This window comes from Panicum virgatum, chromosome 9N, assembly GCF_016808335.1.
Source record: "Panicum virgatum strain AP13 chromosome 9N, P.virgatum_v5, whole genome shotgun sequence".
Classification (NCBI taxonomy): domain Eukaryota; kingdom Viridiplantae; phylum Streptophyta; class Magnoliopsida; order Poales; family Poaceae; genus Panicum; species Panicum virgatum.
The window spans coordinates 5780874-5849515 of NC_053153.1; the positions used below are offsets into that span (position 1 = coordinate 5780874).

The 68642-nt window shown below is 47.7% G+C and overlaps 6 protein-coding genes and 2 pseudogenes across 16 annotated transcripts in view; 3 read left to right on the forward strand and 5 right to left on the reverse strand.

Annotated features, from left to right (window-relative positions):
- Window positions 1-2412: 2412 nt before the first annotated feature.
- LOC120689912 lies at window positions 2413-13219 on the reverse strand (annotated as a pseudogene).
- A 2466-nt stretch (window positions 13220-15685) lies between these two features.
- Window positions 15686-18133, reverse strand: LOC120689911 (annotated as a pseudogene).
- An 8633-nt stretch (window positions 18134-26766) lies between these two features.
- LOC120689913 lies at window positions 26767-35282 on the reverse strand. 7 transcript variants are annotated; one of them, XR_005681503.1, is made up of 5 exons: window positions 34425-35282; window positions 34266-34344; window positions 33497-33544; window positions 27159-27228; window positions 26767-27071 (listed from the first exon to the last, which is right to left on the reverse strand). XR_005681503.1 is itself a non-coding variant. In XM_039972361.1 (3 exons), the coding sequence occupies exons 1-3, from the start codon at window positions 34670-34672 to the stop codon at window positions 27068-27070; spliced, it is 336 nt and encodes a 111-aa protein (XP_039828295.1). In that variant the 5' UTR covers window positions 34673-35282; the 3' UTR covers window positions 26767-27067. The 7 variants fall into 7 exon arrangements, 2 of the variants coding, with proteins under 2 accessions (XP_039828295.1, XP_039828294.1); XR_005681502.1 differs by having other exon boundaries at window positions 34420-35282; XR_005681504.1 differs by lacking the exon at window positions 33497-33544 and having other exon boundaries at window positions 34420-35282.
- A 412-nt stretch (window positions 35283-35694) lies between these two features.
- Window positions 35695-38657, forward strand: LOC120689916 (proline-rich receptor-like protein kinase PERK4). 2 transcript variants are annotated; one of them, XM_039972363.1, is made up of 8 exons: window positions 35695-36287; window positions 36416-36916; window positions 37020-37106; window positions 37217-37287; window positions 37388-37621; window positions 37734-37895; window positions 37970-38110; window positions 38252-38657. In XM_039972363.1, exons 1-8 carry the CDS (start codon window positions 35831-35833, stop codon window positions 38375-38377), a joined length of 1779 nt encoding a protein of 592 aa, XP_039828297.1. In that variant the 5' UTR covers window positions 35695-35830; the 3' UTR covers window positions 38378-38657. The 2 variants fall into 2 exon arrangements, with proteins under 2 accessions (XP_039828297.1, XP_039828298.1); XM_039972364.1 differs by having other exon boundaries at window positions 36146-36287; window positions 36402-36916.
- A 62-nt stretch (window positions 38658-38719) lies between these two features.
- Window positions 38720-46368, reverse strand: LOC120689917 (glucose-6-phosphate isomerase, cytosolic). Of its 2 annotated transcripts, none has more exons than XM_039972366.1 (24): window positions 46120-46368; window positions 45834-45900; window positions 45651-45727; window positions 45473-45554; window positions 45333-45380; window positions 44929-45084; window positions 44754-44850; window positions 44622-44664; window positions 43019-43086; window positions 42843-42927; window positions 42713-42761; window positions 42457-42529; window positions 42321-42381; window positions 41274-41340; window positions 41137-41193; window positions 40984-41037; window positions 40762-40890; window positions 40179-40242; window positions 40013-40086; window positions 39881-39934; window positions 39697-39765; window positions 39502-39591; window positions 39216-39323; window positions 38720-39110 (listed from the first exon to the last, which is right to left on the reverse strand). In XM_039972366.1, exons 2-24 carry the CDS (start codon window positions 45882-45884, stop codon window positions 39063-39065), a joined length of 1704 nt encoding a protein of 567 aa, XP_039828300.1. In that variant the 5' UTR covers window positions 45885-45900; window positions 46120-46368; the 3' UTR covers window positions 38720-39062. The 2 variants fall into 2 exon arrangements, with proteins under 2 accessions (XP_039828300.1, XP_039828301.1); XM_039972367.1 differs by having other exon boundaries at window positions 38720-39104; window positions 46120-46364.
- Window positions 46369-47123: 755 nt separating this feature from the next.
- LOC120689915 (succinate dehydrogenase [ubiquinone] flavoprotein subunit, mitochondrial-like) lies at window positions 47124-53240 on the forward strand. Its single transcript, XM_039972362.1, has 16 exons — window positions 47124-47332; window positions 47731-47883; window positions 49203-49290; window positions 49533-49679; window positions 49781-49921; window positions 50497-50582; window positions 50666-50758; window positions 50847-50910; window positions 51041-51184; window positions 51274-51461; window positions 51561-51735; window positions 51824-51994; window positions 52112-52181; window positions 52264-52384; window positions 52471-52508; window positions 52615-53240. Exons 1-16 carry the CDS (start codon window positions 47252-47254, stop codon window positions 52715-52717), a joined length of 1863 nt encoding a protein of 620 aa, XP_039828296.1. The 5' UTR covers window positions 47124-47251; the 3' UTR covers window positions 52718-53240.
- A 5982-nt stretch (window positions 53241-59222) lies between these two features.
- On the forward strand, window positions 59223-62982 carry LOC120689918 (mediator of RNA polymerase II transcription subunit 9-like). 2 transcript variants are annotated; one of them, XM_039972368.1, is made up of 5 exons: window positions 59224-59643; window positions 60489-60551; window positions 61103-61183; window positions 62217-62275; window positions 62674-62982. In XM_039972368.1, exons 1-5 carry the CDS (start codon window positions 59362-59364, stop codon window positions 62732-62734), a joined length of 546 nt encoding a protein of 181 aa, XP_039828302.1. In that variant the 5' UTR covers window positions 59224-59361; the 3' UTR covers window positions 62735-62982. The 2 variants fall into 2 exon arrangements, with proteins under 2 accessions (XP_039828303.1, XP_039828302.1); XM_039972369.1 differs by lacking the exon at window positions 62217-62275 and having other exon boundaries at window positions 59223-59643.
- Window positions 62983-64166: 1184 nt separating this feature from the next.
- The window catches only part of LOC120689919 (protein DETOXIFICATION 12-like), a 7060-nt gene continuing 2584 nt past the window's right edge, over window positions 64167-68642 (reverse strand). Inside the window, exons 1-7 of one of the 2 annotated variants that reach the window (XM_039972371.1) lie at window positions 67566-67959; window positions 66254-66798; window positions 65935-66021; window positions 65802-65858; window positions 65470-65708; window positions 65166-65371; window positions 64167-64399 (exon numbers count right to left, since the gene is read on the reverse strand). In XM_039972371.1, the coding sequence (XP_039828305.1) occupies window positions 64343-64399; window positions 65166-65371; window positions 65470-65708; window positions 65802-65858; window positions 65935-66021; window positions 66254-66798; window positions 67566-67847 (1473 nt within the window). In that variant the 5' untranslated portion in view covers window positions 67848-67959 and the 3' untranslated portion in view covers window positions 64167-64342. Of the gene's footprint in view, window positions 64400-65165; window positions 65372-65469; window positions 65709-65801; window positions 65859-65934; window positions 66022-66253; window positions 66799-67565; window positions 67960-68642 lie in introns of those variants that run through there. The other variant, XM_039972370.1, reaches the window with a different exon arrangement.

Genomic DNA, 68642 nt, shown 5'->3' on the forward strand with positions numbered 1-68642 from the left:
GCAGAACTGTTCTGGTGAACTCGGTGTTGGATAGCCTGCTGGTCTACTTCATGATCTCTTTGCAGTTGCCTCCTTCAGTCACAGAGACACAGAGCAGATGGATAAAAGGCGCCGGGCCTTCTCTGGTCTGGTGATCAAAATGGCAAATCTTAGCCAGCAAGTTGTCTAATCGCCTGGGTAAAAGTGTGTACGCCTAAGGAGTTAGGTGGCTTGGGGATCAAGGACATTGGGACTCAGAACATTTGTCTTCTCCTCAAGCTCATTCATAAACTACACTGCCCTCAATCATCGGCCTGGGCGCAGTGGGTAAAAGCCAGCTGCACAAATAAAGAAGCTTCAGTTCGGGAAATGCTGCAGTCCAGCATACAACAAAGTTTTGTACCAAGGCTATCTCCAAGCGCGATGCAGCAGCTGGTAGCTTTGGAGGAGATCACTGCAGGAGTTCAGCTGTCAGACGAACCAGACAGAAGAACTTCGGCCTTCATCCAAAGGGAATCAGGTTTGGACAGTGGAGCAATCTACAAGTTGCTCAAGGCTCGCGGACAACCAAACGATGAAAGATCAAGCTTCATTTGGCACAACTCAGCACCCCCACGAGTAAAGCTATTCATGTGGTTACTGGAGCACCAACGTATCCAATGCCACACTGTGCTGCAGAGGAAGCATGTTCTACTGGATAACATCTGTGAAGTCTGCAATCTCGAAGAAGAAACACTGGAGCACATCGTCAGCGGTTGTGCCAGAAAGCTTTTCTGGGAAAAGATGAACATGACCCTATGTTGGTAACCAGAACATCAGACCTACATTCAGTCAGCCCACCGGCAGGGCTTCCAAGAGAGGAATTTGCAGCCTTCATTGCACTCTCATGCTGGCAGCTCTGGAAGGCAAGAAACGCAAAGGTGTTCAGGAATGTGACCCAGAACATAAGGCAAGTCCTCGGTGCTTGCAAAGCGGCAGCTGATCAATGGCGTTACAGATTTTTCAAGAAAAAAGAAGCACATTGTCAATGGTGTCATTTTCTAGAAATGGCTAGACAATCATAGCTTAGCGGTGCTGCCTTCTCCTTTTCTTCTTTATAGCTTCTATCTCAAACATCACTATGCTAGTGATGATGTAATTTCTAATATCAAAGGGGCCGTTTTGGGGCCAAATATAATATAATCAGGTGGGGATCGCCTCACCCCATTGACCTTCAAAAAAACAGAGGGACTACTGTACAAAGTAAAAACAATATTTTTGCATAATAAGGTGAATCAATTCAGTTATATACAACATTGGTGACTAAAAATATAAATGCAGTATAGGCAATAATAAATCTTAAGAATATAGAAAGTCGTTGGGAGCAAATAGGAGCATAGACATACCAGGGGGAAACTGCTTCTTTCGCCACTGTAATTCCTCTTTGACCCGTTGACGCCGCTGCAGTTTTTCATGGAGTAGTTGTTTCTCCTCCCTGCTTAGCCGTGCCTTCTCTTCCTTTGCCTTTTCCTCTAGTACTGGCTCGGGAAATCTCCATTTACCTGTAGGCAAGGGTGCTGGCTCTGTAAACCACAGCTGTGTGCACTGGTGTCATAGACTTTGTTCTCCTCCTTCTCCATGATGGCTTGGTGCTCCAAGAAGAACTTACTTTTTCCCTGACATTCAGTTGTCTTGAGAGTACTGAGTTTGCCACGGTGGTTCCTGGCAGCCACAAGCTGGTTAGTGCCAAAGTAACACCTCTAGTTTATCATTACCAGTAATGCACGACTAGACATACATCAAAGTTGTGAGATTTTGAATTCAAAAAAAAAGTTGTGAGATTTCACTTTCTCTTGTAAATTTCTAAGCTGAAATTATCTAGTGAAATCTGACTTCAGAAAACCAGTGAAGCCGTAAAGTGCCCTAAAATACCTTCCAAAAAAACTGCCCTAAAATTACTCAGTGAAATCGCACTACACACAGCCACTCTTATCTGCTGGATAAGCATCTGAATCCTTGGTGGGAGGGGGGAAGGGGGGCTTACTGCGATTTTCTCGCCACCGTCGCCGTGGTGGCGGCCATCGCAACCCAGCACCGTTAAGTGATGTTGGTGCGCGGATTCGTAAAACCTGCAAGCCTTAATCACCCTCATATCTTATCCAAGACGTGCTAAGAAATTCCATCCCAATATGACAAATGGCCCGATCGAAAACTCATGCAGACACCCCCCGGATGTTCGTAGGCAGCGCTCCAAGGGGCCAAAATCTTCATTGCTATATGCTGGAAGCAAGGAAGTGCAGATATTCAGAAGAATAAGAACCATCATTCAGTTCAGACATCACACTGGCCGAGTCTATGGTCGGTTCAAACTACAGAACATGTCAGTAGACAGCAACATCTTACACAGTTACTCTGCCAATCGTCCAAATGAGCATGTACCACTCAAAGGCCAAATCAACCAAGAAACATTGTACCGCGAACTTAGAAACATCAAATATTTGGACCAAAAACAAGTGCGATCCATTGTTGCCGAGTTCAGTGGGAAAAATGGCCCAGAAAGAAAAATTCAGTGCAGCCCATATGGTTCAAAATTCAGTGCAGTGAATTGCAAGGCAAAGCCCGAGAACCGACGATGACGATGGACAGGAGCTAGTTGATCAGACACGGTGATCGAAGCTAAACTCCTTGTGGATGCCGCACTTGCAGGTCACGCGCAGCACCAGCTCGGCACCGGAGCAGACCGCACTGGAAACTTCCACCTCTTGCTCCTGTACAGAACCAGGTTTCATTAAGCAAGTGCTGACAGAATACCAAAATGCATGCAGTCTAAAGAAGCTAAGCAACCCATTCAATTCGATCCCTGGATGTGCAGAAGATTTTAAATTGGAAATTCGTTTCAAGAATCGTGCCATTGGAATTTCATGGAAGATATTTGGCACAGGAATGCTATTAGCACTGAATTCACATAATAAAGGAGACCATATTCAGATAATTTGGTACAGGATTATTAGCACTGAATTCACATAAAGAAGACCATAAGATTCAGATAATTTGGCACAGGATTATTAGCACTGAAATTCACATAAAGGCTTCACCAGATAATTAGGCACAGGATAATTATCACTGGATTCACATATAAAGGTGTTTCAGATAATTTGGCAATCAGCACTTAATTCACACAAAGCAGATCAGCTTCACAGAGCATATATCCACTCAACCAATGCGTAAGCAGGAAACTGTCATTTTTAAGTGTGTAGACATTATTGCACAAGCAAAGCCAATCCAAATTATGTTATATCCTTGAATCCAAACAATGCAAGTAAAATGATGGAACCACCACACAGTACGGAATACTGTACCGGCTTTCTCGGCTTTTCTGGCGTGGAAGTCCTCTCCTCTGGCCACGGGCCACGGCGACGTGCAGCGTGACCTGGCTGGAGAGCGGGATGCCTCGCTGGAGGCTTTCTTTGCTTCCTGCAGCGAACAAATCAACGCATTAGAGGTGAGCACAAGAAAGCAACAGCAGCAAAATCAACGCATTATAGACACTAAAAACATGAACAAATGCCTGTTAATGAAATGGATTTGGAAGATTCATCAAAATCCAGATGCTTTGTGGTTTAGGATCCTTAAAGCTAAATATATGAATGAGAAAGGATTCTTTGCCTCTAAGGAGTCGGGGGGAGGGGGGGGGGGGGGTGTTCTCAGTTTTGGAAAAGGTCTGCACAAAGTCAAACACCTTTTTAAATGGGGAACTGTTTTTGAAGTTGGTGATGGGCAGCTTTGTAGATTTTGGGAAGATTGTTGGGCACTGGGGGTGCCTTTGAGAATTGCCTATGAGCATCCGACGCAAGCGTCCTCTGCTTCGGCCAAGACCCAAATAACTTGGAGCCCCTGAGGATGCTGTTCAAGGAGGAGCAGGCGGTCGGGCCGCGAAAGCGCCGCCGTCACCGCCAAGCTTCGGGGGCTTGATCTCCCGCTAGTCCGGTTGGCAGTCCGGTTGTCTTCTTCAGCGAGTAGTAGGATAAGCATTGTGTTTGGGTTGGGGATTCCCTGAACTTCTTCAGAATCTATTGTCATCCCCGTTGTATTGAAACTTTTTCTCTCTTAATGAAAATACGCGCAAAGCTTTTGCGTGATTGAGAAAAAAAGAATTGCCTATGAGGATATCTTCAAGTTAGTCAGGAATCCCTCTTGCACTGTTACTGATTGCTGGAAAGATGGCTCCTGGGGTATGGATTTTAAAAGGAGTCTTTCTATACAGGAATATAATAGGTGGTTGGGGCTGCTGGAGACCATTCATGATAAAAACTTGACTGATAACAAAGCTGTCTTACGCCGTGTTTGGTTCTTTCCCTGAGAATTTTCTCACAAAAAGACGAATACATACATGAAGTACTAAACGAAGTTTATTTGTGAAACTTTTTCACGGATGGGTGTAACTTTTCGAGACGAATCTAATGAGACAAGTTTAACCATGATTAGCTACAGTGATACTACAGTAACCACGCCTAATCATCTCCAAACCATGCGGTCAAAGGTCTCATTAGCTGCAGTACTGCTACAGTGCCATAGTTGTGGAGGTTGTTTTGTAATTAGACTTCATTTAATACTTCTAATTAATGGTCAAAGTGACGAAAAGTTTTTATGAAATTTTTCTCAGGGACAACCAAACACGGCCTTAGTATTTTGGGCCTTAGACAAGATGAAACAGTTTACTACCACCAAATCCTTGTACAGATTTCGGACTGACAGTGGGGCTGTCAGTAGAGTGGCGAGGCATGTATGGAAGAGTAAAAATCCCTCTTAAGATCATTTTTTTCTTGTGGCAGGTGTTTAATAACAAACTTCAAGTTGCTCAAAACCTAGTTAAAAAAAATGGAAAGGGGATGTTAACTGCTTTCTTTGTGGGGAGGTGGAATCTGTTGATCATGTGTTTTTTACTTGTCATCTAGCCACCCTGATATGGAGCATGATCAGAGAGGTGTTTAACCTGGAGAGATACCCGAATTCACTGTGTGATTTCAGCAGCATGTGGATTCTAGGCAAGGGGCATTTACCATCCAGGTTGATCATATTTGTTTTTGCAGGTTTGGCTTGGGCTCTGTGGACAACACGAAACAAGATGGCAATTGAAAAGATAATTCCCAAGTCACCAACTGATGTGATGTATGTTGCATTATCTTTGCTGCAGAAGTGGAGCGTCAGGCTTAAGGACGAAGATCAGGATCGCATCTCCCAGTTCAAGGACATGATTCTGTGCTGGATTAGGAGCTTCAAGCCCAATCCTACTCTACTGTCGGATGTAGTTGAGATGTAGGGTGTTTCTGCTTCTATGGAGTCTGTTTTGTTTCGGATGTTAAACTGGTAACCCCAGTATGTATCGAACTCATTTGCCAAGAAGAGAAATCAAGAAGCGGAGGCACGGCCTACCTGCTTGGCCGCCTTTCCCGGCGATACGTAGAACGCACAGCACGGCTCCAACGTGATAGACGAGCTGGACGCCCCGCGGTTGGCGGTGGAGTTCGTCTTGGCGAGCTTCTGCGGCAACGGGGTTGTTAGAACTTACCGATCGTCTAGGCATAGATCAGTGGGTGCTACTCTATTAACAGAAGCTTCGGCGTTGTTGGCCATCGGGATGCTGTGGTCGGCGTCGAAGAGCTCGGTATAGTGGTGGTTGACGGCGCAGGGACGACGACGTCGCAGCACAGGGACGGCGTCGAGGTGGTCGGCCGGAGTCGTGGACGAGGGACGCCAGGGAGGTGATGCAGAGGCGGCGGGACGGCGAGGTTGACGGCGCTTCCCGTCGCTTCAGCGCCCTCGCAGATCGGACACGGCGAACCTTTGCATGCGTGCCTCCAGCCTTCACCATTGCTTTTATTTGGCGCTGCGCGACGGGGCCCGTCAATCACGAGTTGATTGCGCGCCCCGATCAGGGCGCGAGATTTGGGGTTGACCCAACCGTTGGGTGGGTCTGAGATCAAACTAACATTCCCCCCTGATCTCAACTTACATTCTTACTACTCATATTCCATCCCATCATAGATAAATGCATAGAGCATGCCTCGTCACAATGGTTAATACCATCGGATTAACAGCCACAACGCACCTTTCTACTTGGAACAGAAACTTAACTTTTGGGCCCTTATTGTCCAGAAATCATAGGCCTTCCCTTAAACCCATGCCGGCTAAGTGTTCTCTGAACACATTGGGTGGGAGGCCTTTTGTGAGCGGATCCGCTAACATCCTCCTTGTGCTTATATACTCAAGACTAATGGTATGATCCTGGATTTGCTCTTTAACAACATAAAATTTAATGTCAATGTGTTTGGCAGCACCACTTGACTTGTTGTTATGAGCATAAAATATTGCGGGCTCATTGTCGCAGTACATCTTAATTTAATTGGTCTCTCTATACTGTCGACCACTTTCAAACTGGGTATGAATTTCTTTAGCCATTTAACCTGCCTCGAGGCCTCATAACATGCTACAAACTCGGCATACATCGTAGATGATGCAGTAACTGACTGTTTGGAGCTTTTCCACGATATAGCTCCACCTGCGAGAGTAAATACATAACCTGACGTGGATTTTCTATCATCTATATCTCCCGCAAAGTCTGAGTCTGAATAACCTTCTACTTGCAGGGAATCAGATCTATATGTCAACATGAGGCCTTTTGTGCTTTGCAAATACCGCAAAACTTTCTTAACCATTTTCCAGTGCTCTATCCCTGGATTACTTTGAAATCTGCCAAGTACCCCGGTAACAAAAGCTAAGTCAGGGCGAGTACATACTTGAGCATATTGTAGGCTTCCTACAGCAGAAGCATATGGTACCGCTTTCTTCTGATCTATCTCATACTGATTTTTGGGACACTGAAATTTCCCAAAACTATCGTCCTTGACTATAGGAGCAGGTGTTGGCTTACTCGCATGCATACCATATTTCTTTAGTATTTTTTCTAGGTATGCACTCTGCGATAATCCTAAAACCCCCATTCTTCTATCTCGATGAATCTCAATTCCTAGAACAAATGATGCTTCACCGAGATCCTTCATATCGAGCTTGGAGGACAAAAATTTCTTTGTCTCTTGAAGTAGATTAATATCACTGCTGGCAAGCAGGATATCGTCCACATACAGAATAAGAAAAATATATTTTCTGTTCTTAAACTTTGCATAGATGCAATTGTCCTCCTCATTTTCTTTGAACCCAAACTTTTTTATAGTTTCATCAAATTTTAAATACCACTGTCTGGAGGCTTGCTTTAATCCATAAATGGATTTCTTTAGGCGGCATCCCATCCTTTCTTTTCCGTCCACGACAAAACCTTTGGGTTGTGCCATGCAAACATTCTCATAAAAATCCCCGTTTAGGAACACCGTTTTCACATCCATTTGATGCAACTCTAAGTCATAGTGTGCCACTAGCGCCATTATGATTCTGAAGGAATCCTTGCATGAGACAGGAGAAAATGTCTCATTGTAATCTATTTCTTCTCTCTGTGTGAAGCCTTTTGCCACAAGTCGCGCTTTATATCTTTCTACATTCCCTTTGGAGTCACATTTCATCTTGTAGACCCACTTGCAGCCTACTGTTTTGGCTCCTTTAAGAATTTCTTCTAAATCCCAAACACCGTTGGTGTTCATAGACCTCATCTCATCTTTCTTAGCCTCTAGCCATTCAGATGAGTGAGTGCTCCTCATGGCTTCTTCAAATGAAGCGGGATCACCCTCCATTTGAATTTCCTCGCTATTATAGATTACATAATCATCTGAAATAGCATGCTTTCTTACTCGTTGAGACCTTCTAGGGGCCTCGACTACTGGCACTTCCTCTACTTGCACTTGGGGCTGCTGTTCCTCCCCCTCATTTGCGGCAACTGGTTCTAACGGATCCTGAAGGACAGGTTCCTCATTCTCATTTATTGCCACAACTGGAGAACTAACAACAGGTGCCGGCACTACAGTATCATGTACTGCTGGTGCAGCAACAACAGGTACAGAGAAAAATGGTTCTTGAATAATTGGAGTGGGCGCATAGACCCTCTTCTCCTCAAGATTAATTTCTCGTGGTACCATGCTCCCCCTGACCATCTGTTCCTCCAAAAAGACAGCATGTCTCGTTTCCACAAACTTTGTGTGTCTATCTGGACAGTAGAAACGATAACCTTTTGATTTTTCTGGATAGCCAATGAAATGGCAACTAACTGTCTTAGGATCTAGCTTCCCAATATTTGGGTTAAATACTTTCGCTTCTGCTGGACAACCCCACACATGTAAATAACTTAATGCGGGTCTTCTCCATGTCCATAACTCATACGGCGTTTTAGACACCGACTTGCTCGGTACACGATTAAAGATATGGATGGCGGTTTTTAACGCCTCCATCCACAAATTAATCGGTAACGTGGAGTAACTCATCATGCTTCTCACCATATCCATTAAGGTATGGTTACGTCTTTCAGCTACTCCATTTTGCTGAGGTTCGCCCGGTGTAGAATACTGGGCTACCATTCCATTTTCCTGTAGAAACCTCGCAAAAGATCCAGAATCTTGGCCATATGGGGTATGTCGACCGTAGTACTCACCTCCACGGTCGGATCTTACTATCTTTATCTTTAAGCTGTGCTGATTTTCTACTTCAGCCTTGAATATTTTGAATTTATCCAATGCCTCTGATCTTTCTTTGATTGGATAAATGTAGCCATAACGTGAATAATCATCTGTAAACGTTATGAATGAATCATAACCGTCCACAGACTTTATGGGAAATGGACCACATATGTCTGTGTGTACTATCTCCAAAACCCCTGCACTACATTTGGCTCCTTTCTTTATTTGCTTAACATATTTTCCCTTAATGCAATTGATGCAATACTCTACATCTGAAAAATCTAATGGATGGAGGATATTTTTTTAATCAAACGCTCAATTCTTCTCCTCGAAATATGGCCTAAACGACAGTGCCATAATTTCGCTGACGTCTTGCTATCGCATTGTTTGCGCTTATTCTTTCCATTCATAGACGAGGAAGGCTCACTATTGCATACAATATTACTATCACTGCATACAACATTCACATTCTCATGCATGGACAACATATAAAGTTTGTCTCGTCGGAAGGCGAGACCAACACACTTATTATTAAACTGAATCTCACATAATTTTTTGCTAAAATGGCAATCATAACCATCATCCGCCAAACATGAGACTGAAATTAAGTTTCTAGACAAAGAGGGTACATAAAGAACATTATTCAAAATGAGTTTAGAGCCATTTCTTAAATCTAATGTGAGAACTCCAATTGCTTCAGCATCGACTCTAACTCCATTGGCCACCTTAAGCCATCTTTCTCCTCTTTGTAGGGTCCTCCTCGTACTTATACCCTATAAAGAATTGGCAACATGAACAGTTGCACCTGAGTCAATCCACCAAGTAGATTTTTCATAACTAAAATACAGAGTTTCATCTATGAATGTAACTAAATCTTCCTCACCTTTCTTGATGCAATGTTTCAGGAATGCTGGGCAGTCTTTCTTCCAATGTTCCTTTGAGCAGCACCAGTAGCACTCATCCTTTTCTGCTAGTGGCTGATCTTTCTTTGGAGCCTTGCTGGGTGCATGAGAAGAAGAGCCTTTCTCCCACCGAGGTTTCCCCTGTGGTTTAGCGACCTTATCTTGAAAGTCATTTCTCTTGTTATTGTGCTTCACAAAACTGAGAGAGTCACCATGTGAAGCCTTAAGCCTTTCCTCTTCCTGCACACACATAGCAATGAGCTTCTCCAAGTCCCACTGCTCTGGACTGATGTTGTAGTTAACAACAAAAATCTCAAACTCTCTTGGCAAGGAAACTAGAACCAAGTGGACAATGAAAGGAGCTGGAAGCTTCATTTCCACAGGAAGCTTAGATGCCATGTTGCTCATCTTCAGAATATGTTCTCTTATGCCCCCACTAATGTACTTGCTAACAACCAACCTCTGAATCAGAGTCTGAGCATAAGCTTTTGAAGAGCCAACAAATTGACTCTCCACTTTCTTCAAATACTCAACTGCAGTGGGAGCATCTGGGATTGCTCCCCTTATGGTGTCCACTATGGAACTCTTGATTACCATCAAGCACTTGCGGTTGGATGAGGTCCACTTAGCTTTCTCTAGATCATACTTCATTTGCACAACAGCATGTGCCCTTTCTCTTTCCTGCCAATCACCAGCAGTCTCACTATCACCCCTCACCGGTGCCACAGAAGCTGTGGGACACTGTGTGGTAACAGCTAAGTCAATGTCTGCCAGTGCAAGCGCCATCTCAACTTGCCCTGCCCACTTGTTGTAGTTTCCTCCATTGAGAGGCTCAATGTTTGAGATGAGGTTCATGGGGTTGGAGCCTGAAACACAATCAGAAAAGTGAGAACTTCAATATAATAATAATAATAATTGCATATCTTAATTTAATGTTGGTCAAAATTAAGACATACAATTAACTTGTTACATTAATTCTAAGTTACCGTTGGGCAGAAATAGAATAAATGCTTGAAAACTCAACTGAATAACATTACAATATTGCTATAATCAACTTTGGTCAGAAAATAACAATATCATAATTTAACTTAATCATGGAAAAAACACTTACTCCTCTAATTAAAATGTCCCGTTGGTTCTAAATTAATTAGAGGATAAACTTAAACATAGCAGCGGAAACATAAAAAATAATACTTGAATTTTCAGAAGCATCTTACTGATCTCATCTACTCTCTAAAAAATTAATCACTTTCATGCAGAATTAATTAGAGAGTAAAAACTAGACTTGAAATAACAAAAATTCGCTTCTGAAAATAAATAACTTGCTACTGTTCTTTCACGGGCCAAAACAGATCAACTCGGCCCGCTCACTGGGCACTTCCCGTGCCTGGGCCTGGGGCCCGATAGCAGACGGCCGGGCCGCCAATTCGGCCCGACGCGACGCGCCCCCAGCGCCCTCTTGGGCTCATTTCAGCCCGGCCGACCGCGACCGTCGGATTGCATCCAACGGTGGCGCGTCGATCCCGGCGGATCAAAACCACCTGCCGGCTGGCGCCCCGAAACCCTAACGTCTCATTCTTCTCCCCCTTCCCGTCTTTCTCGGCGTGAAGAGCGGCGGCGGCCGCAGGTGGCGGCCGTGGCGGAGGTGGTGGCGGCGCCGCCGCGGGCCCCCTCGTCGGCGAGCGCGTCCAACGAAGGGTGAGCGCGCCGCCGTCGAGTGGCTCCGTGTCGGTGCCCTAGCCCCGAGCGCATGCGTGTAGAGAATGGCCGGCGGCTCGGACTGACCCACACAAGGCGGTGGTGCACCGGCGAGCCGGCGCCTTGAGGTGGCTTGCCCGCACGGCGGCGGTCTTGGCGCGCCGGAGATCCGACGGCTATGGGTGCTTGACCCGCGCGGCGACGACCGGTGGTGGTGGTAGCAGGTAAGTCCTGCCGCCCTTGCTTCGCTAGGGTTAGGATTTCTTGCATTTCTTGCTTCGATTTGAAACGAAAACATTCTATCTCCTTCTCTGATTTTAACCCCAAAACTAGATCTACGCACTAGATCTAGGCGACTGATACCAATGTTAGAACTTACGGATCGTCTAGGCATAGATCAGTGGGTGCTACTCTATTAACAGAAGCTTCGGCATTGTTGGCCATTGGGATGCTGTGGTCGGCGTCGAAGAGCTCGGTGTAGTGGTAGTTGACGGCGCAGGGATGACGACGTCGCAACGCAGGGACGGTGTCGAGGTGGTCGGCCGAAGTCGTGGACGAGGGACGCCGGGGAGGTGATGCAGAGGCGGCGGGACGGCGAGGTTGACGGTGCTTCCCGTCGCTTCAGCGCCCTCGCAGATCGGATCGCGAAATGTTGGTGGGTTTAGAGGACACGGCGAACCTTGGCGTGCGTGCCTCCAGCCCCCACCCTTGCTTTTATTTGGCGCTGCGCGACGGGGGCCCGTCAATCACGAGTTGATTGCGCGCCCCCGATCAGGGCGTGTGATTTGAGGTTGACCCAACCGTTGGGTGGGTCCGAGATCAAACTAACAGGGGTGAGCTGCTGCTGCGGCGGCATATCATCCTCCCAGTGCCGCGGACTCATGCGACGAGGGGTCGTCTCGATGTGGAGGTTGGGCCGCGGCCACTTCCTGCTCCCGCCCCGCGGCGGAGGCAGCGACCGCGACGCCGAGAAAACGAACGACGGCGTTCCGACGCCCACGGGGGGGTGCGTCGTCTCTTTGTCCGCAGCGGAAGATAGAGAGCCTAGTTTCGCGCACGCCGGCCCCGGCGAAGGGAAGAATTCGAACCCGACGCTTCCGGTGGCTCCCGTGCGCGTCGTCTTCGCGAAGTCAAGGGACGTGGCTGCGCCGCTGCCTGTGGGCATCAAGGACGCCTCGCAACCGCTGGCAGTGGAACCCATGGGCGTCAACGGCTGCTTCGGCGAAGCCAAGAACGTGAGGCCGCTGGTGTTGGAGCCCCTGGAGGTGGGCGTCAGCGGCCCCTCCGGCGAAGCCGCGAACACGAAGCCGCCCCTGGAGGTGGGACCCGTGGGCGTGTCGGGCCGTTCCGGCGCAGCCAAGAACGCGAACATGTTCCCCGCACTGCTGGCCGAGGATCCCCCCGGCGTCCCCGTCGCGTTCTCGGCGAACATATTCCCCGCGGAGGTCGGGTGGCGTATTGGGAGGGAGATCTTGCTTTGAGGACCTGATCCCGGCCATGTCGCGCCTACCTATTCCCTAGCCATGGCTTTATGTACTCTGCTATGACAGTGTAGAAGCACTACTGGAACAGAGACAAACATTTGTAAGAACAAGTATTATGGTGCCACATAGGCGGGCGGTATACGAGTACACATCAAAAAAGTCCTCGCTGGCAGAAAGAGAAAAGAAGGAAGCGAACGGAGCGGGCGCTCTACTACTCGCCCGGCTGAATCGTCGCTCCCGAGGACAAAACGCCCGCTCCCAGCCCGACGCAGGCATAGGAACCGCCGCCTCCGATCCCATGAGCCTCCCCGCGTTCCTGCTCTCTCCCGCGCCAAATCAACCCTTCCCTCCCGCCAAATCGTTCCTCCTGCACCTGAAATCGATCTCTCCCGCGCCAAATCACATAGTAATCCCCCCAAAATCAACCCAGGCACCACCAAATCGCCACAAATTTCCAATCCCCAAACCCTAGACTCCATCCCCAACCTGCGCGATGAGCGGCCTGTCCAAGAGGACGCGTGCGCCGCCGCCTTCGGAGGTTCCATCACCAGCGACTCCCCTCATCATGCCGCCAGGGACACCAGGAACACCGCAATCCATGGCACCCGCAGCGGCAACAAGTTGGCTCGCTGGTGTACAGCAACCAGGCATGGCGGGTCAAGTTCCATGGTGGGCACCAACGAGCCTTGGTGCACCTGCAGGTTCTACCCTAACTACTGAGAATGCTCAGGAACTCGATCTGCAAGCATGGTACATCCATCCCGCACCTCTATTTGGTTGGTTGGTTAATCGTATTGCAGAGATGATTTGTCTGCATAATCGATTGATATGTCATATTGATTTGCTTGGGTTCAAAGAATAGCTCCCAAAGTGCATACATATCAGTTTATTTTTTTTAGTCTACTGTGTGATTGTCTTGTAAAAAGATGTTCTGTGTAGGTGTAGGTTAGATATATATGATTCTGATTATTCATGTTAATTATTCTTGGCAGAAATTCTAATATTGTGTGTGCATGTGTATGGCTTGAGCAGGGGATCAGATTCTCCTCCCCCAGTCATGTCTCTTGTTTGGACTCCCGATTCTACCCTTGCAGTTAGAGCAGAGTGTCCTAGATTCTTTTGCTAGGAGGCTCGCAACGAAATCAAAGCTACCTTCACATCACAGCCAACTCAGCGACAGTTTGGTCCAAGGAAGAGCATCCGAAGGGACCATGGAGGTGCTCATCAGCGACTTGTGGAGGACTACTTTGCTGAAGAACCACTATACCCCAACAGTATGTTTCGTACTCGATTCCGTATGAACAAATGCCTCTTCCTGCGCATTGTGAACTCCCTTGGTCAGTGGTCTCCTTACTTCACTTATAGGGTAGATTGTGCTAGTCGAATAGGACTGTCACCACTGCAGAAGTGTACAGCAGCCATGCGCATGCTAGCATATGGCACTCCTGCAGATGCCCTTGATGAGTACTTGAAGATTGGGAAGTCCACTGCATTAGTGTGCTTGGACAAGTTTGCACAGGGAGTGATTGATGTGTTCGGTGGGGAGTACTTGCGATGCCCCACACGTGAGGATGTTGAGAGTATCCTTCAAGTAAATGAGTCTCGTGGTTTTCCCGGCATGCTTGGAAGCATAGATTGCATGCATTGGCGCCGGGAAAAGTGTCCTTTAGCATGGAGGGGGCAATTCACCCGTGGTGATTATGGAGTACCAACAATGATCCTAGAAGCTGTTGCTTCCCAAGACCTTCATATTTGGCATGCTTTTTTTGGAATTGCTGGGTCAAACAATGACCTTAATGTGCTCAACAACTCTCCACTGTTTTTTGATGCATTGAAAGGAGAAGCCCCTCAAGTTCAGTTTTCAGTCAATGGAAATGAATATAGTACAGGTTACTACCTTGCTGATGGCATATACCCAGAGTGGGCAGCCTTCATGAAGACAATACCTCTTCCCCAAACAGAGAAGCATAAGCTATTTGCCAAGTATCAAGAAGGAGCTAGGAAAGATGTAGAGCGTGCTTTTGGGGTGTTGCAGTCCCGGTTTACCATTGTTCGCCAGCCTGCACGACTATGGAAGCGCAAGAGTGTTGGGAGGATCATGCTAGCTTGTGTGATTCTCCATAATATGATAGTAGAGGATGAGAAAGAGGAGGCTAAAATTCACATTGACTTGAATGAGCAACCAGGGGCATCATTTGCCCTACCTCCTGAAGTGAACGTTGGTGGTAATTTATGTTTTGCTGATGTGATGCGTAGAAAAGCTACTATTCGTGCTTGGCCACAGCATACCCAACTTAAAAATGATATGATTGAGCACATTTGGCATAAGTTTGGAAATAGGAATCAAAATTAATCATTGGTAAGATACTTGTATATGCATATGCTTGAATTCATTTTCCCTTTAACTTTAATCATCAACATGATATCTTATAGAGACTTCATTTCAGGACACCTTGCTATATGGTGATTGCTGTGGGTGCTGCTATAGGTAAGCATCAGATTTTTGTTATTTACTTTAGTTGAACCTTAGTTTACTAAATCTATATATATATATATATATATATATAACAATAACACAATTATTTATCACTGTCCTCGTTTTTCTTATTTATACAGTGACTTCAAGTTTGCTGATGCAAATGGGAATGGGTTGGCTGCTCTTTTGTAACGAAGATGCAACTATGGTGCTGTCTTTATCGTCTATTAGATAAATAATTAACGATTTTCATGCCAGAAATACTTTGTGTTAATGTCGTTTTAGTAAGATTTATGTAATGGCTGTCATGTTATTATGTGTCGGTGTGTGGTGATATGTGCTAGAATGGTTTCATATTGTGTTGTTTGGGACACAGAGATATAAGCCACATCTGATGATGTATGCATGCAAGCATTGAATACTTGCATATTTAATGCAGCTTTTCTTTTAGCTAGCCTAACAGCCAAATCATAATATGAGCTGGCTGAATTGCAGGTGTTGTATGACATGGCAGAGGCTCCCAGCCGGCAGCCGGCTGGGTTATAATCCTTGCTCTAATGACTAGACAAATTCAAATTCAGTACTAGCCAACGGTAGTTACATGATGATAGGACTCCATTACACACACCCTCAACTGGCCCTGCCGGAAGAGAAAAAAACAACCGGCGAACCAGGAGACACTAAGTACACGACGCTAATGAATATAATCTTAATACAACAATAACACTACTCCATGGTTGATGACTAAATGGAAAAAGCTTGAGCTTAAACCCTCCTTAATGTCCTCTACGTACGTACGTCCGACGAACTCCTTAAGCCCTACTAGCAGTCGCTATGGCCGATGTCTAATATTCCATCGGATCCGAAGCGGCTGCGGCTAATTAATGAAAATCCATTGACAAAAATTACAGCGCGTGATTGTGCTTGTGCTTGTTGTTGGGGTTTATCACGAGAGGATGGAGTCCCAGTCGATCTCCCAGGACGGGTACTTGTTGAGGTGCAGGGCGGCGGCGGCGGACTCGTCCACGGCGCCTCCGTGAAGTCTAGGCTCGCCATCTCGGGATGGTTCTGCTGCTGCTGTTGCTGCTGCGGGAACAACGCCGGGAGGGAGGAAGGAGGCGAGCTGGCGGAGTGTACCGACTCGTCGCCCTCCGTCGTGGTCGTGGACGCCGAGGCCTTGGGCGAGTCCGGGGTTGCGGTGGTGGTGGCGGCGGCCTTGGAGGACTCGGCGGTGAGGCCCTGGTAGATGGCGGTGAGCTTGGCGTCGACGGAGGCGTCGAGCCGGCCCGCGAGGTGCGCACCGCCGCGGCGGAGGGACGGGAAGTTGAGGCGCGCCGCGTCGCCGCGGAGGCGGAAGGCCGCCTTGTCGTAGGCGAGCGCCGCGTCCTCGGCGGAGTCGAAGGTGCCGAGCCACAGCCGCGTCCGATTCCTGGGCAGCCGGATCTCCGCCACCCACTTGCCCCAGTGCCGCTGCCGAACGCCGCGGTACAGCTTCGCCAACGGCGGCGGCGCCCCGGCGTGCTTCATGGGCTGCACCCGCGGGCCGAGGAACGCCGCCGCTGCCAGCAGGCCGCCCCTCTGCTGCTGCTGATGCTGCGCCAAGAGCTGCGCCTGGATCTCGTGGATTTGCACCGGGCCCAGGTGGTTCAGCGCTGCCAGCCCCGACGCGGCGTCCACCGACGACGTCGGGTACGACGCCGCCAGAGAAACGTTCGACGAGGAGGATTGCGGCAGAGGCGGGAGCTGCGAGAAGGAGGTGGTGGCGGTGGGAGCAGGAGGTGGTGGTGGGAGCGCGGTGTATGAGGATGTGGCGGGGAGGTAGTACGAATCTTGAGGCAAAGCAGACGAGTAGGGGTAGGGGTAGGAATACGAGTAGGAGAAGGGAGATGTGGTGGTGGAGGTGGGTGAAGAAGCACTCCGGATAAAAGGTTCGAGTGCTTTCATGAGCTCTTGGTCCGAGGAGGACGACGAGGAGGAGCTCAGCTGGTTTGTGTACAAATCTATGGCTGCCATTAAGAAAATGGGAGAAAAAGGTCGAATTTTTTTGTTTTTTGTTTGCAAAAACTGAACTGAAGATGAAACTAACCGAAAAAGAAGAAATTGGAAAAAAAATTAAGGCATGTTTCTTCAATAAAAGCGAAGAACAGGAGGATGGTTGGTGGGTCAATGGTTTGGTTGGTGCAGGCTGAAAGGGGGCTTAAAAACGACCCTTTCTGTAGCTTGAGCAACTCCAACAAATTAATTTCCCCCCTTTTCTCTTTCCACTTTTTAGCCATAAAAGGGATTTAGGGGGAAAAATTTAGCTCCAGCAGGTTGATTTTCCCTTTTCCTCTTTCCCCTATATTTCCCTCCCCTCTCCCCTTTTTAAAGGGGAATTCCATCTTCTCCCTTTCCTGCTTCCTTTCTATCCATTCTTTCCTAACCACAAGATCCACATGCATGAGAAGATCTTGACCACTCATGAATTAAAGAGGAAAGGGAAAAAATCAATCTGCTGGAGCACATCTCCCCAATAAATTAAAATTATAATGGGGAATTTCCCTATAAGATGAGAAAGGGAAAAAGAGAAAATCAATCTGTTGGAGTTGCTCTAAAAGGAAGAAGAACCGAAACAAAAAGAAGCTAAAAGAAACAAAACACAAAATTCTACAAAGAACAGACACGAACTAATCCAGGAGAGAAAAAAGGTTATCCGGATCTCTGTTCTCCTTGATCAAATAGCTAGCATCGGCAAGAAAGGCTCCCAAAAAAGGCCTCCTTTTCCTAGCTTGCTTGCTTCTACAAGAAGGGGTCAGAGAACAAACCTGTTGCCACCGTGTGCGCGGTGGCTCGTTGCCGTGGTGGTGGTGTTGGTGGTGGTGGATCGCTCAGCCTCACCGGGGAAGTGGAGTGGGTTCTGGGTTGGGTTGCTGGAGGGGATGGCCGGAGGATGGAGAGGATAGTGGTGTGGGATGGGAAGGCTTGTGCGTGTGGGAGTGGTGGGGGCGGATGAGTCTCTCTTGGGGATTACTGGCCACTGGCGCTGCTGTTTATATAGCCGCCGGGCCGGGGGGGGGGGGGGGGGGGGGGGGGGTTGGGCGGGGCTTAACTGCAAGTAGCGGGCGGGCAATCGGGCTGGGCATTCGGTTCTAACCGAACCGATCGGTTCGGTTCTTCGGTTCCTGCACAAATTCGGTTCTCAGAAAATAGGGACCGATCGGTTCTTTTCAGAAGTGGGAATCGAAAAAATTCGGTTTCAGTTCTTTCGGTTCGGTTCCGGTTATAACCGAATTAACCGAGTCACCTCAACATGGGCTCACGAAATCAAAAAAAAAAACAGTCCTCCGCCGACCAGAGCCGCCGTTCGCCTCCTCGCCCGTTGCTGGCGCCACCACCAGTCCACCACCGCCCTCGTGCAAGCGCTGGCCGCCGCCCGCCGGAGTGGCCGCCGGGGTGACCGCCGCCGCCCTCACCCGGCCTGCTGGATCCGCGCGCGGCGCGCGGAGACCGCTGTTGTCATCGAAGAGCCGTCTTCGTCGATTCGTGGCCGCACGCCGTCAATCCACCGCCCTCACGCCCTCCCGCGGCTGCGCGCCGTCGATCCGCCGCGCGCCGAGGATCCGCCGCCGCCACGCCCTCCCGCGGGACGCGGCCGCGCGCCGAGCCGCCGAGGATCCGCCCCGCCGCGCCTTCTCGTGGCCGCGCGCTACCGCCGTCGCTCCGCCGGGTGGAAGGGAGGGCCGCGCGCCGAGGATCCGCCGCCGCCACGCCCTCCCGCGGGACGCGGCCGCGCGTCGAGCCGCCGAGGATCCGCCACCGCCGCGCCTTCTCGTGGCCGCGCGCTACCGCCGTCGCTCCGCCGGGTGGAAGGGAGGGAGAGGCCGAGAGGGCGGCCAGGCGTGGCGGTGCCGCGCCGGGAGGGAGGGAGGGAGAGTGGGAGATGGAGGAAGGGAGGGAGACGGGAGTGCCGACTGTCGAGTGCGGGATGGGCGGCTGGGACTGGGAGACGGGAGTGGGACTTGGGCTCGGGGATAGGGACAGCCGGACGGCTAGGGTTTCTACGCAGTTGGGCCGATGCTCTAATGGGCTTAAGTAGTTAATGGGCTGAATGTACCATGAGGACGGTTCCTCGGTTAACCGAGTCCAGGAACCGAACCGAACCGAGAATTTCGGTTCCTGAGAATCAGGAACCGAAAAGGAACCGAAATTCTTGGTTTCGGTTCGGTTCGGCTTCGTTCTCGGTTTTTTCGGTTCGGTCCTCGGTTCTCGGTTTTATTTGCCCAGTCCGAGCGGGCATGGCACGGTGGAGCATGGACGAAACTTCCCGTGGTACGGTGAATCAATGCTGCTGTCCCTGACGCATGGGCCCCGATTGTTCTTCTGTGCTTGCTGGGCTCCGGAGCAAGACTTCCGAGCTGTGAAAATACGGTGGCGGGTGCCCGGCTGCCCGGGGGTGCCAACTGCCATGTGCCATGTTGCGTTAGACAGAGTTTGTTCAAAACGGGAAACTGTGAGTAAATTTGTAGAGAACGCTCGCTAGCAAGGAAATTTTGATAAAAGCGTCTTTAACACAATATATGTGATGTTGGTTTATACCTCGGGTATGGTGAGTACACTTGCTGAGATAACACTTACACGCCAAGTGTCTTTAACACAACATATGTGTAAGGCAATTTCTATAGACGGTGAGTAGTATATTTGTAGAGAGAACAGGACGCTTTGGTCTTAAAAAAATTACGGTAATAACAAGTAGTTAAATGGTGCCAAAATTAATTAGCGCTAGATTCTAAATGTTAAAAGGCAAATAATTGGCCATTTGTTGCTTAGCCTGAAAACTGTCGCTTAAATGGGTAAAATCGTCGCTTAAATAGACGTTAAACAAAAACATCATACTACTATGTAGAGTTAATACATTGACCACACTCGTTAATGCTAAATAATATAGGTTCAATTGGAGATCAATTCCAAAGGATTAAACAAGGAAAGCGATGATTTTTAATTAACTAGCTAATTAGAGTGTATGTCATAGGGACAAATAATATTTGATAAGCAATAATAAAAACAAAAATATATGGAGAAAATAATAAAAAAATGTTTTTTATTTGTATACGATAATATTAAAGTTTAATATGAAGTAAGAATAAAAAATATAATACAAGTAATATCATTAACTAGCTACATAATTATGAACTTAACTTATATAGTGTATCCTAGAAGGTGTGGGAAGGTTGGGGGGGGTGCCAAGCCCCCCTTCCCTCCGCCACCGGTGAGTAGTGTATTTATAGAGAGAACACTAGCAAGACAATTTCGATGGACGGCGGGTATTTGTAGAGAGAAGGCGAGTATATATGTAGAGAGAACACTAGCAAGGCCATTTCGATGGACGGCGGGTATATCTGTAGAGAGAACACTAGCAAGACAATTTCGATGGACGGCGGGTATTTGTAGAGAGAAGGCGAGTATATATGTAGAGAGAACACTAGCAAGGCCATTTCGATGGACGGCGGGTATATCTGTAGAGAGAACACTAGCAAGACAATTTCGATGGACGGCGAGTATCCATAGAGAGAACACTAGCAAGGCAATTTCGATAGACGACGAGTATATCTATAGAGAGAACACTAGCAATGCAATTTTGATGGACGCCGAGTATATTTGTAGAGAGAACACTAGCATTGCAATTTTGATGGAAATGTCTTCACACAACGTTGCGTTGAGGAATACACAGTTTGTTCACACTTCGGTGAGTACATTTGTAAAGAAAACACTAGCAAAGCAATTTTGAAGAAAATGTCTTCACAAACGTACCTGCAGTGAAGGGCGGCAAGAACGATTTGTCTCCGAACATCAAAGCTCTCGTCCAGAAGGAGGCCCATCGAATAAGGTAATCGACGTCTTTGATGTTTGGATCAGGAGATGAACAACATGTGTTGCAATAAAACAAATATAAAGATTAGGGGAAAAGGGTATTGAATTAACTTTGACAATTGAATATTGGATTGGATGCCTCAATTGACCGTTTATATCTTATTTTATATAGAGTTGGGGTGGTCCTTTCCTGTTGCATAACTAATGTGGTACTAATTTTATATCATCGTTTCATAGAGTTTCGTTACAATTGGGCAGCAAAACTTGCGTGGGTTGATTCTTAAACTAGTTTATTTAGGCCCAATTCAAGTGTCAACGGTCCCTTGTATTTGAGGTTCTAAGGATGTCTTCCTCAACAAAGGTGAGATTGTGCCAAATTGGCATGGTACTGCGTAGAGGAAAAGAAATTAAATATATAACAGCGATGGAAACGAAAACGCTTTTTTTTTCCTTCACCAACAGCAACATGTTTGAAATAGTTGTCCGATTCCAATGTGCGTGAAAACCGTGTAACGAAGAGATGATGAAAAAGTCAGAGCTAGCCTCTGACAGTCCCGGAGCTGCGCCACGTGGACAGTGAGTAGGCAGCACACGCCGTGACAGTGTGCATGCAGCCGGACCTCTAGACGTGACAACCTGTGTGGTGGTGGTGAACTGGGTGACCCACTGACCAGCACCAGCGCCGTGCAACCTGTACGCGGAGCGGCACGGGACGGGCGCACGACGTACTCGCCAGTTTTCTCTCTCGCCGTCGACGTCGACCGAGGCTGCGAAAATCACGTGGCGTTTGTAGGTAAAAGCTCTCTGGCTCAGTCTGTCCCTGGTACTGGAGTACTAGTAGTAGTAAAACACGCACACACACACACAAAAAGTAAAAGGTCCTCCACGTATGGAGTATTGGAAGGAGGAATATTGCCATCGCCTTTTTTTTTGCCATGGAATAGGGCGAAGAAATCGCCGTCCCAGAACCCAGAATCCCAGATGAGGTAGCCGGCGTGTCCAGCTCTACGGAAAGCGACGTCGAGAGGGGGCCGGCTCACGCGGAAACGCACGGGACGGGACTCTCGCTCCCGACGGGAGGCGGAGGCGGACGCCGTGACGGCGACAGTACATGCAGGCGCTGTTTGGTTACAAATTTTTTTTAGAAGTCCCTATCACATCAAAAAAAATCTTACTATTTTATAGTATTAAATAAAATCTGTTTATAAATATTTTTTGATAGCTGAGTGCTAATTCGCGAGACGAATCTAATGAGTCTAATAATTCATGATTTGCTACAGCGATGCTACAGTAACCATCTGCTAATCATAGATTAATATACCTCATTAGATTCGTCTCGCAATTTAGCCCCAAAATTCTGTAATTATTTTTATTTAATACTTTTAAATACTAAAAAATTCTAGGGAACCAAACAGGGCGCTCGGACTCGGAGCCGCCGCCCGGGCGGGGTTTTGAGTTGACCGAAACCTGCGGCGGGGATGCGTGCCACTTCATTGACAGGTGCGCAACGCCGAACCGGGATGGCGGCGGGCGTGGACTTCAATTCGTGGCGCACAGCAACTCGATCCGATTCATCAATATAATAATTGGCACCCAACAGGTAGAGCAAGGCAAGGTCAATGCCTATCGAGAGCTAGTAGCGCCTAGCTGCGTTCCCCATCCCGGCCTGCGAGGTGCGAGCATGGCCGGCCATTAATCCGCTCTTGTGACGACGACGGCTGGGTACGTGTACATGTGCCCCACCGCCATGTCACGGTGGGATTGGCATGCTGGCATGGCAATTATGGATTTTGCGCACAACTTTGTGGGCCTGTTTGGTTCATGCTAGAATTCTAGCACCATATGAATAGTACAAACTTTGACCATTAATTATAGTGTCAAACAAAGTCAGTTTACAAAACCAATTTCGGAACCCCGCGCTAGTGACCCTGAAGAATCTAACGAGGCCTTTGACCGCGCGATTAAGGATAGTTACTGTAGCATAACTGTAGCTAATTATCGATTAATTACCGTCATTAGATTCGTCGTGAAAAATTACACACATCCCTAAAAAGATTTTGCAAATTGACTTCATTTAGTGCTTCATGTATGCGAGATTCTTTTTTCGGGATTTGTGCGTGCTAAAAATCTAGCATCACTACACTGTACATGCCCGTACGTCAACAGCCGCGCATGCATGGTCAATTGCTACAAGGCCGCATCGACCATCATGCATATTCGTGCTCCTCGCACGTGCACGCGGCCACTAGTTTATTAGTTGGGCTCGATCGATGGGCAGCCGCAGCTAGCGGTGGTAATCTGGTATTGGTATCCGATGCCCCGTTGACGCGCACACGACAACTGGGCGGCCTTCTGCGCTGCACGTACTGGTACAGCCGTACGTGGTGTGGTGGAAGTGGGACTAGTGGAACCAGCTCGATCGAACCTGCACCACGACCTCTCCAGAGTCCACACCTATCCAATGTGTGCAGGTGTCCGCTTGTCTCATGCGCGCGGCTTCAGCTGCAGTCCAGAAGAGGAGAGGAGCTAGGTTGTGGGGGTCGGTTCTTCCGATCCAGAAATGTACACTGTCACAGGACCAATTTCTGGATCAAGGACACACATCACATTGGTCGTTTGTTCTTTGGTTGGACTCTTGTGACTGGATTTGTGTGTTGTTAGTCAGTAATAAGCCATCTTCATCAACAAGTCGAAACGGGTACAAACTAGCTAGTTCAAGTCGGCACACCGAGTAGTTTTATACTATATTGCTAACCCCGCAAAAAAGACATTAATGTGTGGTTCCAACCGTTATTAGGTTGCTTGTTTCAACTCCTGAAACGGTTGTTAGGCTAGCTGTTTAAGATAGGCCTAATGAATATAATAATGATCGATAGTCAAGACCTGCACCCTGGACTGTCTTGCAACGAGTATCGCTAATTTACGGTTAACCGTAGGGAGGGGCTCCCTACGGTCGATCTCCCGATCGTTTTTTTCATTTTTAGTAATTTTTTTTGTTATTTTCCGATTTTTGAGAAAAATTTCTAAGAGAAATTTTGGAGAGAGAAAATTTTTTGACGAGAAAAAGTTAGAAACAAAAATTTGAGAGACAAAAAAGTTGAGAAAATTTATATTCAGAATAGAAAAAATTTTGCATCCGAAAAAAATACTTAGAATAAAAAAATTTGCATCAAAATCAAAAAGAAAAAAATTGGGTAAAATTTTGGTCGGTAAAAAAAATTTGTAAAATAAAAAAAAACTACCTCCCCGCCGACGCCGCCGGCCCGTCGGCTGTGCACCGCACCGCCCATCCCCCGCCACACAGCGCAGGGAGCCGGGATCCGGCGGCGGCGACGGCGGGCAAGCGCGTGGCAGCCCAGGGAGGCGGATCCGGCGCCGCCGCCGGCGAGGGAGCGCGCGGCGTCCCATGGAGGCGGTCCAATGATGGAGGCGGCGGCGGCGGCCGCGGAGGAGGTGCGGCGGCTCCAGGGAGGAAGGGGAGCGGACTCAAGGGGAGGGAAGGGAGCGCGGCTCCGGGGGAGGGAAGGAGAGCGGCGGTCGGCGGGGAGGCGCGGGATCCCGATCCGTCGTGAGAGAATGGGGAGGAAATGAAGGGGAAAGGTGCGGGAAAGGGGAAGGGGGAGGAAAAAGAATCGACCGTAAGTTGCTGGAGTTACGGTCAACCTTAAATTCAGCATTTCGTCTTGCAACACGAATCCAGAACTGTAGGAGGTTCATCAACACGACCTCCTACAGTTCTGGCTGTAGAGCTGGAACAGATGAGGGCGGAGAGGGACGGTAAGTTATCTTTCATCCTCCCTAATTGATTTTTAGGCCAACCCATTCTTTGATACCTGTCATGTCTCTTTTTTGAACAGCCGTCGTCAACCAGAACACTGTCCTAGAAGGTGCGGTGAACACCTTTGCCAATGGCGTCAATGCCCTAGGCGACACACCGGACAGCGTCTGCAGCACTCCACCATCCACGTGGGGGAATCGCCCATCACGGCGTCGACCACGGCACCACCCAGGCCATGATTGCAGCATCGGTTTGGTTGAACCAGGACCTAACGTTCATGAACCGGTGCTTCCCCAAAGGCTTCAACCCTGCAGCATTCCTGAATACGGCAGCAGGCTTCACCGACCATGCCCAAGCCATCATCGACTGCACCCCTCCTCAAGACATCATCAACAGGGTGTTTGAGGAGGATTAGATTTAGGAAAAACCCCTTGAATAATGGTGCCTGTAATGCTTGAACTCTTTCTGCTTGCAACTTACTCAAGGGGGTAAGTTGCAAGCAGAAAGAGTTCAAGCATTACAGGCACCATTATTCTCTTGCTAGACATTTCGATCCATGGTGCCTTTATTTTCTGTGCGATGATTTTTTTATCTCCGTAATTGTTTTTCGAACCCAAGCTTTAAACCGAATCGGCTAACTTGATCGACTTTTAAACCCGATCGTAGTTTATCCGATCATTCTTTTAGCTGATATAGTTAGGCAAGCAAGATTTAATTTTCCTGATTCGAAATAACTTAGCCGATTCCAAGCCAATTTCAGAAAATAATTCTATTGGCTCTTGTCGTTTGGTCTTCTGCATTTACTGCCAATAGCTTTATGACTCCCAATATATCTACCGGGCCGATAGAATGGAACTGCATCCAAAGTCTTCTCCCACTAGACCAAAACCTATCTTCATCCCTTTTCCAATCTCATCTGGAGAGCTTGACGAGGTTCCCATGGCGGACAAAGATAAATGCCACGCAGAAGAGTTGACCGGGGAACATAACCCTTGGAGCAGCAAGCAGCTTCGCAATCTTGAGTAAACTCCAAACCTATCGTCCTCTTTCTCATGTTCTTGATTGCTCGCTTTATTAATCACTATGTGCATCTTGTTAGCGCCTTTGAGATTGGAAACCCTGACAACCTTCTCGGCACCGATTATGTGCCTATTCTGGTCTCCTCTGACTCTTCCGACTCCAGCGCCGACTTGTACACTTCATCGGACGGTCGTCGCCTCCACAAGGAGCTTTGGAAGGAGAAGAGAGAGCACAAGAACACCATGCACTACTAGAAAACCCCCCTGTAGCTGCGCTTTTTTTAGGTAGTAGACACGCTTTAACGCGTCTCTATAGTGATGTAGGCACGCTTTACGAAAACATGTTAGAAGCATTTTCGTATGGACCGTCAGGATCCGTAGATACAATTTTCATAAGCGTATATATTAGATGAATAGATGTTTCTTTCGCAAAAAAAAAGATGAATAGACGTTTCATAGACACATTGATACGCTTTTATAGATGCACATATAACACGTGTTTATTAGTGTTGTTATGTTGTATAGTAACATTTCATCACGTGTGAAAAGCTGTAGAGACAATATTGTAGTTACATTCACAAGTTGTGTCTACTATTGTAGTCATGTTTTGTAGTGATGCATTATTCCGCATTAAGGAGTATAGAGACGATATAGTAGGTGACGTGGAAAGATGATGTGGCAGGTGACACGGCAACTTACATGGAGAGGTGACGTGGTAGATGACACGTTTATTATAATGCCTAAACACGTGTTAACAAAAGTAGAAACAATAATGTAGCCGCGTCTTTATTGCGTGTGTACATATATCGATATGTTGTATAGTAACATCATAGTGTGTATCAATACCTGTAGAAATGATTTCATACATACATATATATTTTTGTATGTAGCAGTATTGACACGTTGTATTGTAACGCTTTAATTCGTCCAAAAAATGTGTTTTTTATTTTATGTATATATATATATAGTGCATCGAGATGTAGAAATTCAAATCAAGGTATTTTATTTTCTATTTTCTATCATTAATCATAATGGGACGTAAAGCATTAATAATATTGCATTTGGCCTTGACAATAGCCAACTTGTCCATTACTCAATAGACAATTGTGTTCGTAAAGAAGCATAAACAAAGTGCCAATATTATACAAATATTACTTATCTATTTTTTTTTAACAACTAAAACCTATCATGTTCACTTTGAAATTTGTACTTTGCTTCCCATTTAGCTTTGTCCACGTACTGCAGGTACCAACTTGTTGCGGGTACTAGATGAACTTCTAGCTTTCTTCACCTACAATGGAACATGTGTTTGATGAATAACTATTTGAAAATGTTACTGACACATGTAGTATTTGAAATGAAAAAAAAATCAACTGACATGTGTAGATGGGCAAGGAATAACATAGCCGGCATCATCAATAGCTGGAGAAGATCATGACCCTTTGTGGCTGTACATGTTGCTCCATTTTGTGGTTAGCTATTCAGGTAACTTTCTTAAAAGTATTATGCTCCTAATACAATTGTGAGATCATACTCAAATCTAAATAGGAGGCATCTGCTAGATATTTTTGTTGTGGGTGTTACGGAGGAAGTATGAATGGCTGGGAGGTGGACGTGGTTTAGGCGCGCGGCGGGAACGAGCGCTCGACGCCGTCCTGACGGCCGGCGGCGAGACTGCTGGAACGTGGAGAGCGGACGCAAGACGCCAGGGAGAAAGAGATAACTCTATCTCTAGCTTATCTCCTCATTCCTTGGATGATGGTTCTTATACAAAATATCTTAACAAATTTGAAGCCTAGCACTTCCTAGAATCTAGGGAACGAGTAACAAACGCGAGCAACAAACGCCAACAACGCAGCGCACCATGCACGCTGCATCTAGCCACTAGCGACGCGCCTCCTGCGTTCGTAGACTTTACCGACCATAACATCTCTCCCGCCGTCGACAAACAGCTCGTCCTCGAGCTGGAACGTAGGATGCGCTTCACGGAAGGCCGCCAATGGCTCCCACGTAGCCTCAGCCAACGGCAGACCTGTCCACTGAACGAGGATGAACCACACGCCACGGCGAAGCTTGGCGCGCAGCACCTTCTCCGGCGCCTGAAGAGGATGACCATGCTGCAGAGGAGGAAGAGCCGGAGTCGATGTAGGCGGTGTTCCATGGAAGGGCTTCAGAACGCCGACATGGAAGACGTCGTGTATGCGCGCCCCCTCCGGCAGTCGAAGACGATACGCCACATCGCCCACACGTTCCAGTACCTGGTACGGACCGGCATAGCGCGGGCTAAGCTTGCTCTGGCGTCCCGGAACCAGTGACTGAGCCGGCCGATGGAGCAGCCGAAGCCACACCCAGTCCCCGACGTCGAAAGTCAGGTCCCGGTGGTTGGCGTCGTAGTGGCGCTTGGCGTACTCCTGTGCTTGTTGTAGGCGTTCCCGGACCTCGGTGATGAAGGCGTCGCGGTCCTGCAGGAGCGTGTCCACCGTCGAAGTCTGCGCCGAGTGCGCCGTATACTGAAGAAGCGCCGGAGGCGGACGGCCGTAGACCACCTGAAACGGAGTCGTACGTAGTGCGGAGTGGTAGGCGGTGTTGTAGCAGAACTCCGCCCACGGAAGCCAGTCGAGCCACGCGCGGGGTCGGTCGCCGGTGATGCAGCGCAAATACATGGCTATCGTCTTGTTGACAGCCTCCGACTGTCCATCTGTCTGCGGGGTGGAAGGCCATGCTCATCCGCAGCTGGACGCCCGCGCACTTGAACAGATTGCGCCACACATGACCCGTGAACACCGGATCACGATCACTGACGATCGAGGAGGGAAATCCATGGAGGCGCACCACTTCGGAGAAGAAAGCCCGTGCCACTGAAGCAGCCGTGTAAGGGTGGCCGAGGGGCGATGAAATGGGCATACTTGGACAGGCGATCCACGATGGTGAGGATGACGCTCTTGCCATGTACCTTGGGGAGGCCTTCCACGAAGTCCATGGAGATGTCCGACCACACCAGCGCTGGGATGTCGAGTGGTTGTAGGAGACCCGCAGGATGTAACGATTCTGTCTTGTTGCGCTGGCAGATAGAGCAGGCCCGGACATACTCACGGCTGGCAGATAGAGCAGGCCCGGACATACTCACGGACCAGCCGGTGGTCGCTGTCGACGACGAAGTCTGCACGGAGTCGGTGCAGCGTCTTCTGAATTCCCTCATGGGCGTTGGTGTGGGCGAGCTGGAGCACAGTGGCCAGCGCGGACGACGTCGCTGGGATGAAGACGCGCCGGCCGCAGAGGATGAGGCCCTCGTCGACTCGCCATGGGGCGCCACGGGTCTCGGTGATGGTGTCGCGGAGGCTGCGCAGGTTGGCGTCATTCTCCAGCTCGGCGCGAAGGTCGTTGTAGAAGCTGAACATCGAACCCGAGAGCGCCGCGAGCTCGGGCTGGCCGACCTCCATCCTGGAAAGGGCGTCGGCGACGGTGTTCATGCGCCCGGGTCAGTACTCGACGGAGAAGTCGAAACCGAAAAGTTTGCTGATCCATTGGTGCTGCGGGACCGTAGATAGACGTTGATCGAGCATGAACTTGAGGGCGTAGTGATCAGTACGGACGACAAACAGCCTACCCCACAAGTAGGGCCTCCAATGGCGGACGGCCTGGACCAGGCCGATAAGTTCACGCTCGTAGGCCGCAATCTTGAGGTGGCGCGGCGCGAACGGCTTGCTGTAGAAGGCCAGGGGACCGGCGCCTTGATGTAGTACCGCACCGAACCCCGTGCCCGAAACATCGCAGTCGACCATGAACGACTGGGCGAAGTCCGGCATGTGCAGAACCGGTGCCGTGGACAGAGCGCGCTTGAGGGCGTCGAACGCGGTAGCGGCTGCGTCGGTCCATAGAAACGCGTCCTTCTTGAGGAGCTGCGTTAGCGGTGCCGCCAGGTTGCCGAAGTCCTTGATGAAGCGCCGGTAGTAGCCGGCCAAGCCCAGGAAGCCGCGCAGGGAGCGGACGGAGCGCGGCTGCGGCCAGGAGGTCACCGCGGCCACCTTGTCGCTATCCATGGCCACACCGTCAGTCGAGATCACGTGGCCGAGATAGGCCACTGACGAAGTTGCGAAGGCGCACTTGGAGCGCTTCACCTTGAGGTGGTGTGACCGCAGCGTGTCGAAAACGGCGCGCAGGTGCTGCAGGTGTTCACACCAGGAACGGCTATAGATTAGAATGTCGTCAAAAAAGACTAGAACGCACCTCCTGAGGAACGGATGCAGCACGATGTTCATGAGGCGCTGGAACGTCGCCGGGGCGTTGGACAAGCCGAACGGCATGACTAAAAACTCGAAATGGCCTTGGTGCATTCTGAAGGCCGTCTTCTCGATGTCGGCCGGGTGCACGCGCACTTGATGGTAACCAGCGCGGAGGTCCAGCTTCGTGAAGAAGCGAGCGCCATGGAGTTCATCAATGAGTTCTTCCACGACCGGAATGGGAAATTTGTCCTTGACTGTTCGGTCATTGAGCGCGCGATAGTCCACGCAAAAGCGCCACGAGCCATCCTGCTTCTTGACCAGGAGAACAGGGGCTGAGAATGGAGACACGCTCGGTCGGATGATGCCTTGAGCGAGCATGGTGGCGCATTGCTTCTCCAGTTCATCCTTCTGGAGCTGCGGGTAGCGATATGGCCGAACGGACACCGGAGGAGTACCAGGAACGAGATGTATCCGGTGGTCACAGTGTCGCGGCGGCGGTAGACCCGTCGGCTCGGCGAAGAGGTCATTGTAGTCGTCGAGGAGCAGCGCCAAGAGATCCGGCTCGGCAGCGCGAACGCCATGGAGGCGACTGGCGGCCGCTGAAGACGTCCAGGACGAATCCAGTCCGTGCCAGAGGACGCGACGGTCGCGGCGCCAGAATGCCAAGCACATGTCGTCAAAGTCCCAGAGGATGGGTCCCAGAGTTCGCAGCCAACGAACGCCAAGGACCATGTCGTAGCAATCCAACGGAATAGTGTAGCAGTCGATGGAGAAGTGCTCGTCAACAATCCGGATGTCGACGTCGCGCGCGAGGCCGGCGCACGGCACTCGGTCGCCGTTGGCCACGATCACGGTCATGCCCGCACTGTCGCCAAAGCGGAGACCCGCCCGCGTGGCCGCTGCGGGGCTGATGAAGTTGTGGGTCGAGCCAGTGTCCAGGAGCGCCGTCATCACGTAGTTGCCCACCGACACACGCACACGCATCGTGTCCGTAGTGCGGATCCCGGCAATGGCGTGCAACGAAATTAGGGGCTCCTCTGGCGCAGTCAGGGTGGCGTCTTGCGGGGGCTCGTCGTCGTCAACGAAGTATGAGACTTCGAGGTAGAAGAGGCGCTGGCACTTATGGCCGCACGCATACTGCTCATCGCAGTTATAGCACAGGCCTTGACGCCGGCGGTCCGCCATCTCCGTTGGCGTGAGGCGACGGAACGGCCTGGGTGGGGGCGGCGGCACGGGCGCCGGCGCCGTGGTGGCCGCAAAAGTGGGTGCCGGGTTTGCGCCCGCGGCCGGATGGTGAGGGCGGGCCGGAACGCGCGGAGGCCGGAACGCCGGAGCGGTGACCGCGGCCGCGGCACGACGCTCATATGCGCGCGCTAGGCACATGGCGCGCTGAAGGTCATGTGGCATCTGCAGCTCCACGTCAACCCTGATGTGGTCGGGGAGGCCCCCGGAGAATAGCTGCACTTGTTGTTCCTGGGTGAGGGACCCGGCGTGAGCCAAGCACTGCTGGAACGCTTCGATGAAGCCGTCGACGGTGCCCGAAAACGGAAGGCGCGCCAGGTCGGAGAGGTGGTTTGTTCCCAGGGCCGGCCCAAAGCGCTGCTGACATAGAGCGCGAAAGGTCGGCCACGGAATGTTGTGGACACCTCCCGCATCGCGCTCGAGCATGTCGTACCACTGCTGGGCGCCATCCGTCAAATGGAACGAGGCGAGCCAAACCTTAGTGTTCTCACGGGTGTGCTGACCGCGGAAGAATTGCTCGCACTTGTTCAACCAACCCAAGGGGTCGGTCTTGCCGTCGAACGTCGGGAACGTGAGCTTGTGGAAGCGCGGCACCTCCAGATCGTCGGCGGTCTCCATGGCTTCAAACGGCGGCGGCGAGTGCGGCGGCCCGTTCAAGTTCGGGATCGGCGAGGGCGAGTGTGGAAAGTTGATCTGGTGGATGGGTAGTGGATGGGAGGCAGCGGTGGTATGCACGATGGGCGACGCCGTGGAAGGTACCGGCTGCGGCGGCATGCCGTATCCCGGCATTCCGAAAGGCGACGGCTGGGGTGCAAACGAAGATCCCGCAGCAGATGGGGACCCGCGACCTTCTATGGATGACAAACGAGTTGCGAAGGATCCCATCTGGCGCTGAAGCCCGTAGATGGCCGTCGTCAGAGTGTCGAGAGCGCTTGACTCCGCGGCCGTAGCCGGGAGAACGGACGCTGTGGAGATGGCGGTGGTCGGCGCGGCGGAAGGAGTTGGTGCGATGGACATGGGCAGGGACGGCGCGGTGGAGACGCCAGGAACGATGTCCGACATCCCTGATACCAGAGTGTTGTGGGTGTTACGGAGGAAGTATGAATGGCTGGGAGGTGGACGTGGTTTAGGCGCGCGGCGGGAACGAGCGCTCGACACCGTCCTGACGGCCGGCGGCGAGACTGCTGGAACGTGGAGAGCGGACGCAAGACGCCAGGGAGAAAGAGATAACTCTATCTCTGGCTGATCTCCTCATTCCTTGGATGATGGTTCTTATACAAAATATCTTAACAAACTTGAAGCCTAGCACTTCCTAGAATCTAGGGAACGAGTAACAAACGCGAGCAACAAACGACAACAACGCAGCGCGCCATGCACGCTGCATCTAGCCACTAGCGACGCGCCTCCTGCGTTCGTAGACTTTACCGACCATAACAATTTTTTACTCTGCTAAATGCATATTTTATCTAGACTAGGTAAGTGCCTGTGCGTTGCAACGGGAGCAAAAAGAAAATCATAAATTACTTGGTTTATTGTGCAAAGATAATGTAAAATAGTATCACATCACAATTTCATGTCACAAGAAAAACTATGCAATAAAATAGTTCCGACTTAAGCATAACAATAATTATACTACATATCAATGCAAATGGTTGTATCTTCAGCAAGATACATAGGGGAACATAGAAATAAAAAAGTTCGTGAGGCATTGATTTGCATCTAACCTAAACACAAAAAAGTTAACTGAACAAACAACGACACCCTTATAGTTCTGTGCTTCTAATTTGTCACTGTCTCCTACCTGTGACTGTTATCCTGTAGCATACAAACTAGTTAAGGATGAATACCAAGGTACTAATTAGAGTACTAATTGCATGAGAAAAATTTGTGGTTCTGATGCCAAGAAAATAGAAACAAATAGCATTGATGTACTTGCATGTTAGGAAAATTTAGTACTAATTTCACAAGAAAAAACTTGTGGTTTCTGACTCCAAGAAAATAGAAACAGATAGCACTGATGCACTTGCATTTTAGGCAAATTTAGATATTACATCTGAGTTTGGTTTAAGTAGTGCAGTGGTGTAAGTAGCTTTGCATGTATTCATGAAGATTTCAGTTAGAAAGAAATTGGTGACACATTCCTATCTACACGATTATTGTCAGAACAATTAAGTATGCAAAGGGTAACTGAATGTTGCATTTTTCAAATACAGAAAAGGTAATGCCTACAATTTGCTGACAGAGAAGATACCTTATAGTTCCTTCGAGATGGGTTATCTGGGGAAATTAACTGCATTACCTGATGCATATATATAGTGAGCTAGTTGTGGATACAAAAGCCATATTGCACACTTACAGCTCACTCAGTTGGCCGCATCTCCGAAATACAGGATAGTTGCTAGTAGGCTTTTCTTTCATGCATATATATACTGAATACACAACAATTGTCACTTTTAGCCCAAAAAAACTTTTGCCTATGGCTTGGGGTAATAATGCACAGATCAATTTGAACATCAGGTTACAGATCTTATATAATATATAGATATAGAAGCTTCAACGGATATATAAGAATATCAGCAGGCTGCAAATTGAAATAAAAAGAATCTTAAAAAAATGAGCTACACTCCTTCAATGTTTTTTTCCTCAATGAACTGCCATCAATGGTGCCTTTCAAATAATGTTTAAATCATAAATATTAGTCCCAACCTTAGACAGAGTGAGGATACAACAACCTGCATGGCCTTCATACTGTCATGGTAGCAGGCCTGCAGGTCACTCGTAGGCTGGTGTCTTTTCTAATTAAAAAATGTTTCAATAAGGGCAGGATTGCAGCTTTATTAGAATCTAAACTATGATTAACCAAACTCTGAATTCGTTTTTGAACATTATATTGGCAGGTACTAAGAAGTCTTCTACAAGTTGCAATAGTTTAAGAGAATTTCATCAAACACCGTGAGAGCATCCCTCAGCAGTTGCATCGAGAGAAACTAAAACTGTCCGGAGTCAAGGAGGGTTCAAACCTTATGCCACTGGCTTGGCTTGGTGTCCTGTGTGGCTGTGTCCATACTCGCCGCCTCTGATGAAAGTCATGGACACCACCTGCAAGCCGCAAGCAATAAGATGCCATGCATTAATCGATCTGCTGCACTGCAGTCTGCAGATGACGGAACGTACAGCACCCTGTCTGCAGGGGGTCGGTCTCGAGGGCGACGAGGTGCTGGAGGCTCAGCATGGCGGGGGACGCTGCGATGATCGGGTCGACGACATGCTGGGCCCCGCCGCGTGGCCGCCTTTCTAGGAGATCGTCGCCGTGAACTGGGCTGGACGGGATCTTGAAGAAGGCGTCCGGTAGTGCCGGCCGAGTGGAGCAGTGGCGGTGGCACGGCGAGCTGTGAGGGCGAGTGGGCGACGATGGGGAGCGGCGCATGCGGTCGAAGGTGGCCGGCCGCGCGTGGAGCGAGGGCGTACGCGCGATGGCGATGACGGTGACGTAACATTTGTGGTGTTCGCGGAACTGCCGCCGGGCGGACGGGAGGGAACAGAGAACGGGCCGAGCGCTGGGCCCCACCTATACTGAGTTGATGAGGCAAACACCAACCACCCGCCCGCCAAGATCAGCAGAACGCAACAGAATCAGGAACAGACTTCAAAAAAAAAACAGAATCAGGAACAGGGCAGCAAGCAGAGCAAGGGGAATGAGGATCCTCCTCCTCTCCCCCTGTTATTTTGAGATGGCGCCGCCCGGGGTGAAATGCCCTGACCGGGCGCGCCGGGCCTGACCCCGCTGCTGCTGCTCGGCGTCGTGCGTGCCCGGGAGCGGGAGAGGTGTTGGCTACGCCCAGGAACGCACGTTCCACCTGCCTACACCTTGCCTCGCTCTGTCTAACGCTCACACACACAGGGAACCCGAGGAGGAAGATGAACAGTGATTTTCGGCGACGAACGCCGCGGAGCCAATAGCTCCTGTATTTTGGCCTTGATTCAACTAAAAATGGACTCGGCAAGTCACAACCGTAGGAGTACAGAGGCTAAATAGGCCAGGGAAGCTCATCTCCAAGCCGGCCCTTGTGCCCACGAACTACATGAACGGCTCAGCGACGACACGAGATCCACTCGCTCGTTCCACACGTCGCGGCACTCCTCCCTGCAGATCAGGACACACCCCATCCCTCTCAACGGACTTGGACTCAACCTAAACAAACACAACCTAGACCTATACGTGACACACACGTACACTAACAGGGCTCCTGTATGTGACACACACACGTACAGGACCTGGACTCTCTACACGTCACGGACGCACCGCGACGCCGCACCAGCCCTGGACTCGACGACCCCGCAGCTGCCTACATACACGCACGCGCGAACACACCCGGCGCGACGCGACGCAGCGCGGCATACACACACCACGAACATGCCATGGCGTGATTATTCCTAACAAGAGGGGGGGGGGGGGGGGGGCGGAGCCGCGACGCCGTTGCGGTTGCGGCTTCCTCCTCCTCTCATCCCCCGCCCGGAGCCGCGGCAGCGGAGGGACCCGCACGGCCTCGAAAGTTTGTGCAGATTGATCGTCTCGTGGCGCGCCATGTCGTCTAATACTTCGACCAGCCCGCCGGCGGCTCCGTCGCCGCCGACGAAGAGCAGCCCTGCTCCTTCGGCCGCCCCGCGGCCGTCAGCGGACTCGCCGTCCCCGCCTGTGGCTTCGTCCTCTCCGGCGCCACCCGAGCCCAGCGGCTCCTCGCCGCCGGCGAGGTCCCGTGGCTCTGCGATCTCGCCGGCCAAGACCCACTCTCCATCTCGACCACCACCGGAGCAATCGTCTAGAGGCTCACATGGCGGTGGCAGTCCGCCGCCACCGGTTTCTACGCACCATGGCGGCCCCACCATGGTGGAAGTCGTTTTCGCCGCTGCCGGCGCCGCGGCGCTCCTCGTCATCCTCATCGCCGCCTGCGTCTGCTGCTCGAGGAGGACGGCGCCGAGGAGGAGGAAGAGACCTCACAATCCCATGCATTACTACGGCGACACGTCATCAGCGTACAGAGGTAGAGCACAGAACACGCTGCTCACACTAACAGCAAGCCCTCTCGCCCGCCGTCTACTCGTGGTTCTTGCTTGCTGTTGATTCTTGACGCGTTCCGCTGAGCTAAGGGGATTAGACTTGCAACCACAGGGAACAGCACGTACTGCACGAGTGGGCCGCAGCAGCAATGGCAGAGCGACGCCGGCGCGGCAGCGACGCCGATGAGCAGCTTCGGCCCGCCGGGGGGTGGCTGGCACGCGCCGCCGCCGCCCGACATGACCTCCGGCGTGTACTTCAGCTCGCCGCAGCCGCCGCCGTCACCACATGAGGCGCTGGGGCTCGGCAAGGGTACCTTCACCTACGAGCAGCTGGCGGCGGCCACGGCCAGCTTCTCGCCGGCGAACCTGCTCGGGCAGGGCGGGTTCGGGTACGTGCACAAGGGCGTGCTCCCCGGCGGCAGGGCGGTGGCCGTGAAGCAGCTCAAGTCCGGGAGCGGGCAGGGGGAGCGCGAGTTCCAGGCCGAGGTGGACATCATCAGCCGGGTGCACCACCGCCACCTCGTGTCCCTCGTCGGCTACTGCATCGCCGGCGCCCGGCGCATGCTCGTCTACGAGTTCGTGCCCAACAAGACCCTCGAGTTCCACCTCCACGGTCAGTGAGGGTTCCCAGTTCAGTTAAGCGCGCGCACCAAGTTTTGGCCTCTCGTTGCAGCAACCCAAATGCCGTGGCCTGACGACGTTTTCTGGGGTTGCAGGGAAAGGGCAGCCGGTGATGGAGTGGCCGACGAGGCTCCGCATCGCGCTGGGGGCGGCGAAAGGGCTCGCCTACCTGCACGAAGACTGTGAGCATCCCTACCCAGTTTCCATCCATCCTCCTCTGCATTGTCGTCAACAGCCAGCTTGGTTCGTGATGTGATCATTTCTGAATTTCATTCGTGATGTAACCATGAAGGCCATCCTCGGATCATTCACCGCGACATCAAGTCCGCCAACATTCTTCTCGACAACAACTTCGAAGCAATGGTTGGTGGATCAAAGGCGACGCCGCTGATAGCTCCCATCATCTTGACCCCAAATGTTCCTGCGGTATCTGATCGCAGCAGGCTCCTGCTCTGTCTTGCAGGTCGCGGACTTCGGGCTGGCCAAGCTGACCTCCGACAACAGCACGCACGTCTCGACCCGCGTCATGGGCGCGTTCGGGTACCTGGCGCCGGAGTACGCGTCCAGCGGGAAGCTGACGGAGAAGTCGGACGTCTTCTCCTACGGCGTGATGCTGCTAGAGCTCCTGACGGGGCGGCGGCCCGTCGACAGCGGCACCGCCACCAGCTCGTTCCTTGAGGACAGCCTCGTCGACTGGGCAAGGCCTTGTTGTTCACCCTGGCGCGTCGTTTACCAGCGCGGCGCTCGCGTTGGCACGATCACCATCTGATCTGACCGGGGCTACCTCTATTGCGTGCGTGCGTCCGCAGGCGAGGCCGGCCCTGTCGCGCGCGCTGGCCGACGGCGACTACGACGGCGTCGCGGACACGAGGCTGCACGGCAGCTACGACCCCGTGGAGATGGCGTGGCTGGTGGCCTGCGCCGCGGCCGCGGTGCGCCACTCGGCCAAGAAGCGCCCCAAGATGAGCCAGGTACGCGCCGCCGGCCATTTCTTTGACCAGAACGCTCTGCGGATAGCTCAGGCGGTGGCAATGGCTAGCTGCAGATCGTGAGGGCGCTGGAGGGGGACATGTCGCTGGAGGACCTGAACGAGGGAGCGCGGCCCGGGCAGAGCATGACGCTCGGCACCGCGGCGTCAGAGCCCTCGTACAAGGCCCACAGGGCTCCCGGGCGGTACACGTCGGACATCAGAGGCGGAGCTAGCAAAAAATTCTAGGTGGGGCAGGCCGGCAAGGGCCCGCCGGCGGGGCGCGGCAGGCGAGTTTCCGGCGGCTAGCTGGGGCATATGCCTCACCCTGCGTGATGGGTGGCTCCGCCACTGTCGGACATGGAGAGGATCAGGCAGGCGCCGATGGAGATCGGGGAGTACAGTGGCTGCGCGGTCACCGGGTTCGGCCGTCCCTTCGACGACGACGACGATTTGAGTCCGGTGAAGGGCCGGTCGCGCCGGTAGAGCAGGCTAGCAGCAGCTGTTGACCTGCCGTGGACGCCAGTGCTGTCGGACCGTTGCGATTCATGCTCGCCGCGCCCGTTGTTGATTGCGCGATCTTCCTGCTCTGGCGTCTGTGAACAGCTGCCTTGCCTCTTCTTTTCCACCAGTCGCCTCTGACGCAGCCTGCAAGCTGATGTACATATCGACATTAGTCACACGGAGAGAATGTGTAGATGAAACGATTGTGTTTTGTCGAGCAGAGCAAAGCATGCAAGAATGGTTGGCATCGGGCCACCCATGCGCACTCAGAGTTCAGAAGTTTAATCCGGTAGCTGTACTGCATTTATAAAAGCACATAAACCACGGCTGCAAAAGCATTATACTGTCCAAGTGCAAACAAAAGACACATGTATGGTATTGTAACTGCAGCTGAGTTTACACCCGTTAATTCCACGGCTTTATGGTACAGCGCCCAAAAACTCGAAAAAAGACCGCATTCTTCGGTTTCCTCATGCTGCACCAGGTAAATTTATTTTCTCCATAATATCTGTCAGTTTCTCTTCTTCTCCAAGTAGGAGTACACGAAACCACAAAATTACAGCACTGCCAAACCGGCTGAGAGACTGACAACCGCCAAACGGAACGAAGACTTGCACTGAACCTTGCCAGGTAAGAACTTAGCAATTAGCATGTGGAACATCTCAAGTTACACCTTCGGCAGCACGGTACTGTCAAAAGGGGTGGATGGCTGGACCTACAAAAAGAATAAATCAAGTGAAAGTGCTTTCAAATTTTTTCTTTGGATATGAATTTTGTTGTTATTGATCAGACTGGGAAATGATATAGCAAATGGGCGTACGGCGAGATATCTTGCTAGCAAACTTGAAGTACTGTGGTTAAAGCCCTCCACAGGCTTCCCTTCCATCCGGGATCCATGCAGCTGTTTCCTCACTTGAGAAGCTAGTGACTGAAACATCAAATTCCAGGAATAATGAAGTAAAATTCAAGTGTGAAGAATATGACATACAAACATGTGAACAGGAAAATAAAGTCATGTAGCACTTGCCAGATGGTGGTCCAACACAATTGGAACTTCGAATAAAAAAGAAAATATGGGAGCAAGACACACAAGATCGTGCACATACCTTCCCTAACTCTACTCCCCATTGATCAAACGAGTTGATTCCCCATATGAAACCCTGGACTGCAATTCGGTGCTCATAAATGGATAAAAGCTGAAGAACAAATACATCGTTAATTCCCCATATCAGCCCAGAATCCTATCGAGGATTGAATGGTTGCAATTTTAAATGATGTATGCTAATGTACTTGTGACAAACCTGTCCAATCTCATATGCAGATAGTTGAGGCAGCAGCAAACTTAGCGATGGCCGATTGCCCTTAAAAGTCTGTTAAAAAATGGTGGCAAGATGGCTCAATCAGAAAAGTTAAATATAGGTGGCAAGATGGTTTAAACATAATGCTAAAGCATCAACTAAAGTAATATAGGTGAACGGTCATCACCTTATGAGGGATAAGATGTTCTGGAACTTTCTCACTGTGCAATTGTTCAGGAGTCTGAAAAGAAGCAGTCAGTTTCGGTAAGCAAAGCAAGAAACATAATCAAACAAATATATCTAGCCACTCAGTATGTACCTTTCCATAAGCAAGTGCATCAGGCTGGGCAAAGAAATTGGACATCAGTTCATCATGATTACTCACAGTTTCCCCTGTAAGAGATTTATCGTTGTAAGCAATTTATAAGGCAGAAGAATTACAATGTCAACAAGACCATCAGAAGTCAGGTGTACCAGAGAAATACCTTTCAAGTAAACAGGCTGCTGACTTTTTACAATGCCAATAAAATCACAAGGGATGACCCTTCCCTGCATGTTTCAATACAATCATAATCAATAAAGAATACAGATTCGAAATAGGTGGAAGGACTTATCCTCTAAGTTTCTTTCACAAGTTTTATAAGCCTGAGCAAAACCAGCCATCTTCAACATCACTCTGAGAAATTATCACTTATGACTTATCAACCAGAACAGTATATGGATTGGGGAAAAAATGAGACTACGTAGCTTATAAGTAATTGGAATCTTAGTGCGGACAAATGTAGAATGCAATCATGCAAAAGTTAAGAAAATATCAATACAAACAGGATAAGAACATAGAAAATCAAGCATATGAGAAATCATGAAAGAAAAGGGTACAGTTGATTGTCATGAAGATCTATCTGCCAGTTGATTTCAACAATTTTGAAATCATGAAACACCCTATGGTGTACTCTCATACATGAAAGTACCTGTGTCAGGCAGATAATAATGCAGATCAAGCGGCACAACTTTACAAACTGCTACAGGTTGGTAATGTTGCCACATATATGGAAATGATATTATTACCTGATGGATTAATTGATAGAAACTGTGTTGGCCATTAGTTCCAGGTTCACCAAAATCAATTTCACCAGTCTCAAAGGGAAGTTGAACACCATCAATGGAGACACCTTTTCCGTTACTCTCCATACTAAGCTTTATAACATAACAATCATATGTTAGGATGTCAACTAAAAACAACCAAAAGATAATGTCCAGATGGTAGTAAAACAAAATATAGTAAAGTACCTGCTGTATATGTGGTGCCAGTTTCTCAAGCGCCTGGGAATATGGTAATATTGCCTAGAACACACATTCAATAGACAGAAAGGTCTACTCAGAACGCGTATTAATAACTAATTTGTAACTGGACGTAATACTGCCATGGAGAGCTTTGCTTACTCTAGCTGGGTAACCAAGAAATGAAACATTCCACACACTCAGCAAACCAAGGAGTACCTGTCCAGAAATGATAGAACCTGTGACATTGATTTTGCTGATTATCTGAAATCATTAACCACCATATGAAAGCCACTTACAGGTATATTTTTATCAAATGAAGATGAGTGGAAATGGTTGTCAATGCTTGAAGCGCCCTCCAAAAATCTTCAGAAGGTTAAAAAAAATGTCAAGAGAGTACTTGTGATCTTCTATCTTACTCTGAAAATGATCTTTTCTGTTTTCCAACATTAAATACAAGGCATTGTTATTAGCCTTATGAGGTACTTGATGACTTAATTCGGGCCATGTTTGGAGGTTCTTAACTTATCCTGAAAAAACACCAATGCCAATCTAAAAAAGATGTGGTCTGCTTGAGGTTCAAATAGAATAATCTGTTCAAAATTTCACGCCTTTCAGATTGTTTGACTGGATAGTTTACTTCTTGTCATAAAACACAAGAAGAAATTTGGCACTATATATTGATTTCAGATCCTACATTAATTCCAACATCATGAGACACTACTACCTTAAGTCAAGACATTTTAGCATTTTGCCGCACAGAACAAGGTCGGCTCTTCATTTACCATCATGAATGGCACAGAAATAGCAGGTTCCTTTTGAAAGCATATTTCTCTACTAACCTCTCTCATATTTCCTTGTCACTCTACTCATCCCATTTAACTTGCAAAGTTCAGTTAATTACTTAATTGTGATAGACATCAATCACAGACGTTGTAACCTTCACTTCAGTGTTTCTTGTTTTGGGGATGGCATTAATATCCAAGATGTAGCACTGGCACTGGCATTTCCAAGCATATTTCCCTTTAAAGCCAACAAATTCTTACCAGCAGGTGTTATGTGTTTATACCACTCTTTAGTGCCATGATCTGTCATGTACTTTGGCATGCATAGGCAGTGTCTTAATAAACACAAAAGGACCGAAGGAACAAACACTCATTTGGCAGGCCAAAAAAACAGCCCTGGATCCACGTGTCATTGAACTTGAGCAGAAGCATAAGAGTAAATTATCCAAGAAATAAAAGCTCATTCTGCAGTCAAGAGCTTGAACCTATGGTGTTGAAACTCATACTGTTTTATACTGGCTATTTAGGGGGGGGGGGGTCAAATAAGTTCAGAAAGCATACTTTTGGACAATTGGAAAGCCATACTGAAGAGATAACGGCAGAACACCAACGGCACTGCAAACTGAATAATTGAACTATAGTTATGACAATGAACACTAGCTATGCTGGAAATTTTCATAGCAAAGCAATATCTCACCACTATAGCGTCCACCAACCCAGTCCCAGAAGGCAAAAGCATTGTTTGGGTCAATTCCAAACTCCTTCACAAGCTTTATAAACAAAATGGTACAGTTGGAAATTGATCATATCAGAATCTTCTTTTGAAATATTCTTATAGATTAGAAGCTATGGTACATATGACATATTCCATACATCTAAACTCAAATCTAAACATGATGGACTTCACAAAGAATATTCAGTAAAATCTGGGTGGAAAAAAGGTCCAGAAGTACCTTAAGATTAGTACTGACAGCAATCATATGTTTTGAAACAGCTTGTGGCCTGAATCATCAAATTTTATTACTCAATCATAATAAGTTAAGATAATGGGTGACAAAAGATCTTTCAGGTACTAAAACTAACCCAAGGGAAGAGATGATCCACTCCTTAAGTGTTCGAGCATTTAACATTGTTTCAGCGGTTGTGAAGGTTTTTGATACAACCACAACTGCACAGTTATTAGACGAGAAATATGGAAATCTTCAGCAGATATTCATCAGTCACAAAGAATGAATATTGAAGTGAGGCATGATAATTACCGAGAGTAGTCTCAGGATCTAAATCTTTAATGCTTCGTGCAACGTCAACTGGATCAACATTTGCAAGGCTGATACAGAATGGGACATAAATTACTATATGAATAGGATAAAATTGCATGTATGTTAGTGTGATAAAAACATACACACTAAATCATAATCATAAACACAGTAAAACGGCATTGTGTTTAGAGGCTAGGATGATTTGTTTTATTCAATTATCTAACAAAGTTCCATGTACATAGAATTACAGCATCAGTGGAAAGAGCTCATATAGGAGATGCTACTGACATCTGAAAGTAAAACTCAGTAATCAGTTTATTAACATAAACACAAATCCTTATGTGGAGACTATAAAATCTTTGCAAGCATAGGTGCCAACACATCAGGTACAAGTGCACAACAGGCATGGACAAGATAACCACTCAAGTTTCATCAGACATTCAGACTTATGCTCAATGCTAGCGATGTTATAGAACACAATAATGAGTATGCTTCAAATAGGAAAAAGTCTAAATTACTCCCCTCAACTATAGCTAAAGTCTGGATAACCCCCTAAACTATCTTTTGGTTCATTTTACCCCCCCCCCCCAAACTATATCATTTGGTTCAAAATTGTTGGAACCGCGGCGAGCTCGAACACGCGTTCCCAGCTCGCACTCGCCTCGCGACGCTCTCATGCGCTCACAATCGTCGGCGGACGCAAGGAAGAAGAAGAACAGTACGCACACAAGGTGTTCGGTGTTTCGGCGACGAACGCCCCGGCCGCCGCTGCGGCCTGTATGTTGGCCTTTCATTCACATCTCGACTCGACACACTTACACAGGGGTGGGTGGTGGCTCTTATAACCACACGGCTCCGCTCCGCGCCCGGCTATCCCGCCATGGCCGCACGCTGCGCGCTTCTCGCGCCCGGGCGACGCGCTCCGCCCGCGCGACGTGCGCTCGTGCCCAACGGCCATCCGTGCTGCCCGCCACCACACCAACGACCCACGACTGCGTCACCTACACGTGCAGCTCGTGCCATCCGCATCGCCCGCACCAGCCCGAGCCACCTCGTGCTCGCTGGACGCGACGCGCCCGCGCCCATGGCGCGCTCCAAGCAGCACACACGCATACACAACGCACACACTCCGCTCATCGTCAAGCTTAGTTCTAACAAAAATAACCCCTAATATAATTTATCTTTTTTATTTCTCCATGCATAGGTGGAGTTTTAAGTTGAAATTTTACAGAATAATAGTACACACCATAACGCATGTTCAAAAAATAAATCATAATTTTTTATCGTCGTTTTGATAGGTTAGGATATTTAATAATAAATTAATCATTGGAGTTCTAAATTATATAAGAACTAATGGGGAAAAATTATAAAACTTTTTCTAAATATTCATTGTGATGTCCACTACTACCCTGCAAAATTTGAAATTAAAATTCAACTTGTGTATGGAGAAACAAAAAAGATAAATTATATTATGGGGTAAAATAAACTAAATGACATAGTTTAGGGGGTAAATTGAACCAAGTTATAATTTAGGGGGTTATCCAGACTTCGGCTATAGTTGAGGGCAGTAAATTGAACTTTTTCCCTTCAAATATACACTTACAATCTCAGCTGCCGCCCTTTTGCACATTCTGCTGCTTCTGGATCTGAAAATTGGCAATTTTTTCTGGGCATGTCAATTCAAAATACATGGAAGTTTCTAGGAAACCTAGGACTGAGGAGCCCAATAGTTTACCAGTTTGGAGTGCAGTATGCACAAAGAGAGGCCCAAGAAAGCTACCACCTATTCCAACTGACACAACATTTGTCAATGCTTTTCCAGTTGCCCCAACCTGCAGTACACGCAGTTCCAACATTCAATATTGAAGCTTCTGCCACATTAATTAGTCCAAGAAATGTATGAAAGTTACCCATGATCCACTTCTAAAAGTCTCTGAAAACTGCTTGATTTTATCTTTAACACTCCAAACCTCAGGGACCACATTTACCCCATCACTGTTTATGACTGCATCTCTTGGAGCCCTTAGAGCTACATGAAGCACTGACCTGTTTTCTGTGCTATTTATCTGACAGAACCAATTGACTTATGTTAGACATTTATTAGAATAATTTAACTGACAACTAAAACATGTTAAGAACATTAGTCCAATATTATGCATCAGAGGAAATGGCAAGATATATAAAGTAATTACATTACATCCAAGCTAAAGAAATGAAAGGTACCTAATATTCCATGGCTGGCCCACTGTACTGTATACCGAATAGACATTTGTAATGGAACAACTGAATAACAGTTTCAGATCATCATGCATACCTTTTCACCTTTAAACATCTTCTCAATCTTCTCCTTGAGCTTCGCAGCCTAGAACAAACCAAACAGATCCCAAATTACCATACAAAAATGCTATCCATGCCTCTTTAATGTTACAAAAAAAAATATGAGACAGGTGTTACCTCTGCCAATTTGAGCAGCTTCTCAATGGTTTCACGTGTCGCCTGCTGCCTCGAGTAATCCAGAAAAATCCCTTCAAACTCACTGCGACCAAACACCATTCAGCTCAGCTAAGCAGATGGAATCCACACACGCACCGCTGGAGAGGAAATATCACGAGCACAGGCGGTGAGGTCATACGCCGTCATTGCCTTGCAGCGGTCGGCGTCGGCCATCAGGTCCCGCAGGTGCGTCTTCTGAATCGCGCCGACGTGCGCCTGCTCCCCCCAACAAAAGTGAAAGCAGAAACCGACAGTGAGCCTACTAGCCAAATCGGAGCATAGATAGAGGCCGCAATGCGAGCGAGACCACGCGTTCACGAACCTGAAGGGCCTTCCACTGCTCCGTGTCGCAGATTAGCGCCGACGACGCCATGGCTTCCGCTACAAGTCTACAGCAAGGAATCAAATTAACAACCACGGAACCAACGAAACGATCAACGGAATCGCTAATCGCGAGCAATCCCTTCCGAAACCCGAGCCTAGGGAACCACCGGAACGAGATTGGGCACCGACGGGCTGCGGCTCGAGGCGACCCGGCGGATACCACCAGAACGAGAACAAAACAGGGGGGTCGAGGGGGGTGATTCGGGGGGCGGATTGACACCTACCGGGAAAGGAAGGGGGCGATCGCTGGACGAGGAAGCGGATCTGCTCTTGGCCTCCTGCGAGTTCCTCCGGATTTTGTATTGCGCCTAGCCGCCTGGCTGCTTGTTTGCCTTTACCCGTGGCCGGCGGCAGACGGGAACGACGGTGGTGGTGCTACACGTACGTACGCTCCCCGCCCTTTGAATTGGATATTCGGTTGACGTGGACGCCCACGGCCTGCCAAAACCGCGGACCGCGGCGCGGCAAGGGCGGCCGCGATAGCCGCCGAGGTCGGGCCACCCTCGCTGCGACCTTTATTTTTGGCAGCTGGGCTTTGGTCCCGCAAAATTGCATGACGTACGTGCTTTCTCCTTGTGTAGAGAGGATCAAGTCTATGTAGCACATGACATGATTAATAAGAGCTAAAATGGATGGGAGAATGTTAGACAATAATTAATTTATTAACAATGATGTTGGCATAGTATCCAAAAGAATACCTCGCAAAATATGGTATCCAAAAGAATAAAGAATGTAGGTGCTAGTTGTCAAATAGACGAACAACACTATGTGTCGTATTTGTCAATCGAATTTTGAAATCACAATGTCAACAGTATGACTAGAGTTTGTACAATAATGTTTTCTTTTTAGCAAAACACAAAAGCAAAAGGAAACTCTAGAAATACGATGGTAAAATGACGTGTGAAATGAGATTTATTATTGTCTGAAAATAGGAGGACGAATAAAATTACATGACTTCCTTTTAGATGGGTTTGGATGTGTACATCAAGTCGAAATGATCAAACATCCCAAGCTCGCCGTTGGAAAAATAAATAAATCACGAAGTTTAGAGAAAAAGAAAACTTAAAACTCGGGGCAACAGCTAGGCCTGCCAAAACCGTCCGGGTCATTCGTTCGGTTGCCACGAGCTCCCCCACCCAAAAGGCCCACAGAAAGAGGGCCTAGGACAAGTGGCCCACCGCCCCACCGCACTGCCGCCCCACCGTGCTGGAGCTGCCTCCCTTCAGTTCTCCGTTCCATCCTCCTCAGCCCCCGCCACTCTCCCTCCTCCCCTACCAGGCTACCATCCCCACACGCCCGAGGCAAAACCTCCACGCGCGCGCGAGGGCCGAGGGGTGGTCCGCCCCGATCTACACGATGTGGCGCAGCTGCGTGTCGCGGGGCCTCCGCAAGGCCCAGGCCGCCGCCTCGGCCTCCAGACTCTTCTCCGCGAGCTCGGTATCTCCTTGCCTCCACCACACTACCACCCCGCGTCGATTCGTCGCGTCCAGTGCCCCCACCCCTTTTGTCCCAGATATTCCCGAGCACTTTTTTCTTTTGATCGGTGATCATGACAGGGATAGTTTTGTTGTGGTTTTAGTGAGATTTTTTTCTTCAAAAAAATAGATACATATTGTGGAAATAAATCTGGTGATTCTGCTAATGCCGGTTTGTGGATTGAATTTATAGTCGCATATTGGATTGTGTGTACTAGTTCGGCCAGTTCCATATTAGCTTCCATGAGCTTGCCATGATTCTTATAAGATGGTTCAATCGTTAGCAATGTGCCTGTGTTTTGGAGTGTGCAGTGCTTGATTTGATTTACTGGCCTACTGGGTTGACGCCTGTTATTACAGTCCTACACGGTGGTGGATCACACCTATGACGCGGTTGTGGTGGGAGCTGGAGGTGCAGGGCTCAGGGCAGCGATCGGCCTCTCGGAGCACGGGTTCAACACTGCCTGCATCACCAAGCTCTTCCCCACACGGTCACATACTGTGGCCGCTCAAGTATGGGAAATTTTAAATGCCTTCTTTTCATTGCCACTTTTTCATTCAGATCTGCTTATCGCACTTGATATGTCATATTAGCAGGAAATTTGAAGGAATTTAGTCAAAAGCAGTGTTACATGGACACGGGTGCGGGTGTCGGTATCCGACTCGGGTGCAGGTGTCCGATTCGTTAGAATTTTTTGGGACACGGCAAATAACACTTGGAATCCGACACGGGTGTCGGAATCCGACACGGGTGCGGGGTATCCGACTCGGCAAAAAAATTAAGACACGGGTGTCCGAGTAACATAGGTCAGGAGGGTTCGCTTGGAGTTTGTAGAGTCCAATTAGATCTAGTAACATGCCCTGCATGGGCTTATTGACAGTGGCGGATCCAGGATTCATGGACAGGGGGGGCTGACATCCTTCTTCCTCCTCCAGCCCCCCCTCTCCTTCTTTCTTCTCTTCTTCTTCCCCTCATTCCTCCCCTATTTTTCCTTGATGTGCAAGCACGTAGGGGGGGCTGGCGCACCCCCAGCCCCCACGCTAGATCCGTCCCTGCTTATTGATATGATAATTTTTATGTAGGACTGTCTAAGTTACTGTGTTAGGAGAGAATTTTATGACTGTATGTAACAGGTGTTTGCTAATAAGTTAAATATCGAACATCAGTGGGGAAATAATTGAGTTGAATGTTTTTCTTTCTGTTAAAAGTTAATTGTATGTGCAAAGTGCCAGAGGTCACTTAATTGAGTGCAATGCAATATATTGTACAAGAATGAATGGGCAATATAAGATTTCTACGTAGTGCTATGACTATCTAATTTCACTGCACGTCTAGATGTCAAATGCCATTTCTGCTTAGCATTAGATTCTAAAACTGGACGTGCATAAGTTCGACCATTACTATTTAGTTTGAAAACATGTTCAAATTGGGAAGGCCAGGTTTTTGTTCACTCAGCATTGTACAAGACATCTTAGTCATGAATACTGCTCACAATTTGCAGCATTATGCCAGGACCAGGATTCATAGCCATGATTTTTATTTTAATGATTTTATTCGTAAAATCATGCTTCTTTCATTGCTGTCATGTTCTATACCTACTTTGCCCCATGGTTTGATTTCCAAACAATCAAAATGCAAAACTCGCTATGCATGAATTTAGTAGCCCTGGAAATGCATATATAACAGCATGTCCAAAATCTAGGCCTTCAATCTACACAAATGGCAATACATTTTTTTGGGGGGGGATTGTGTATTGTTGGATAATGCTTTATGAGTTTTAGTTGTGTCCCATTAACATGAATGGTTTTACTTGTATGCCACACGATGGCAGGGAGGTATTAATGCTGCTCTTGGCAACATGACTGAAGATGACTGGAGATGGCATATGTATGACACAGTCAAAGGAAGTGATTGGTTGGGTAAGTTACTATAGAAAGACATTTTTCAAGGCATCGATGAGTTATGATTATGTTTCAAGAAGTATATGTGCAGACTATCAAGAACTTGGGGATCATTAGACTACTTTTATAAGAACATGGGGATCGTTAGACTACTTTTATAAGATTTTGCACTATCATTTTCTTATGTTGCATCTAAAATATTTCATCCACTTTGGTATTTTATTTTCTTTGACCCCTTTGTTATATTCATATTCGTCTAGGTGATCAAGATTCTATTCAGTATATGTGCAGAGAGGCACCAAAAGCTGTTATAGAACTTGAGAACTACGGCCTACCATTTTCCAGAACTGAAGATGGAAAAATATATCAACGCGCTTTTGGTGGCCAGAGCTTAGATTTTGGAAAAGGTTACTGTGTTCGATTTTTACCTTGAGACTTGGATTATGCATTTGTTGCATCTTTCTTACCCTTCTCCCATTTTTTTCATGTACCTATATGTAATCTTCAGGTGGGCAGGCCTATCGGTGTGCATGTGCAGCTGATAGAACAGGGCATGCTATGCTACACACACTTTATGGTCAAGCAATGAAGCACAATACTCAGTTTTTTGTTGAATATTTTGCGCTGGACCTTCTCATGGATAATGAAGGTATATAATTATTTTCTCTTTTTAATTGATGTGTCCTTTTGGGTTGTTGTGTTCTGGCACCATGGAAGACCAAAGATGTGTGGCTCAACAGAAAGAAGAGTTGCACTGTTCATTTTCCTTACTACTGTATTTGCATTCTGTTCATGGTGGTTGTGGCCTGATGATGGCCTTACCCAGGAGACCTGGTATTGGTGTTTCCTGTCAAGTACTGCCATTGGTGCTAAGTAGTTTTGCTTTCTGTTAAAATTGCTGCTGGATTCATCATTAACTATCCTTCCTTTTATTTAATTTTTTTTGTAGTTATTCAATTGTTATACAGCTTGCTGTGTTAGTTCATTGTTTTCCCAGTTATGTTAACTGATAATATGATTTCTTTAGTTGCTTGAGCTTATTACAAGACATAACTTCGGAATGTTGGAAACAATTGGTTAAGGATCCCCTTTTAATAGTTGCAGTTAGGATTATCATCTCATTGATTTTCTTTTTGGTGCTTCCTGCTGCTTGTATCGGTAGTCATAATATCGCTTCCTTCACTGCATGGTTACGACTTTGATTAATGCGGACTCATTTTTCAGGCACCTGTCAGGGGGTAATTGCACTTAACATGGAGGATGGTACCCTTCATCGTTTTCGTGCTTCAAATACAATTCTAGCCACTGGAGTAAGAACCTCTCTGTGTATTAAGTACTGATTGTTTTTTGTATTTACTGAATATTTATAGCCTTGTCTTTGTTTTTTCAACAGGGTTATGGTAGAGCCTACTTCTCAGCAACTTCAGCTCACACATGTACTGGTGATGGCAACGCTATGGTTTCACGTGCCGGATTACCCCTTCAGGTTAATCTTCTGGACTAAACCTGATTGTTTTGATTACTTTACTGTATGTTTTGATGTTTTGACTATACTGCTCCAATTTGTACTGCAGGATCTTGAGTTTGTGCAGTTCCATCCTACAGGCATTTATGGTGCTGGATGCCTGATAACAGAAGGTTTTGTTATTGTGCACCTTAGTTTTTTGTTTGGACACATAAGTCACATGCTTACAAATTTTGTTCGTGTGTGACTTGTATCCTCAGTCCGATTTTGAAATTCCTGTGGCATAAATCTTTTTTTGTTAAGGTTCACGGGGTGAAGGTGGCATTCTAAGGAACAGTGAAGGTGAGAGGTTTATGGAGCGATATGCCCCAACTGCTAAAGATCTTGCATCTCGTGATGTTGTTTCGAGATCGATGACAATGGAAATTAGGGAGGGACGTGGAGTGGGTATGTTTGTATTATCATTTTATTCTTGAGGCAGCAATCTGATTTTTTGGTTCTCATAGTTACCTGATATTCTGACCATTTTGTCTCAGGACCACTGAAGGACCATATCTACCTACACCTCAACCATCTTCCTCCAGAAGTCCTCAAGGAAAGGCTTCCTGGTATATCTGAAACTGCTGCAATTTTTGCTGGCGTTGATGTCACCAAAGAGCCCATTCCTGTTTTGCCTACTGTGCACTACAACATGGGTGGTATTCCGACAAACTATCATGGGGAGGTATGCTTTGTATAGACAGTACTAGCATTATTATGGTTATATGACTTGAACGAACACTTGTTTGTGTTCTGATGGTTGACTCACTGTTTTGCATGTTAGGTGCTGCATATCAAGGGTGGTGACCCAGATGCAGTTGTTCCTGGTCTGATGGCTGCTGGGGAAGCTGCTTGTGCATCCGTCCATGGTGCTAATCGGCTTGGTGCAAATTCACTTCTTGACATAGTTGTATTTGGGAGAGCTTGTGCAAACAGGGTTGCTGAGATATCGAAACCAGGCAAGTTCATGCAAATTGCCAAAAAAAAAATTGTTATTTGCTTTACTCTTTGTATCTTATTGAATTTGCTTGTTGTGCCACATTCTAGGAGAGAAGCAGAAGCCTCTTGGAAAAGATGTTGGAGAGAAGACTATTGCTTGGTTGGATAAGCTGAGGAATGCAAATGGATCATTGCCCACTTCAAAGATTCGTCTCAACATGCAACGTGTTATGCAAAACAATGCTGCAGTTTTCCGTACACAGGAAACTCTTGAGGAAGGTATGAATGCCCTCCTATTTATCTATGCTAACCATCTGAATAACTAGCAAGCACGTCAGATATCTTGCAAGAAATGCGAGTCTGTATGCATAACTTATGACTGATTCACATTATTAGGTTGTGAATTGATTACCAAAGCATGGGAGAGTTTCCATGATGTCAAGATCAGTGACAGAAGTTTAATATGGTAGGCTCTTCACCAGATTAAACAGTTATCTTCAGCCTATAAGTTCTTCACTTACTGGTCATTTTGTGTTTGATTTCCACAGGAATTCAGACTTGATAGAGACCATAGAATTAGAAAACCTGCTAATAAATGCATGCATAACCATGCATTCAGCAGAGGCTCGCAAAGAGAGCAGAGGAGCTCATGCCCGTGAAGATTTTTCGGTTCGTTGCCTTTTTATTTCTTTGTGCTCTCATCCTTGCACATCATATGATCATTTCTGGTGACGTCTCCTTTTCCCTTGGTGCAGACAAGAGATGATGAGAACTGGATGAAGCACACTCTAGGGTTAGTGTCTTCTCTTTGTTGCCCCATCAATTCTTTTTTTGAGATATCATTGGGTGGCCGATTTATTTGGTAAATGTGAAATTTGACCAAAATTGTACTCTTTTAGGTATTGGGAGAACGAGAAGGTTCGACTAGCATACAGGCCAGTTCACATGAATACCTTGGATGATGAAATTCAATCTTTCCCACCAAAAGCACGCGTTTACTAATCTATTCTGGACATGACTTGAAATGATCTCGCTCGTCTCAGAAAGATATGCCTCACTACTGATTGTTTTTTCTCCTTCGAGTTCTGAATCTCAAATAAATCAGGGACCCTGTGTATTCTCTCCGATCGTAAGAAATGTACTTAATTACCAACTCTGGAGAGATTCTCCCTACCTCCCTGATGCCCTCGTTAGAGCATCTCCAGCAATAGTCTCTAAATCAGACCCTCTAAATGTTAAAGGGGGCTTCTTCTATTTTTTTAGGGGCTTCTAAATTTGTTTCAATTCTAGCAATAGCTCTCAATTCCAATATATAATAGAGGGCTCCCTAGAGACCCCCTAGGAATGGAGGGTGGGGAAAGGATTTTGGAGGCCTCCCCAAAATAGAGGGTGAAGTAGAGGGTCTGCTGGAGTGTAATTTTTTGGTTTAGCCCTCTAAACTTGGAATAGGGGGCTGGTTAGAGGGTGTGCTGGAGTTGGTCTTACATTACTACGGGAGAAATAAGGGAAACAAAGTTGTGATGTAGGTGCTCTTTTACCCTTTTTTTATGATGGCGTACAAATGTACAATGAACAGTTAGAATTGACAAGAGTTGCCCAAACAACTATGGAATGGAATCGATTCTTCTTTTAAGATGCTGATGAATCAGATCAGTAGCGATAAAAGGGCTCCTGATCAGAAACGTTTCATGCTTCCGATCGAAGTGAGAGAGTCTGTCTCATGCAAGCACAGCTGCAAACTCGAATAACGGGGCTTGCCAATATTCTTGAACTCGTCGCTGAGGACGTGTGCCTCTCTTGATCCCAGGTCGATCTCGACAAGCCCCACCCCCTCCCATCTGCAGCATCACGGTGCCGCTCTGCTCGCCGAACGCCAAGAACCGGACCACGCATCCGGGGCCTTCCCTGCCGATGGCCTGCCTGCGGATCACCACCTGCCGGCTCCAGCTCGCCGCCGACAGCGTCCACATGGATACCACACAAGGCTCGGCGACGACCAGGCTCAGCCTTCCGTCCGCCGAGGAAGCCAGGAGCCCCTTGTCCATTCCTTTAGGGCAGCTCACCTGGCTGAAGCATTTGGGTGGCAGGTCGATCACCGTGGCTCGCGCCGCGCTGGTGTCCAGGGCGACGATCCCCTTCTCCTTGCACAGCCAGTGGACGGTGGCGCCGAGGACAAGCGGCGGGGAGAGACGGTTGGGGATGGTGCGGATGAAGTTCGGCGGGAGTTTGGTCTGGACGGTGGCCCCCCACTTGCCGTGCTCCGACGAGAAGATGCTCATCACCAGGTTCGTGCCGGCGACGAGCAGCTGGAAGGAGCGGCCGGCGTCGCCGACGGCGAGCAAGGTTCGCGGGCAAATAGCGATGGCATCTGTCCCCGTGGGCTTGACGCGGGTCTCGTGGCCGGTAAGGCTGTTGATGACGCGCACCTCGGAGTGTATCCGGCCGCGCCGGTGGACGACGACGAGACAGCCGCGGGAGACCATGGGCTCGTAGCATCTCAAGTGCCGCTTGGTGTCGAAGCTGAAGGGGCGGCGCTGCTCCTGGAAGAAGATGTCGCGATGCCACCCTTCTCCGAACACGCAGGACGCGCCGAGGAGGAGGGCGCGGTCGAAGCCGCCGGCGCGGGTCGCGAGGAGGCGGTGGAAGGCCGGGCTGAGGATGGCGCGGCGGATGGGCTTGCAGGTGGCGGCGGCGCGGACGATGGTCCTGGTGTCCGAGCGCGCCAAGATCTCGACGAGGAGATCGGCGGGGATGAACGGCGGCTGTGAGCCGGCCGTCGTCGTCGTCGTGCCGTGGTGGCAGGGGTCAGCACGTCGGCGCTTTGCCGAGGACATGGCTGAATGCTGATCCCTGGTTGGTTCGGTTTTCGCAATCTCCGCTTGTGCGAGCTCTCATGGATTTTGCTGGTCGACGTCGCAGTATATATGCACGCGCGTGGCCCCGTGTCCGCGCGCGTGTCGAACTTCGAGATCTCCACCTCCGGTTGGGATTCAGGCCATGGACCAAGGCTACCATTTTCGAATGGCAAAATTGGCTAGGGGACACTCAAAAAACGTGGCTTTTGCTCCGGGCCACTAAAAAATAGTGTCTTTGTCACAGACCATTATAATTCAGTAGCAATTAGGTGCTGGACATTATAGCTCATATAATAATATATCCAGCTCAAAGAGGTATGAACATTCTTATAAAAGACAATTATACCCTTACCCCTTCACATCCACATTTGAGCAATATAAAAGGGCCAATATAACAGGTTTTTCATTAGACATTTCAGCATGCAGGTCACAAATACAAAATAGCAGGTTTCGGCCACATTTTAGCTATGGAATTCACCCTTCCAACACAGCATGGTGAAAGAAAAAGGACTTAGAAGTCCAGCAAACCAAAATAGATGTTTGAGCCACATTTGGCTATCACGATAGTAGCAAGTGCCCACATTAAAATGCCACAACCGAACAACAACATAATACATAACCTACATTTTCATTTTCTTGGACCTAACTACCTTCAGCTTATTTGCCTTTCCCTTCTCATCGACACGCACCGGAGATAGAGCTAAGCAGGTAATAGGCTGTATGGAGCCTTCATATTCCAGCATCCTCTTGCGGCTGTAAAATAGATACAAAGACATGTCAACTAAATGAAATAAAGATGACAAGCAAAAAGACATAAAGATGTAAGGAGTTATACCCCCTTGTCATCGAGCTACGTGTTTGGATAGGAGAAATGGTTGTATTTGGCGTGGATGGCTCCAACTGCAACCTTTTTGACATGCTGCAATGACAAAACCCATGAGATTGTAGTAACAGATTTTTTTTAAATGTTTTCAAATGCAGCTTTACCTTCTTGTCACAGGGCTTGATGTGGAAATAAAAGAGATAAGTCTAGCTGGTGTAGCACTGTAAATTGATTAGATTCAAATTAGTAGACTGCTATGTAATAATCAGACTCAAGTCTGCTGAAAAATTGAGGGGAAAGCTTACAATGGTTCAGCAGGTGATGGCTGTTCTTGTGGTGGTTCAGCAGCACAGGATGGCACTATAGTGATATTTTTCTTGCCTCTCTTTCTCTTTGGCTTTGGAGGGGCAGGTGGTGGTGCATCAGAATCATACACATATTCATTGCAAGTTTTTGACATATGTCCAAGCTGTTTGCACCTTGAGCATCTTGTGGTTCTCCTTCCATTGCCACCTTCTGCAACTGATTTGTATCTTCTCTCCCTAGGTCGTCCAGCTGCCCGTTTTAGAATGGGAGGCCACAATTTGAACCCAGGGTCTACTTGAGGCCATTGTGTCCTATCTGTCATTGGCTTCACAGATTTTCCATATGCTTTCTTGAACTTTGCAACAGAGTAGTAATCATGAACATAGTCTTCTATATTATAACCTCGAATTGAGGTGATAATGCATAGAGTAAGTGTACATGGTAGACCAGTAACTTGCCAGCGTCTACAAGTGCATGTTCTCTCCTGAAGATCAACAGTACCTCAAATCTGCTACAAAATTTTAGTAAAAGAATAAAGAAAAAACAGTACCTTCCAAGTCCTCTCATCCTGCAGCTGTGAAACATGTATCCGCCACTCGCACCCTTTAGCTTTGCAATAGGCTCTATACCTTGTTGCCTTAGAATAGGGAACTGCAATTTCATATTCACCTTTTATTGCATATTGTCTTATAGCCTTCTTAAAAGTATCGTCATCCCCAAAAGTTATATCGACTTCTATTGTTGGGTTCTCTAAGTTAGTTGCGTGGACAATATTCTCACAACCACATGTATCATCCACAACTAATTCATCCTCCAAGCCAACATACTCTACATCATCACCTAGTTCAGAATCGGATGACTCAGAAACTGGATCCTCATCATCTAGACCAACATATTCTACCTCATCATCCACCCATGGCACTTCAGTGCTGTTTTGGATAGAAGGCTGTACAAGGGATGAGTCAATTTCAAGTGGGGGTTGTGCAATAATTTGGTTGGTTGGGCCATTAGTGCCTCCTTGCAACAAACAAGGCATGCTCTCCAACCGTCCAACATCATGCACGACATCTGATTCATCCTTCCTCAGAACACAAACTTGTACAGATAGCCTTCTAGACTCCCAATACATATCAATAGCATGAAGCAATTTCTGGTCAGAATCGATCTTTTCATAAGTGCGACTCATATTATTTCAATATGTGACACGCAATTTGTGTTTAGTGCCAAGCTTAATTTCTGCACTAATATCAAGCAGCAAATCATTCCAATTTGTGCTTTCTCTGTCTAGAATCTTAGGAATGTTGCATGCCTCGCAATATTCGCGACCATCATCATCAGTAAATTTCACATAAGCACCTACTCGAGCAGCTAGCCTATAGGACGAATTGGGATCCATCCTACATACAAAGCAGAAAATTTTTCCAATGAAAAAATAACAGGACTACAAAAGGGAGTAGATTGAGCATAGTTAGCCCTAACCCTAGAACAAATGGTAGGAATCTTACCCATCAGGAATCCATGAAAGATCAGCTTGCTTTTCGGGGAAAATCTCGCTCAGAAATCGTGGAACCTCCATTTGCACTTGCTTCTCGGGGCCCCAACGGCGCAGCTTTGGTGGCGCGGCCCCCGGCGACGCTTCCCCCGGCGGCGCAGCGACCCGACCCGGCCCCCCGCGGGTGCAGAGGACGGGCAGCGCGGCCCCCCGCGGGTGCAGCGGACGAGCAGCGCGTCCCGCGGGTGCGGCGGACGGGCGGCGCGTCCCGCCGTGCGACGAACGGGTGGCGCGGCCCCCTGGTGCCGCGCGAGTCGCTGGTGTTGGGGAGAGGGAGTTTGATGGGTGAGTCAGGGGTATAATAGTCTTTTCGCCTGGGTTCCCATTAAAAAGGAGTATAATAAGAGGTTTAGTGTCCAATACCAAATTACCATGATTTTAGAGTGTGCTGTAGCAAAGACACTTTTTTTAGTGGCCAGGAGCAAAAGTCTTGTTTTAACAGTGTCCTATAGCCAATTTTGTCTTTTCGAATACTCCCTCGCTTTTCCTTTTTTGCAACTTTTCTGCTGTGCGTCGTGTCATCGTGTGAGCACATCATGTATAATCCTATATGGAGTCGAGTCATCAATTACAGTAGTACTAATCAAAGATGACGCTTAAAAAGTTCATCAAGTTCGACGACGGGGCCCCAGTGGCCGGCGTCGGAGGGGGAGACCTGCGTTCGCATGCTCACGTCCGCGACAAGCAGTTGGAAGGAGCGGCGAGCAAGGCGTGCCACCGGAGGCGTGCACGGGACTAGGAAGCCAGGACGCGCGTCCGATGAGGGCGTTGCAGACGCGGACGTGGTGGTAGTTGACCCGGTGGCGGAGGACGGTGAGGCCGCCTCGTGAGGCCACGGGCTCGGCGGACATGAGGACGCCAGACGCCCAGAAGGAGGGCGCCGTTGGCCTCGACGCGGCTGCCGAAAGCGGCCGGGCTGTGGAGGATGGCGCGGCGGGCGGTCCTGGAGGTGGCGGCGCAGCGGACGGTGGTTGCCACGTCCACGCGCGCTAAGATCTCGAGGAGGAGGTGGTCTACGGGGCCGGGCGGCGGGCGCGAGTGAAGTTCGCTTGCTTTGTTCCGCTAATTAGTGTTTTTTTCTCACGCCAAATCAACATCAGCCATCCGTCACAAGTCGGCCAGTAATATTTTTCTCTCATAACAAATCAGCACTAGCTAACAGCCAAGAGAACGATGTGTTCGTTTGGCTTGTCAGCCAACCAACCAGCAGTATTGTTCTCTCGTACTAAATCAGCATCAGCCACCAACTACCAGCCAGTCAGCAGTACTATTATCTCGTAACAAACCAACCACAGCAAAACAAAAACACAGAGTCACTCCAGTCTTTTGATCGGAATTAGGTTTGGCGTGATCCTCGGATCTTCATTCGGTGAATGATATTTCCTCACGCTGTCAACTAGGCATTCGGGAGGTGCCTTGGCCTAAAAAAGTACACATTTCTTAATAAATACCGAGAAAACAAAAGTAATCCAAAAAATTGATGGAAAAATACTGATATTTCTTATTTTTGTGAAATACAGGACAAATATTTCAGTTTAGACTAGGCGACTGTATTCTCAAATTTGGCTATCGAGCTCGCAACATTCACAGAATCTTTTTGTTGAATGGTAAGTAAAAATAAACTGAAGTTATTCCCTCTTTCATCGTGTATCTCGAAATACTATGAAAAAGTTGGTACCAAATAATTTCTTTGATATATAATAAACTCACTATAAAAAGGAACTAAACATAGAAATTACCAAAATACCTCTGTCTAGCCCGTGCATTTAGTGCCAAAAACAAAGATGTTCACCAAGTGAATTGAAAGTTACTTCATACTCGTCATTGGAAATTCCTGTACTTAGTGCCTTTCTTGGTTTATTCAATTTTATAGCGTGGTCATGAACAATGATGAGAAATTTTGTACTACTTTCAGAAACTAAGACATAATCTTCCCAACTAACTGATCTGAAATACTGAAAGCGGGGGCAAAGTCATCGCAAATTTGCACTGTATTGGTGTCTTCAGTCTTCACATCTGAAGTTCTGAACCCTCTTCTGGCCACATCGAGTTCCTCCTCTCCTACTCGGGGTCGCCGTGCCGCCGCCGCCGTTGGAGGGGCGAGAGGGAGATGGATCACCACCACCCGCAGCAGCCGCAGCACTACGGCGACCCTTACCGCGGGCTGGTGCTGTCCCCGCAGCCCGACCACCACCTCCACGCTCTTCAGTACCACCACCATCCGCAGCCGGCTCTGATGTCTCCACCGCAGGCGCAGCCGCAACCGCAGCCAGGCCTGATGTCTCCACCGCAGCCGCAGCCGCAGCCGCAGCCGCAGCCGGGGCTGATGTCTCCGCCACAGCCGCAACAGCATCACCATGCATCGCTCGCCTCCCACTTCCACCTCCTTCATGTAAGGAACAGCATTGATAGGGAGGTTCCGGAATTGTGTGAGGAATTTTGGTGTTTTCGGCGGTTTTGCTCCTCGTTTAAGATAGGATAGATGTTAGATACCCATCGCTCGGGTGGCGAGGGAGGAAAAAATTGGACGGCCGCCACCCACACCACACCCGCCAAAGTCCACCTGCGCGGCGGCCGTCGCCGGTGTGCGCTGCGGTGGCGGCAGCGTCAAACGACGCTGCAGGGGCAGCGCAGCGGTCGAGTCGCGCGGCCATGGGCGGATCCGGTCGGGAAGGGCTCGATCCGTGGGCCGCATCGCTGGATTTGATCGACTACTCCCGCTCTGCTAGTGCGTTGTTTTCAAAGATTGGGAACCTGGGATTCTGCTATTTGTTACAACCATGAAACGTGGGCGCTAATTTGTTATGTTTATTATTGCGCAACTTGCAATTTCTTCACACCATGATTTTTACTTTGGCCTGTGGTAGTGACTGGCACAATGGGAGTTCATGAACGATGTACAAGGGTGTAAAAATGGCTAGGGCTAGATGAGTGTTACTGTTGAGGTTAATCAGAGAACTTGTTTTGAGAAGATAGATCAATATGAGAAATTTGTGTGGGTGCTTGAGGCATTTTCGATTTTCTTAAGCTGGTACTGTCATTTTTCAGTATATCACATTCTTGTATTGGCATCTAGCATTTAGGCTTGTTTTTTGTTTTTGCAAGTAGCAAATCTTTGTATTCGCACATAATATAGCTAATTTTCTTTCTTCCTTTTATTCTTTGATTGAGAAAGTACTAGAATTTATCTTGAAATACTATTAGCTTTTTTCATTACATATTTTTGTGCTATGACAGTTGGTCACAAGATTAGCTGATGCGATTGGTACTGGAACAAGGGATCAAAATTTTGATGCACTGGTAAGATTTTATCTTCTAATTTTCAAGGCAATTGCTTTATAGATTGATTGATGTGCATACTCATAGTCTTGTTAGAAGCAATACTTGTAGCTTCACTGTAGAAAGGAATAAATCTACATAGGCCCCTCAAGTATTGAAGTTCATTTACTTACCCCTCGGATTCATGAAACCAGGTAAGAGTGGTTTTGCTGACGTGGACAAACTTGCCCGTGTGGCATTGCCATGGTTTTTAAGGTGTGGCCTAGGCATCAAGGTGCTCAAAAGTCCTGGTTGTCTCCGTTGCCTAGCCAGAAACAACATCATCTGATGTTTATCTCTTCTGTCTCAGATTTCTATGTGCTAGACAGAAAAACAAACTAACCTAAACTATTCCTTATTTTCGTTTTCCTTTGTTTTGACATATCCTACTGCTGTTGTTTATTGTTAATAGTACATTATGGTTACTGCTATGTGCCATCTACTTCCATGCTATTTCTTGTAGAAAGATTTTTATAAGGCCCATCCTAATTCCATTATGTTGTTATAACGAGAAGCTTGTTTTTAATATATAGGTGGAAGAGTTGACCAGCCAATTTGCCAGGTGCCAACAATTGTTGAACTCCATATCAGGAACAATAAGTTCAAAATCTACTGTAAGTTCTGTACTTCTTTTCCTGACTCTGTTGCTTTCTTTTCAGTGGTCTCTTCTGTAGTAAGTATTGGGTGCAAAGTGCATTGTTCTGGCTAGCGAAGCATAATTTGTTTGCTTTGGCTTATTTATGTAACAAGAATTTTGCATTTACTTATTTTGAAACATATCGCATAGCTTACTATGAAAATATCATGTAGAATAATAATATCTGTTTGTTATAGTGAATTTTGTCTAGGTGGTCTTTTATCCTTGGATCACGTTAGAGTGAGAAGTGATATATTATCTGCCTTTGCATCATCACATCCAAGCTGACTTTGCTTCATACTAAGGATCGGTAGTGTCCCAGACTGCAGTAACTTTTATTGTATGCAAACCTGTTTGCGGAATGGACATGTGCGGTCTCTCAATCGCACAAGAATTAAGATAATTTTTTTGTCCTTGGTATCTGACAAAGAATAATAAACTAGAGTATTATGTCTGCATCAAGTTTTTGTAGTCTCGTAGCCAAATCCACCTAAAAGGTAGTTCTTAATGATTATTTATTGATGTGACTGTCTTTAGAGTTTAGCTGGCTTTGACCATTTTTATTGCAATGTTACTAAAAACTGTTCATATCACTTATCAGTCAGTGACTGGCAGTGATTAGTTTTCCACCTGGTACCGGTAGCACAGCAGCTACCAGCGGATACAATATTTTAAGCTATTTTATTGATTTGGAAAATGCAAATTTTATATGTTGGATGTGCGCTATTTTCTGAAATTTTGAAGGAATTGGTAGAATATTGAGTTCCATTGGTGACTACCTGGTCACTCAATATGCGAACCATGTGAAACTAGTCAGTTAGCAACATCTTAACCCTTTGTTTTTGTAATTATTTTTTATAAATGCACTTTTGTGTAATATGAATCTCACGGAAAACTAGGTGATTGAGTTGCCACATAATTCTAGGTTTCTCTTGGAAAGCTAAGAACTAGTTATTCCCTGCCTTAAGCTTCAATACTCATGGCAACTGTTTCATTTCTGTTACCAATAGACGGTCGAGGGACAAAGGCAGAGTTTGGATGAAACACGGCAGCTGCTTGACCAAAGAAAGTAAGAACTCGATTATTTATTCAAAAGAAAAGTAACGAATAAATTTCAGAAAACCACCTGTTTATTGTCTTATCTGCAAAGGGAAAATTATGGGTTTGATAGTTTGTAGCACCTGTAAACCCAGGATGCATCGTCATGGCTTTAGAAAACCTACCTTTACAAATTCCAATCTGATCTGACGCACTGGTCCTACCTGAAGTCACAGTAAAGGAGCAGCATGCCTGCTTCAGTTGGAAATTCATTAGGGTGGGGTTTCTGAAACCATGACTCACAAAACCTGGGGATCTGCACTGCAAGCAATATAACATGGGTTTCTGCAAGCAAAGCATGGGGTTTCTGAAATTTACTCTTCATCTGAAGTTTGAAACTGATTGTGTTAACTGTATCTTGTCTGTCAGGGAGTTGATTACAAAATACAGAAGCTCAATCGAAGACCTCCTCAAGGGTGATACAAGATGAAATGAAAACCATCATAGTGCTTTGATATTTGGTAGTTACTGTCACCAATAGTTGAAATCCCTTTGTATTTGAATTTTCTGGTATGGGCAACTGGAAGATGGTCCGGAGTAGGGGCCTCGCGTTGTGATGTGGGAATTGAAGTAATGCACTCAGAATGTCGAAATGTATACTGGAATACCTTACAGGACCCGATTGAGTAATTAATTATCACGGGATGAGCTGATGGACCACCTCATCCTACACAGCTACACTGCTTTTCCTACACCGGGGCGAGCTGCTTGGGCGTGCTCCTGACTTTGGGCTTGTTTGGCAAGGCTCCAGCTTCGGCTCCCTTGACGCTCCTGCTGGAGTTTTACCAAACGCTCTGAAGGTGGAGCAGCTCTATATTGTAGATTGTGAGAGCTGCGAAACCGACTTTGCCTGCGAGGAGACGGAGTTATAAAAACGGAAGCTCCTGTGCTTTTTACAGCCCTCCCAAGCGGGGCCTTTACGTGGTTGATGTGGCTTGCTGCTGTGCCTGCTCAGCGTCTTCGTCTGATGTCGTGGGCCGCAGGCACAGGTACCTGAGCCTTTCCCTCCTCACTAGTCACCACGCCCCTTTTCTCAAAAAAAAAAAAAAAATCACCACGGCCCTAGATTGTCGAGCCTGAATGCCAGAGTCTGAATGTGAGGGTTGATGAACTGAAGTACTGCTGAAGAGGAAGGAACGGCCAATATCACCCTGCGGCCTTGCTTAAAATCGTGCGGTTGTAATGCTGTTAGTTTCTGGCTTTCTGCTAGTGTAAAGTGCGTAACATCTCATCTACAACTTCAAGCCTTGTTGAGCGTCTCAAAAACGAGGTAACTTCTCTGTGAGAGATGATGAACTTATACAAATTAAACTTGCGTCGATATTATAGCCCGCAACAATTAAAATGGATGTTTGTTTTCCAGCAGAAAATCCAACTAGTACGTCCACCAAATCTTTTCGAACAACATTTGTGGGCTTTCTAAAATGGCAAAAAAAGATATGTTTCCTACAAACACGAATGTAATGCGGTTGTAATGCTGTTAGAGCATCTCCAGCAGTTCCCCAATAATCCCTTCCCAATAACTGGTATTGGGAGATGTCCCAATAATAATTTGAGAATTATTGGAGGAGTTGCTTTTGCAGTCTCCCAATACTCTTATCTCAATACAACAACGTATTGGGAGAGTATGAACCCTCTCTTTATTTGAGGGGAGATAAGATGAAATTTTTAGACATCCAATAGTTATTGAGAAAAGAGAGATGTATTAGGGAATTGCTAGAGCACATCTTTTTTCCAATAGTAGAAGATTATTGGGAATGGAGGACTGCTGGAGATGCTCTTAGGGTCAAAACATCACACCCTTTCAGCGCCACACTATGAGCTGTTTCCTCACGAATTGCATTGGGTTGGCTAGTGTAGAGTAAATAGCAAAATAACCTAGTATTTTATTAATTTCATAGGACAACTCTTTGCAGAGAAATAATACCATACTCATTGCGCTATTTTTACATATCCATGGCACATGACAACCTCTTCCCAACAAAAAAGATCACCTAGGGTGCTGAAAAATTTTGTATATAATTCTAACTCCATGTTATCAATCCGCCTGTGTAGGAAGACTTTCCTCAAACACTCTATCCCTAGCCTTTTCAGCCTGCAAATAAAATTGTGAAACAAGTAATAAGAACATATATTTAGATTATGGAAATATGAACAATGTTATTTATATATTGGAAGTTTCATTTTCAATCGAAGTTTGATTTTGCCACGTAAAAGGATTACAAAATAATCATGAATAACTGCTTGTTCAAAAGTTTTAATCCCTTTCTATTGGATATTAGATCGCGATTAATACATGGGAAATATCTTCTGTCAGGCTTTGTTACCTCAAATACCAATAGGACCTCAGTAACATTTTATTTTAAGTTTACATTATATTGGAATATTTTAGTAGCCCAAATCAGAGTCTGAGCTTTTACGACAATTCTTTTTTTTTTGGAGATTCCTAACTGGTTGATGTTCACTAAATGCTTAGATTATTGGGTTTCTGATACTGTCGACAAGATTCACAAAATTACTGAACTAGATCTCATTAATTGTTGACATGTTTCAAAATTTGTCAAACTATGTTCGAAATTTCATGCCATTTTTTTTTAGAAATTGTGCAGCTAGATTTAAATTTTTTTTTTGCCTAGTTTTGAAAAATATTGAGGGCAAACAATTATCTAGCAAAATTTCTTTTCAGAACCAGGGTCTATATCCTAGCAATACTGAGTATTCCTTTTCATAACCCAAGGCTAAGTGATTAGAGAGAAGCAATGACTATTAAAATGAAACTTTAGAGAAGGAAAGCAGTTGTCTGTATCAGTAAAATGGTATGGAGAAGAAGCAAGATCTACAAAAAGGAAAGGAGAACCTACCATCTTCCCCCAATTTGTCATTGCAGTGATGACTGATAGGAGAGTGACCTGTGTAGCTCCACCAGCTATCATGCCAATCCAGAACCCAGCTCCTCCTAGATGGAATGCGAAACCGAGAACAAGCGCCACAGGAATGCCAATAAGATAGAACGCGCCCAGGTTAACATAGGCACCTAAATGCTGCCATCCACAGCCTCTAGAAATACCTGATGGTAGAAATGGTTTTGAACCAGACCCTTAGTTCTATTGTTTATACCATGCAACTGACAGTATATTATTATTTGTGAAGGGCAAAGATTGGTACCTGAAAGGACTCCTTGGAGGTTGTCAACAAGAACTGAAATTGAAAGCAACGGTACCATTCTGGTGACATAATTTACAACCTCTTCCTCGTTGCTGAAAGCAATTCCGATGAAATGGCGCAATGATAGAAGAGTTGCGCTCACCAGAACCGCAGTGCAAATTATAATGGATAAGGAGACAACTACTACTAAGCGGGCGCCATCTGGGTTCCCTGCACCTAGCTCATTTGACACACGCACGCTGAAAAATGGACACAACAGATATTATGTTAAGTAGGCTGTAGAAAGCGATATAATTTGATGAATGATGATAACAACATATGCTTAGCCCTACCTCGCAGCTGTTCCAATGCCATATGGGAGATTGTACACCAAGACTACTGTAGATATGCTGTTCAAATATGACATTAATTAGGTAGACATTGCAGCACATGATTGAATAGCTTCATAGTTACAGTTATGCCTACCATATTGAGAGCACAGAAGTTTCAAGTGCTGGATTTGGTAAGATCCCAGAAAGCAGAACAAGCAGCTCATATGACCACCATTCAAGACTGTTGTCAAGAAAATTGATTAATTCTCACCAAAAAAGAACAAAGTAAAAGACTAGAAACTTATGAGGTCAAAATTATTTTTAGGATATGCATTACAAAACTCGAAGCTTATGAAGAAAAGCATGTCACATTCTCGGAAAAAAGAATATTGAAAAGGATCTGTAGTCCAAACTATGACACTTTCATACGAAGGCATCATCTATATGGAAACAGGAGAGTGACATTTACTTACCAAATCATAAGAGTCGAAGGTACAGCCAACCGCATGAAACTGCCAATTCCTCGAAAAGTTTCCCACGTGGGTGCAGCACGAGTTTTCTCACAAGAAGGTGAGAACTTAATATAAAGACCAAGAACCGTGACTTCAACCCAATCACAGAGGCTGACTGCAAAAGCAGCTCCAGCATTACCCATCCCAACTTTGTAAACCATGAACCAGCACAAAGGAATAAAGAGAGTGAGCGTTGTCAAGGAGCTCAAAACCATGGGGAAAATCAGGCTCTGGGACTGGAGGAACTTTGACAGGCATTGAGCCACACTGTAGGCGAATAAACCAGGGATAAGCCACAAGGCATACTTCCCGGCCTCACTTGCTATTTGTGGATCCTGTCCTATGAGAGGAAGTACATCCGGGAGGAAAAGCCATATAATGGCGATGGGCACACTCGCAACAAGGAGCACAACTATGGACCTGTAGGTAAATAAAGCTAGCTTGTGATACTGCTCTGCGCCGTAGGCTTGTCCACAAATAGTTTCCAATCCGCATGCGAGTCCCATCTAATGAAAAGAACAAATGTATCAGAATGAATCAACGAAATTATAAATATAAATTACATGGCATTAAATAGAAATAGAGCCACCAACAATCATTATTTGATTAAACTTTTTTTTGTCAGCCAGGTCTCAAACTGGTCACTCTATCCGAAGGTGCAGCTTTGTAGTTGGAGGATATAGGTGAAGACTGAAGAGTATTGCTATAGCTTGAGGGCAAAAAGGACTTGAAAGCAAAACTGCCAGCGCTTTTTTCCCAGAATTTATGCATTTTGATACAATTACCGTCTGATCAAACTCTGAACTCAGGTCAAGTTTGTAAAAGACTATAGGCTACAAGTATTACTTCTGTAAAAGGCACTTAAAAGGCTGACTTGCCTTTTCCAAAGGCCCTGTGTTCCAACTCCCAATTTGGGGTGAGCTCTTTTGGGCTATGTCATCAAATCTACGTGCGCCTCTCTTTCTTTGGTGCTCTCTGATGTTGTTGATCTAGAAGGCATCTTTTATGACACAGACAGATGCAACTGATGTTGTTGAAGTACAAACAAAAGTCCACCTAAACGAGTGGATGGAACCCATCACCCATGCAACTGATGCACCCTACTTCAGCTTGCATAACAAGTGACGCAACGAGATTGAGCAAGTTTGGGCCACACCCCAATCCAATCCAGTGCCGGGTGACCCAGCCGACCTCGCGGCTCTTCTTAACTTTTGTTTTTGAAAAAAAAAGAAAAGCAAAAGAAAAAGGAGGGGGGACACTCGATTAGGCTTACGAGGACGCTGAATCCCGAGACGTTGGTGAGCGAGTTGGCGATGGCGGCGCCGGCGAGCGGCACCTCCCCGAGGTGCCCCACCATGACGGTGGAGATGAGCTGCATCATGAGCTGCAGCAGCGCGACCGCGATCATGGGCGCCGCCAGCGCCGCCAGCCGGCCGGCCTCCGCCGTCGCCTCGGCCCAAGAGGCGCCGCCGCGCCACCAGCGGCAGCGGCACCCCGCCTCCTCCTCGCCCCGCTGCGGGGGCAGCAGCGGCGCCTCGGACTCGGACGACCCCATCGGCTGCCGCGGCCGGCGTTGTCTGTTGTGTCTGGCTGGTGGCTTGGTGGTGGAATCGTGCCGGGACCCGACGACCAGACCGGCGGGGTTTATATAAAAATGGGAGGCGAGGGGCGGCCGTGGGAAGGAAGGAAATGGAAGACGGAAGCCGCCGGCGCCGACCGCGGAAGGGAAATCCCAGCTAGCTGCTAGCGGAGCCCAAGTAACGACCGCTGGGAGTGGGTGGGACAGTACTAGGAGTAGTATTGTACTTGTACTCCTACTGGGATTTGCCTGCCGGCGGGGGCACCCGGATCGCCACGTGGTGAAGGGTCAAAAAGGCTCGTGGAGGATGGGACGGGGGGACGAGAGACCGTGCGCTGCTCCTGACGGGACGGAACCTCTTGCCGTCTTGCGGCGTCGGGACGCTGCTGCACGCAGCAGCTAGCAGCTATCACTGGTGCGCCGCAAGTGGGGACGCGCGTGACGCCGAGGGAACAGTGCAAGCCGTGTTTGGTTTTGTCTGAAAAAATTTCGCGAAAACTTTTTTATATTTTTGACCACTAATTTCGAGTATTAAATAGAATCTAAGTACAAAACCACCTCCACTACCCTCGGTAAATCGCGAGACGAATCTAATGAGGCATTTGACCATGTGATTAGAGGATAATTACTATAGCATCACTGTAGCAAATCATCAATTAATTAACGACATTAGATTCGTCGCGAAAAATTATACCCATCTCTAAAATTTTTTTGTAAATACATTTTATTTAGTACTCCATGTAGATATTCATCTTTTTGTGTAAATTTGAT

Coding starts and splice junctions, on each gene's coding strand:
- LOC120689918 (XM_039972368.1), top strand. CDS start 59,362: ATGGATCACCACCACCCGCAGCAGCCGCAGCACTACGGCGACCCTTAC. Junction 59,644..60,488: donor CCCACTTCCACCTCCTTCAT/GTAAGGAACAGC, acceptor GTGCTATGACAG/TTGGTCACAAGATTAGCTGA. Junction 62,276..62,673: donor CAGCTGCTTGACCAAAGAAA/GTAAGAACTCGA, acceptor CTTGTCTGTCAG/GGAGTTGATTACAAAATACA.
- LOC120689915 (XM_039972362.1), top strand. CDS start 47,252: ATGTGGCGCAGCTGCGTGTCGCGGGGCCTCCGCAAGGCCCAGGCCGCC. Junction 50,911..51,040: donor TGGATGCCTGATAACAGAAG/GTTTTGTTATTG, acceptor TTTTTTGTTAAG/GTTCACGGGGTGAAGGTGGC. Junction 52,385..52,470: donor ATGCCCGTGAAGATTTTTCG/GTTCGTTGCCTT, acceptor CCCTTGGTGCAG/ACAAGAGATGATGAGAACTG.
- LOC120689917 (XM_039972366.1), bottom strand. CDS start 45,884: ATGGCGTCGTCGGCGCTAATCTGCGACACGGAGCAGTGGAAGGCCCTT. Junction 42,530..42,712: donor CTGTCAGTACTAATCTTAAG/GTACTTCTGGAC, acceptor TTGTTTATAAAG/CTTGTGAAGGAGTTTGGAAT. Junction 39,592..39,696: donor CTGCATATGAGATTGGACAG/GTTTGTCACAAG, acceptor TTTGTTCTTCAG/CTTTTATCCATTTATGAGCA.
- LOC120689913 (XM_039972361.1), bottom strand. CDS start 34,672: ATGCGCCGCTCCCCATCGTCGCCCACTCGCCCTCACAGCTCGCCGTGC. Junction 34,345..34,419: donor CCCCCTGCAGACAGGGTGCT/GTACGTTCCGTC, acceptor TGCGGCTTGCAG/GTGGTGTCCATGACTTTCAT.
- LOC120689916 (XM_039972363.1), top strand. CDS start 35,831: ATGTCGTCTAATACTTCGACCAGCCCGCCGGCGGCTCCGTCGCCGCCG. Junction 37,107..37,216: donor CGCCTACCTGCACGAAGACT/GTGAGCATCCCT, acceptor GTAACCATGAAG/GCCATCCTCGGATCATTCAC. Junction 37,622..37,733: donor AGGACAGCCTCGTCGACTGG/GCAAGGCCTTGT, acceptor GTGCGTCCGCAG/GCGAGGCCGGCCCTGTCGCG.